This window comes from Molossus molossus, unplaced genomic scaffold, assembly GCF_014108415.1.
Source record: "Molossus molossus isolate mMolMol1 unplaced genomic scaffold, mMolMol1.p scaffold_m16_p_8, whole genome shotgun sequence".
Lineage (NCBI taxonomy): Eukaryota > Metazoa > Chordata > Mammalia > Chiroptera > Molossidae > Molossus > Molossus molossus.
The window spans coordinates 38,139,340-38,211,428 of NW_023425402.1; the positions used below are offsets into that span (position 1 = coordinate 38,139,340).

A 72,089-nucleotide genomic window follows, 5' to 3' on the forward strand; every position below is an offset into this window, starting at 1 on the left:
AAAACCAAGCTTTGTATTAACTCCCCCTTCTTCCATATGTACTCTCCTGTCCCTTATCCTCACTGTCCAAGATCACATTCCTGAATAAATCATGCCTTCAGAGGATTTCAGGGAAAGATTATTGAAAAATTCTATATATTGCTCTGACTGGTTGCTCAGTGGTTAGAGCATTGGCCCACAGACCAGAGTTTGGTTCCCACTAAGGGCATGTAACTCATTTGCAGTTGTCCCCGGCCCCAGTTGGGGTCATGTGGGTGGCAACCACTTGATGTGTCTCTCTCACATAGATGTTTCTCTCTCTTCCTCTCTATCTGAGGATAAATGCAAAAATGTCCTCAGGTGAGGATAAAAATAAATAAATTAATAAATTAATAAAGAAAAATTCTATAAATCAGTGTTAAATGACAATTAGCACAATAGGAAAATGGGCAAAGGATATTAGCTGTCAGTTTGATAAAAAAGAAAAGTACAAAATTATCACTTTAATAAAGTTTTGATATATTTTACCTTATCTGAAAGGCATATTAAAACAAAATTGACCTCATCATTGTAGTCAATGTATTAGAAAACAGACTCAAACTTAGTGTTGGGAATACCTAACTGGAGGCTAATTTGCTAATATACTTTTGGAGGGCAATTCTCCATGAATATTCTCACATTTCTGCACGGTCTGAGCAAGGCACACATTTAATAGCAAAGATCTTGGAAGCTAGAGGTTGTAACTTGTTCCAGAGATATGTGAAAGCTTATCTTCCAGGTTATAAAGTTTTCCATCCCTTTTTCTCTGCAGAGAGGCATAGGAGCAGACATGTCAGCCCCTTATGTAAGCTACAAGTCTCACAAGTTTAAGGATCATCTCCTGTGGTGCAAACCATGTTGCATGCACAGGTGATTCTCCATTGTGTCCCCCTTGGAGAATTGGGGCATGAGGAGCCAATGAAAGATGCTACTCTGGCTGGGTTTTTTGTTGCTGTGAGTAATATCTGGTCTATTCTCTGATGGAGAGGTCTGGTGTTTCTGTGAGCGTGCGCGCACGCGCACAAACACACACACACACACACACCTATGACAGGTTAAGCTAATTATTAATCTTGTAAGTAGACTGTTTTTTGCAGTTTTGGACTTAACATGTCTCTCAAAACTAAAGGTGAACATAACTTGGATTTAGTGTTAAACATCTAGCGATTTATGTTATTGAGGATACAGGGGCACATATGTTGGGTGCCTGCCCGGCATCCACTCCTCCCTTTGCAGCAGCAGCTGTGCATTTGTTTGGAGGGCGTGTGGGGGGTGCTGGGTTGAGTTCATCCCAGTTCCCAGAGCAGGTCCTCAAAGGCCTAAGCAAATTTATTTAAAATGGCACAGCTGCCTGATGATTGGGTCAGTAACCAAAGCTTTGACTCTCAGTTCACGTTACTGCTCAAGGTTGCTTGGGACAAGCAGAGTGAAATAAGTGGGAAAAAAAAGGACATCTATTCTAAGGCAGGATGATGAGAAACACTCTTTCTCTCAATGACGTGGGGTTACAGACGTGGAACTACTGTAGCCATTGTAAGCACTGAGAGAAAGTAGGCTGAGGGTTAACTGTTAGTAGAAGACTGTAAAAATATTAGAGAAAAATGGAGCCAGTACCCTGATTAAACCATGCCTGAACTCCTTTTGAATTTTCAAGTGATGTGAATAAATACAATTTTTTATTCAATTTGAATTGAGTATTGTGGTATGTGTCATAAAAGCCCACCTCCCCGATAAAGGAGGTGAGAGAGGAGGGGAGTGAGGAGGCCAACACTGAACATATCTCTTACTAGATTCTCTGTTACTGTACCTGTCTGAAATCCCAACCCTCAGAGGTATTTCCCTATGTTCAACCATCTAACAAAACCTTCTGTCACAATGGAAATTTTCTGTGTTCGTGCTGCCCCATATGGTAGCTACTAGGTACTTGAAGTGTTGTTAGTAAGATTCAGAAAATGAATCTTAAACTTCACCTCATTTTAATTAATTTAAATTTAAATAGTTGTGTGTAGTTACTAGCTACCATATTGAACAGTGCAAGTTTAGATTGCCCTGTTAAAAAAATGAAGTACTTAGGACAATAATAAGTTGGTCTGGTCAAATTTTAACATGATTTATTAAAAGCTTCTTGGAAAATTTAAACTTGGGCCTGGAACACAGGAGGTTTGGTGTATTTGATAATTTGATTTTTATTTGTTTTGGGGATGGGTTATGTAGGCGAGACCCAGAACAGGAAATACTTTTACCTTTTCTACAAGTTGGAAATCTTACCTTTCAAGGATCCACTATTCTGTGAAATTATTTTACAACGAGAAAATAGCTGCCAAGTTTTCTTGATATAGGCAGTGTATTTTCTTACAGTTTAGTTTCACATCAATGAGAATATAAACAAAAGCAGTATAAATAAATATATCAGAAATTCCTTACAAACGAGGTAAATGATGTGTTCCAGATGTGTGGATTTTGAAAACAGACTATATATTGCATCAATGAAACTAATCAGGAAATAAAAGGAAGCCCTATCATGTTCCTTCCCTCCCCTCTTTTCTTTCCTTCTTTCCCTCTCCCTATTTTTGTCAGTCTGCTGGGGCTGCCATAGCACAGTACCACAGACTGGGTGGGATAAACAACAGAAATGTAGTGTCTTACAGTTGTGGAGGCTAGAACTCCAATATGAAGGTGTCCTTGGGTTCGCTTTCTCCAAAGAGCTCTCTCCTTGGCTTGCAGATAGCCACCTCCTGGCTGTTTCCTGACATGGCCTTTCATCTGTGCATGCCCAGCCCTGGCATCTCTTCCACTTAGAAGGACTCTGATTCTGTTGGATTAGGGCCCCATCCGACTAACTCATTTAACTATAATAACCCCTTTAAAGGTTTTAGATCCAATACAGGTATATTGGGGGTTAGTGCTCCAATGTATGAATTTGGGATAAACGAAATTCAGTCTAGAAAAACCATTCTCCTCCCTTCCACAGAGGTGAGTTAAGGACTGAAGGTGTGAAAGCCACTGAGGTCACAATAAGAACAAGGAAGATGTGGTCTCTGTCCCTATAGAGCCCCAGGCTCTCTCTGTGGAGGAGAGAGATACTTAACAAGCAACCTAGTTAAGAATTCATCTGAGTTATCGTGGGGGAAGTTATCCCAGGGAGTTACTCTGGGAGAGGAGAAGGGAGGGAGGGGCGTCAGTCTTGCCCCGTCTTTTGTGGGATCATGTGTCAGTAACTTGGCGATTTTCCCCCTTTCACTTCTCTCCATTCAGGGAATGAACTCCTGGAAAGAACATTTTCCAGATTCCCTGTCAGCAAGGTTCCTATTGAAATTCTGTCAATGACAGGTACTTACATTCGATTTGAGCATAGAGGAGGAGCAAAGACACTATTTTAACGAGGAAGTAATAAACATGCTGACGTTTTGTGTCCTGAGCAGCACCCCCTTCATTGCCTCGGCAGCTGAAATGATCTGTCTCCCTGCAGTTCCTAGACGTCCCATGTCTTCCGGCAGATCTTTCTGTCTCTAATTCCCAGAACTGAACCCCTTACTACTCAAAATCCTACAACAATTCTTGTTTTTGTTGTTTTGTTTGTTTTGATCACACTCAGACTTCTGGGAGAGCCACCAAGCTGAGCATTTCGTGTCAGTTACCAGAACTTAGTTCTGCGAGTCCTCTGAGATACTTTCAGAACCAGCTCTGATATCCCCACATGCGTCTGACTCAGTTACACCCGAAGGCAAACTTCCTTCTCAAACACCGTCTCCCAGACGTTCCTTTCCACTTCGCTCTAGCCACCATCAAATTGAGTTCTATCTCCTGTTCTTCTCATGTCCCTAAGGCTGTGTATGTGCCTCTGGAACTCTCCAACTGTATCCTTAACATTCACTCTAAATGTTTCTGCCTCCTCACGAAGTTAAAATCTGGCTGTCCTTGAGGACATTGCTTTCCCTGAGGCTGTGTGTCTCAGGGCCAGAAAAGGGAGCAGTATTTCCCTTGCTTTCCCATGGAGGTTTCTAAATAATTTCTTCTAGCTCCTTGGAAGTGACTATTGTCTGCTGCTACCATGCCTGTGTTCTCACTGCTGATCTACAATTATAGTCACTTGATTGCTTTAACCGTTCAACTCTCTCCTCCCTCTTTAATACATATATTTTTAAAATCCTCACCCGAGACATTTTTGCATTTATCTTCAGATAGAGTGGGAGGAAGAGAGAGAGAAAGAGAAACATCACCGTGAGAGAGACACACTGAGTGGTTGCCACCCACACAACCCCTACCGGGTCTGGGGAAGAACTGCAACCGAGGTATGTGCCCTTAGCGGGAACCGAACCCGGGACTCTGGTCCGTGGGCTGAGGCTCTAACCCCTGAGCCAAACCGGCCAGGGCCCTCTTTAATATTTTTTTTGCAATGTTCCCATTCAGGTTGTTTAAAATTCATTATATGGAAAACATTTACAACAGTGTTTCACAGTAAGTTCTCAATGAGTATTATTATCATTGTCACCATCCTAATTTTTCCCTGCTTGCTCAGAACAAGTAAACATTGCTGGTGAAAATCACACAACTGGAAATATTGGTCTCTCTTTGAATTCATAATTATAGCCCTCAGACTGGTCCTCAACTCTTCCCTGCAATCAATATTGTTCTTTATTAAGCTTGTTTTTCCACTCAAGGAGGTTACTTATTACACGTTCTTCGTTTTTCCTATATCCCACACTCTTTCACTCTTTTAGTTGATGATCTCAGCTCACACTTAATTGAGGCAATACAGATTAATTTGGAAACTCTCTCATCTTTCCTCATCCAAATCTTTTTTTTTTTAGTGCATCTGCACCCATTTCTCTTTCTTTCTTCCTATTTCCAGGAAGGAAGTGGCCCTCCTTGACTGCAGCCAGTACTTGTTCTTTGTGTCCCTTTTCTCATTCTCTTAGGATCTTGTTCCTCTCATTATTGAGTCTCCCCACAAGATTTAGTAATCAACAACTCCCCACAAATACCCTCTCGGTTCCCATTCACACTAAAACTTCTAATACTGTTCTACAATTCCTGTTCCCACTTCCTACCTTTCATTCACTTTCAACCCTTTCCAATCTGGTATCTGACCTCACAGCGCTTTAGATTACTCCTGATGAACTCAACATCTTCATACAGCTGAATTCAATGGCCCCTTCTTTGTCCTCATGTTTCTGAACCTCCCAGGAGCATTCAACCCAGTTGAACTATTCTATTCTTGAAGCATTTTCTTATTTTACCTTAAATGACCCCAGCTTCTTGGTTTCATCAAAAATTCTGTTCTTTTCTACCCAACCTGGGACATATTTCTGGACTATACATTCAGAACTTATTCTTACATCCTTATATCATCTCTTAAAGTACCGAGTCTGTGAATACTAGTATAAAGTGGAGGATAAGAGCGTGAACGGATGAACCATAGTGATTCCACAAATATTCTGGCTCCACCACCTGCCAGCTGTGTGACCTTGGGCACATTACTTGACTTCTTTGTATCTCAGTTTATTCATACATATAGTGAGGATAATAGGACTTTAGTTATAGGGCTTTTGAGAGGATTATATTAACAATGCATGGCTTGTATTAAGCACCCAATAAATATTAACTGCCATATTAGATGCCAACAACTCAGATTTATATCTCCTGCCTAGACTCTTAACCTAAGGTTTGGATTCATATGCAGCTGCCTATTTAAGAACTCCACATGGATGACTAGTAGGACCTCCAAATTAACATGCTCAAAATAAAATTAAAAACTAGTTGGATCCCCAAATTAACATGTGCAAACAAAATTCAGAATTCTTGATTAACCCCCAAGCTTGTTCCTCTCCTTAGTTGTCTTTCTCTCACTAAATGGTATTGTCTTAATCTATTCAGCAAGAGATTATTTTTGAAACTGAAGGTGATTGTCAATACTTCCTGTAGTTCTTAACATTTTGCAATTAGAAATTTGAACTATAACTAGGTAGGAGAAATGAAAACCATTGTATTGCTTCTTGGATTAGGTAATTTTACCTTCAGCCAATACATTTTATTGAGTTCCCATGATACAGAATTCCATTGAGTGTGTGTGTGTGTGTGTGTGTGTGTGTGTGTGTGTAGGGCATTGGTGTGTTTGCCTGATAGAAGTTAGGAGAAAAGTGAGATGCTTTCTAGAAATAGACGATCTGGTTCCATAACTTCAATTCTAGAGGAATGTTTTAACTTACCTAGGCAAATAAAATACATACAGAATCACACATACCTTTCAAATGCTTATGAAGCAACCATATACTATCAAAGTAATCAGTAAATATCTCGTATATCTTCATGATTATATTTGCCATTTGTTAAATTTCTAATATTTCTTCCAGGCATTTTTATAGCATTTTCTCTTTTTCCAAAAAAATTAGTTTATTATTGTTTTTAGAGAGAGAGGAAGGGAAAGGGATAAAAACATTGATGAGAGAGAAACATCAATTGGCTGCCTTTTGCATGCCCCCTAGAGAGGATCGAGCCTGAAACTTGGGCATGTGCCCTGACCAGGAATCAAACCCGTGACTTCTTGGTCCATAGGTAGATGCTCAACCACTGAGCCACACTGGCTTGGCTAGCATTTTCTCGTGATTAATTATTTTGCAATATTCAGTTTTGCTGGTCCATGTTTTGTTTTTAATGACGTCTTTAAAAATTATTTAAAAATTGATTTGAGAGAGAGAAAAGAATGGGGGAGAGAGAGAAACTTCAGTTTGTTGTTCCACTTATTTATGCATTCATTGGTTATTTCTTGTATATGACCTGACCAGAGATTGACCTGCAACATTGGTATATTGGGATGACGTTCTAACCAACTGAGCTACCTGGCCAGGGCTGGTTCATGTTATTATGACTACTTATTGCTGGTTTTCATAATGACTCTAGATATAAACACGATATTCCTTTATGGCTCAGTTATCCAAGGGAAAAACTTTTGGGTTCACACTCACAAAAATAAAAAATAAAAAACCTGGTAATATGATGTTAGCAATTCAATGATCTTTTAGTGATCATTACAGCCACCACACAGTATCTTTCACTACACACACAATGGACTAAAACATTTTCATGCGTTAGGTCACTTAAGCATCACAGGAACTCTACCAGGTAGAAGTATTAGTAACTACAAATGCCAGATGCAGAAAATGAGCTAAGAGAGGCTAGTTAATTTGCTTAAGGTCCTATAGCTAGAAAATGACCAAGCCAACATTCAAGCCCATGTTCTTCTATCCCCAAAGTCAGCATTCTTCATCATTGATTTAATTTAAACTTTTTACATAGTGCTTACAAAGAAATAGTTCATTCACTAGTATGCCCTAATGGTTTTAGTGGCCTGTTATTTCTATTTATATTTTGTCTTTTTTCCAGTTGATGAGTTGCTAATTTTTTTGAGATTTTCACATGAACCACTTTATTAATTTTTTTTTAACACACTGGGTAGAAGACTTTATGACCTCATTCTCTGTTATTTACCCAACTGTAAGATTTAGCTTCCAAGTTTCAGCTAAGGGTTTATAAATCAGTTTTTGTTGTATTCACCATTTCTTTTAGTACTGTGGTTTCATTGTGTGATGATCATTTTGAAGTCGGCATTTATTGCAAAGGTAAGACTTTCCACATATTAGTTCTTTTAAAAAATTTAGTTTGATTCCCAGATCATGTTCTCGGGCTGCCAAAATGGCTCTGTGGCAACGTTAAAAACTGATGATAAATAGAGAATGTTTAGATTGAGACTTGTGAAACTGGACTGAACCACTTATCTTTAGATCCAATTTTGGTGATGTATGTATTATGATTCCTGGCAAGGAAAAAGCAGTTTTTAGTTGATGGAAACCTATTTCTGAAGTAGACTCTCACAGAAACTCCCCAGGTAGCAATGAAATGAAAATGTTGAATTCTCTGACTTTGTTATTGAAGAATATAACCAGCAGAGTCTTCCACGGCAGCCGCCGATCGTGCAGAAAATATCTTCAAATGGCTCTTTCCACAATGTTGGCTTTCAGTAAACGTTTAGAGAATCACTTTTATATTGTAGTGTTGAAGATATTCCCACAGGGGACTGACATGGGGAAGGCCGGGGAAAAAACTTTATGACTGGGCTGAATCAGATATAAGACTGAGGTACTGAGTCAGAGTGACTTGGCTAGAATATTTCTTAGATTTTGTAGTCATTTTAAATTTATTAATCAACATCCCAGATAGTTTTGTGAAATATCTTAGCCAAATCAGCATGTGCAATTTAAAAATCAAAGAACTGAACAAATGTAGGTAAAGAGAAAAACTGGTCAACAATAAAGACAGCAGCAAGATTGATGCCCGGATGTCCATCACACACTGGGACTGATGCCCATCACACACTGGCCTGAAGAGTGGGTGCAGGATGGCCAAGAATTTAGCTCTAAGTTTTCTAGACGTCAAAAACAAAGGGAAAGATAATTGTAGAAGTCAGTGTCCATAATAAAGAAACCAACTTTCTCCCATGAATATTTATAAACAGAGTAAAATTCCAATGACATCACAGTTGATGCAGTTCTCTATTGTAGTGTTTGAATATTTCCCTTGGGGGTAAGGTGAATACATGATTCAGCCTCATCATTCAGTGGAAGCCTGAGTTGGGAGCAGGCACAAAATAACTTGGCCCAGATATTTAGCTCTGAGATAAAGTTAGATAAACCAATTAGTTATAGAACATATGAATGAACTGCTTTTTCTTAGAACCATGAATATTTCTAATTAAAAATAACTTTTTATTGCCTGGCCGGTGTGGCTCAGTGGTTGAGCAAGGACCCATGCACCAAGAGGTCACCAGTTCAATTCCTGGTCAGGACACGTGCCAGATTGTGAGCCCAGTCCCCACTGGGGGGCATGCAGGAGGCGGCCAGTGTTCTCTCTCATCGATGTTTCTGTCTCTCTCTCCTCTCTCTGCCTCTCTTTCTAAAATCAATAAAGAAAAAAATATAACTTTTTGTTATTACAAAAGCAGTATATGCATATTGTAGAACTTCAAAAGATACAGGTTAATAATGAGAAGAAAAAAACAAGCCATTTTACCCCACTCAGAAAAAAATGATCATAGTGCAATTTGCAAAAAAGTCATATTATACATAACACTTTGTAAATTGCTTTTTCCGATTCAGTTGTTAGTAAAAATATTTACTCTTTCATATTAATAAAGTTGTATCTCCTGTAACAACCAGTCCACATTCCACATGCCCCAGATACCCACCAAATGTCCTTTGTGTAAATGGTTTGTTCAAACCAGAATCCAATCCAGGTCCATGCATCAAGTCTTGTTATTATGTTGTTTAAGGTTTGTTAATTCAGAACAGTGCTTTTTATCATGACACCGACTTGTTGAAGAGGCTTTATTAGTTGTCCTGCAAAATACCTTGCCTTCTAGATTTATTTGGCTATTCTTTTATAGAAACAATTAAACAGTTTTGGCTGGAATGCACCATGGTCATGGTGTATCTCTCACATTGCATGAAACCAGGAAACACATTCTATCTGGTTGCCCCAATCTTGGCGATGCTCAGACTGACCTGTAGTTTCGGGCAGTGAGAGCCTGATATCCCTTTGTGCACATGTGGTTTCTTAAAGAATCATGTAAGTAACCAGTAGGGTGTTACTTTGTCACTGTTGAAATGTAGAGTTCTTATCAACCCTTTCCCTAATGGTTTTAATGACAATCCTGAATGATTGTCAATCCTTAGATCAGCGCTTTTCAACCTTTTTCACCTCATGATACACATAAACTACTAAAATTCTGGGGCACACCAAAACATTCTTTTTGGCAATCTGACAAAAAGAAAAATAGGTTTGATTTTGATTCCTTCACACTGTATGGCTATTGTTGTGTTGGCTGTTGTAGGTTTTTATTTGACAATCTAAAGGAAAAGAGGTCAGTGCCCCTGACTAAATACTCAGGTATTGCATGTTTGTTTCTAATAATTTTTTTTCTTTATTGATTTTTTAGAGAGAGAAGAAGGGAGAGGGAGAGAGAAAACGAAACACTGATGAGAGAGAACATCAACTGGCCGCCTCCTACATGCCCCCCACTGAGGATTGGGCCCACAACCTGGGCATGTGCTCTGACCAGGAATTGAACTGGCAGCCTCTTAGTGTATGGGTTGATGCTCAGCCACTGAGCCACACTGGCTGGGCAGGTATTGCATGTTTTAAAATTTCTTGTGTACACCAGTGGGCCTCTTATGGCACATGGGTTGAAAATTGCTGCCTTAAATGATTGATAATTCTAAAATGAAATAATATTTTTTCTATCATCTGATACTTATTTTCTGGCATTTTCCCAGAACATATAAGAATGGGTCGAACTGGTCTATTTAGTTACCTTGAAGTTTAGCTTCTATTGAAAAATTAAGATACTTACTTAATTCTTTTACATTACTTACTAATTTTGAAACTATGAGGTTGGCTTATTAGATAATGAGAACTGAATTTTCTGATGTTCACTCTTCTGAGTATAATTTTCTATTCATAGATTTCCAGGCAATCCACTCATGTTAATTCACTAGAACCATTATTCTTTGTGTCGCTCAGATGTTCCCAAGTTCAGCCAGTAGAGCCCTTCGTATTAGCTCCTCATATCCCTTTGACCACCCCTACTCATCTTTAAAGTCTCTTGCTTCCTGTCACAACAGTATCTCAGACTTACCCTGTACCATCCTTGCCCCAGTCTTTGGAATAAGCTATTTCTCCAAGAAAAGAACGATATTAGAAATGAAGATATGACATGAGGGCTACTATGGTAATATTGTTTCTAATACTATAAATATAATTTTTCCAGCTGGTTTATAATAAGTACTGGAGCTGAAATTTCAAAGTTGTGATAATTGGTTATTATCTGGAACAGCTACATTACTTATGAGCAAATGTTTATAACATAACAACCATTGGGAAAGTATGATAAAATCCCCTATGAAAATTAAAAAGCCTTAATCAAGGTTGATGCCTGAATGGATGATGTTCTCATCTTTGCTTAAGGTAAAATTAAAGGTAGTAAATCTTTAGACCCTAGCCAGTTTAGTTATGATGTGCATCAGAGTTTAGCAAAGTTGAAGAATAGGAAAGTTGGGCTTAACATACTTTTTTTCTTATGTAGTATTTTTGTTAAAGACACAGTTCTGCAATTCATGAAACCTTATAATTTGAGAGTTCCATTCATCAAATGGCTAAATCTGTAGGTTTGGCCAAGAGACAAAAAAATGGGACTTTTGCAAGAAGGAAATTTGACCCACAATCATAAAAAAAAAAAAAAAAAAATTCTCCAGAACCTCTTACTTATCTTTGTAATGATCCATTTAAAATATATATATAAAGGTGTTTACATTTAATGATTTTTATTTTTTTTTTTTTTTTATTCCACTTGAAATGAGGCTTTTTTTTTTTTACTTTACTAAATTTTTTTTTTTTTTTAATGTCTTAGACTTTCTGAAAACAAGAAATTATATGGCTTTTTCCTAGTGTCCTCTATTTTCTGGTTAAGTTATATCAGCTTTTTTTTCTTTTGTGAATTTGATTATGTGTGTATGTGTGTGGCTTGTGATTAGTGGGAGAGTATTTCCCAGAAATTTTGAGGGTGGAATGATACAAATTTTTTGGAATGTAGATTAATCATTGCTTAAAGAAACACACACTTCACCTCAGACTTCTGAACTCTGCTCATCCCCAATCTTGTTATTTCAGTTATGTGAAATTAAATTCACAAGACAGAATGAAATATGTAAAAAATTCACTTATGGAAGAAATGAACACTTTCTACTTTGTCTAAGTTATTCATCTGTTAGGAAACACATCAGAACATGTAATTATTAAATAAGAAATAACTCTGACTCCTTGACATAAAATTGAATAGCCATAGATTAAAATTGTAGATTTTTGGTTAAATGTTTTTTATTCTTGTATTTGGATACATTAACCACGGGTGTCTATATATTTATATTCACGTCCATATTGATCTATATCTAAGGTGTCTATAACCAACTATAAAGGATGAAACACTAAGTTATTAAACTTCTCCATCCCTAGAACTCTCTGACTCATTAACAGCCTAGGAAGGAGAAATCCCTAACTCAGATCTCAGGAAAGTGTGCACTTACTTTTCAAACTACTTTGTTGCTCTTTAATACATGGGTGTTTCCATTACACTTTTTATTAAGCCCTTGGACTCTGTTATCTCCATGTTTCCTTTTGAAGTCATTTTCATGATTTCCAAACCACATCCCTGTATTTCAGGCAGGGTTGATGCACAGCCTTCATAACTGTATCTGGAAGCCTGTGTGTCAAGCATACCACAAAACTTCACCAGGATGAGGTCAGTTTGGTTTGAGTAGCACAGCACTGAGAGAAACTATTCATTATGCTCCCTATGGTTCTTTAATCTAAACAACAGAAACATGGTTCACCCATAACTACTTTCTATGATTTAAACTACTGAGGGTTTGACCAAGATATTTATTGAAAAATACTACCAGTTAGCAAACTCTTATTCCACTTTGAGAATGTTTATGCTCAAGATTAGAAATTGTATTACTAGAAAAATTTTTATTAAAAATATAAAATGCATGGAAAACATATTAATGAAGTAAACAGGATATTCTCCTTGGAGTCAATGTTTTCTAAAAGTTTAATGATTTAGATTTCTTTATGCATTATAGGATCCTTAAATGCAGTTCCTTCAGAATCGATGAAAAATAGAATCCAAATCACAGAATCTAAAATCTCAGAGGTTTAGATATTGCAATTTCTTAATATGGAAATTTTATAGTTGTTATAATGTGCCACAGTAATAGAAGTTCTTTGAAAAAAAATGTATCTAAGGTGGGGTTAATAGAGATAAACTAAATCTACAAAATTGTGAAAAAGTTATTTTCAAGAATTGACATAATTTTAATTAAGGATATTAAAATCATAGGAAAGAAGTATGCACAATAATGCCTGTCCTCAAATCTAGCATTTGCAGATGTGTTTTATACATTTGAGGAGAATTTGGGGCAGCGGAAACTATTTCAAACCAACCAAAAAGTTAACACCCTTTTAAAGATGTTATGGCAACGTAAACATGTGATTGTCACCAACAATAAGCTCATTAGAAGGTATTAGGAGAAACAAAAATTTGCAAAAAGTTGTTCACTTCCAAAGTAATATCTTCAATTTATATTGGTTTTAATGAATATAAGTTATGGTCATATATCCATTCATTCATCCATTAAACAAAGACTTAATAAATCCTATATTCCAGACATTGTAATAGGCATTGGGGATATGAGTTGGCATAAACATGCTCTTTGAAAGGACCTCTATAGAAGTTTGAAGTAATTTTGGCTGTAAGGTAAGGAAAACCTGACTATTAGTAATCTAAATGAATAGTTTTGGGGCTTTTTTTACTGAAAATTTCTGGAGCTGGGATGCTGCCGGTTTTGGTTCAATAGTACATGAATGGTAGAACCATCCTATGGTCTTTCTTTCATGTTTGCAAGTCCCGGCATTGGCATCATGATTACTTTCAAGACAGGAATAAAAGAGAAGGAGCTATGCTAATGACATCTGTTCTTTCTATCAGGAAAACATGATTTCCTAGATGTCACCTAGCAAAATTCCATTTATTTATCGTTGGCCAAAACTTTGTCACGGGCCTACTTCTAGCTGCAAAGGAAATTATATTTGAGTACTATTTAGTTTTACAAACTTTAGTAATGGAGATGAAGTGGGAGGAGGGTGAATACTGAGTTGGGTTAGCTTGTAAAGAAGGTATACCATAACTCCCTACTTGAAAAATAATTATTGCTGCATGATAAAGAAGCCAATTATATCTTTCAGCAACTAGAGAATAATATGGTTGAGATACATTTTTATATTCTCCAGATATTGTTGTATAGTAGTAAGATAAAGAAGAACTCCACTAGGAAATTAGAATAAGCATATGAAACAAGAGTGGAAATTATTGCAATAGAATTTCTGTACATTTTTAAAGGGAAGTGGGCAATTTGAACATGTAATAGAATTATTGCCTTTTTTGTCTTTGACTTTGTGGGAGGTAAACACATATGTTTTAAATATTTTTTCACTAGAAAGTAGGGAACTTTTTTTTTTTTTTTTTTACTGTTTTCTACTCACTTAAGAGAGCATTAGATATTACTCCATCTTAAAACACTGTAATCACAGAGTTTGCTTTTAGTAACAGTGGGATGCCTAGTATTAGATTAATCATCATGTAGAAATGAATAATAAATTCTCAATTAAATAAAAAACAACTATTTATTTATTTATTTATTTATTTATTTATTTTTTATCCTCATCCGAGGACATTTTTTCCATTTTTTGTTCAGGTAGAGTAGGAGGGGGAGAGAGGGACAGAGAGAGAGAGAAACATCGACGTGAAGGGACACATCGAGTGGCTGCCACCCGCACGACCAACCAGGGCCGGGGACAAACTGCAACCGAGGTACATGCCCTTAGCGGGAACCGAACCCGGGTCTCTCGGGACCGCAGGCCGACGCTCTAACCGCTGAGCCAAACCGGCCAGGGCAAAAAACAACTATTTAAACATGCTGGAGAATGACCAAAAGCAAGCAGAAATGGAGGAGTGTAAATCATTGAAAAGGGGAACTACACCGGGTAAATTATAAAGTTATGAATTTCTGCCTGAGGTCATTCTCCATTAAGAGTGGTATGGGCCCTGGCCAGTGCGGCTCAGTTGTTTGGGTGTTCTCCCACGTGCTGAAGAGTTGCCAGTTCCATTCCTGGTAAGGGCACATGCCCAGGGTGTGGGCTTGGTCCCTAGTTGGGGGCATGTGGGAAGCAGCTGATAGATGTACTCTCACATCAGTGTTTCTCTCTCTCTCTCTCTCTCTCTCTCTCTCTCTCTCTCTCTCCCTCCCTCTCCCTTATACTCTCTATAAAAATCAATAAACTATTTTTTTTTTTTTTTAAGAGTGTTATGGAATGGCTAGAACTCAGCAGAAGTTTGCAGTCTTACTGGCTTGAGGAGTCGAAGGCTAGAGTTTGATATTGTCAAGGTAGATAAAACATGAGGGAGAAAATTCCTGGAAATGAGGGAGCTACTTAAGGTAAGGAAAGGACCCCAAACCAGCATATAAACTACATTTGAGTCCTGATTAGTCCCTGGACTTTGCACACATGGAAGAATGCCTCAGACCTGGGAGAAAGCAGAACTGAGTGGAGATTTCAGCTGCTTACAATGGTGCCAGAGTTTGAAGCTGAAGACCTACCACGTTACTTGACCCTGAGAACAACAATCAACACTCTGCAGGAAAAGATGACAGAATCCAGAATATTGAAATGCAAAATTTATAATGATCAGTATAGAATAAGATCACTTGACATTAGAAGAAACAGGAAAGTGTGGAGCACAGACAAGATAAAAAGCAGTAAATAGAAACCAACCACATGACTCAGATGTTTGAATTAACGGACAAGCTCTTTTAAAGCTATTGTAAATATTTTCATGGACTGGAAGAAAAATATGTCATAATGAATGAACAGATGGGGAATCTCAGCAAAGAAATGGAAACTATAAAGAGGACCAAATGGAAAATGTAAAACTGAAAATACCGTGTTTAAAATGAAAAATTTGAACTGGATGGGCTTAATATTAGCTTGGAAACTACAAAAGGAAGGGCTAGTAAATGTAAAGAGAGATCAATAAAACAGGGAAAAATTAAACAAAACAATGAAAAACCAATAGCCCAGTGACCTGTGGAAATATATGAAGCAGCCTAAAATGCATGTAATTGAAGCAACAGAAGAGGGGAAAAAAAGAAGTCAGGGGGCAGGAAAAGTATTTGAAGACGTCATGGCTAAAATTTTTTCAAAATTGGTGAAAAGTATAAACTTAAAAATCCAAGAACCTCAGCAAATCCCCAAAAGAATAACTGCAAATAAAACCACAACTAGGAACCCTATAGTAAAACTGCCGAAATCTAGATACAGAGAACATCTTGAAAACAGCTTGAGAAAATGGACACATTAACAGGGAACCATGATGCATGTACTTGCTGACAATGATACATATAACTGTTTCTTATTAGAAACAATGGAGGCCAGCAGACATTGATGTAACTCTGGCAATCCAGTGTTCTACAACCAGTGAAAAGGACTAAAAAATAAAGGCAAAATTTTAAAAAATTGCAGGCTTGATGATTCATCAAGAAACATTTATCAAAAGAAATATTTATCAAAATATCAAAACATTTATCAAATGACTACATTCATCGTCATCAGGGAAATGCAAACTAAAACCACATAATCCAGCACTATGCAACCATGAAACTCACACATTTTTATTGGATAAGGTCATATGACAAGTTCTGGCTAATGGGTTGGGAGCAAAAATGACCTCTATCACTTCTGGGCTGGTTTATTTAATTGTTGCAAAGCCATCAGGGTATTCTTTCCCCCTCTGGTATGATAACTTGTATCCCTTGAGATGGTGGCTAATTCATTCACACTCAGCAGATTTCCTGAGTGATTATGATGTACGGAGCTTCCCTTTCAATCCTAAGGATGGTTGTTCATTTTATATGTCAACTTTCACTGGACCATGCAGAACCCAGCTATTCGGTTAAACGTTGTGTTTCTGGAAGAGAATAACATTAGAATAGGTAGACTAGTAGAGAAGATTGTTCTCCTCCACATAAATGGGCCTCATCTCATCCATTGAAGGCTTGAATATAATAAAAGGCTGAGTAAAAAAGAATTTTTTCTTTTCTTGACTAACTCTGAGCTGGGACATTGGTTTTCTCCTGCCTATGGACTTGGACTGGAATTTGTACATTGGCTCTCTGGATTCCAAGCTTACTGACATCAGATCTTGGACTTCTCAGTCTCCAAAATTATGAAAGCCAATTCCTTATAGCAAACCTCTCTCTCTCTCTCTCTCTCTCTCTCTCTCTCTGTCTGTCTTCTATTGGTTGTGTTTCTCTGGAGAATCCAGACTAATACAGATTTTTTGTATTGGGAAGTGGGATGCTGCTGTAACAAATACCAAGAAAATGTGGAAGCAGCTTTGAGACTGGCTATGGGTAGAGGGTGAAGGAGTTTTGCAGTGAATGGTAGAAATATGGATATTAAGGGTAATTCTGGTGAGGGCTCAGGAAAAAAAAGAGAACTGGAGAAAATTTTCCATCTTAGAGAGTATGTAAATAATCATGAAGAAAATGTTGGTAGAAATATGGATGTTAAAGGCCATTCTGATGATTCTCATAATTGGTTCTTCAAAGCAAAGGAAGAATGACCCTGAAGGGCACTCAGAGCCTTACGGATGGGGTCCCTGCCCAGCAGAGTCTGGGGGGCATGAACCTTGAGGATGTGATCACTACTCAGCAGAGCCTTGGAAATGGGAGCCCCGCCTAGCCCAGAAATGAAGGTGAGTCTGCTACTCCCATGGGTCCAGAAGGCAGAGCATCAAACCAAGAGGATTGTTCTTAAAACCTAAAGTTTGATGGAGTTTGCTTTGTTATATTTTGGATGGACTTGGGGCCCATCATTCCTTTTTCCTTCTGATTTCTCCCTTTTGGAATGAAATGTCTATCCCACACTAATCCCACCATTATATTTGGGAAACCATTAATTTATGTGGTTCTATGGCTTTACAGCTGGAGGGGAATTTTGCATCAGGTTAAATTGTACTTCAAGTTTCACCCATAACTGATTTTGATGATATTTTAAATGTTAGGCTCCAGAGTCAATGCTGGAATCAGTTAAAACTTTTGAGTTGGTTGGGATAGAAGGAATATATTTTGAATGTAAGAAAGACTTGAATTTTGAGAGACTAAGGGACAGAATATCATAAACTGAATACTTAGGTCTATGATAATGTATATGTTGAAGCCACAATCCCCAAAGTGACGGTATTTGGAGGTGGGGCTTTTGAGAGTTGATTGGATTTAGATGAGGTGATGAGGGTGAGTCCCACATGGTTGGATAAGTGTCCTCATAAAAAGAAAAAGAGGGAAAAGAGCTCTCTCTGATTGGTGAGGACACATGTGCAAGCCAAGAAGAGGTCTCTCACTAGGAGCTGATTCTGCCTGCACCTTGACCTTGGACTTTCCAGCTTCCAGAACTATGAGAAATGAAATAATTGTAGTTTAAGCCACCCAGTCTGTGGTACTTGTTATGGCAGCCCATGCTGGCTAAGACAATGGACATGACTATAATGAACTTTTGTTCTTTAATTCAGTGATATTTTTAGGTTATTTGTTACTTCAACCTAACCTAGCCTGATATGATAAAATGGTTGTGAGACCTGATTTTGGTTGTCTATATTCCCTTCATGCATTCAGGTTCAGAGCATAATTTTTTACTACACTACCAGTGTTATCCTGCTACATCATTAACAGGTTGTATAAAAACTATTGTCTGTTGGTGTATTATAACTATGGACAGTTGATTGCTATGTGGTTATACCCAACAATTGTCTCGTGATATAAGGCTTGGGAGAGACTGAACATCAGTTTCAGCCTGGCTAGGAACTGTCTCAGAGATTAGCCCTCTCACTGTTTATTGTGAAAATAGGTTATCATACTTTTTATATGCTCTGATAAGTTTACTCCACTGACTCTGGTAATTCTCAAATGAATCATAAAATTCAAGTATGCCAATTCTATTATTATTTTTCTCTAAATTGTGTGGTTCTACTTGATGTCCTTCCATATTTTGTTCTCTGTTTTAGTAATTTTCCTCAATATAATGTAATAAATGATATATATATATATTTAAAAGTGGCTACATCTTTCTAAGGCTTTATCTTATTGGCAGAAATTAATTTAAGTAGGAGCATGTATTATTTAATGTGTTAGTTTGCATACTTAGTGTAAAAATTAGAACTAGGAATTAAGAAATTTTTAACCTTATGTGCATGCTTCAGAAGCAATCTGTTTGCCTGAAATATTGTTGAAAGTAGTTAAAATATTTGTAGCAGTTGAGATTTCCACTTTGACTTGCCAGAAATTAAAAGAAAAATGTTTTCTACTAAAGCCAAAGCTCAAATCATTTCAAAAATCCCAATAAAAAACTCTTTTTGCATTTATCATACGACTTAATGTGACACAACAAAATGAAATATAATTCCATTTTCTCTTATTTATTCTACCATGTCACAGTATATCACATTAAACTGATTTTTCTTGGAAGAAAAGCTAACTTCTGAAGTATTTATGGTATGAACCAATAATTACTATGTAGCATCACAAGGCTACTTCTGTCCTGACTTTGGAATTTTGAAACACCTTTTTCTAAACTTCAGAGAGGCTAGACCAAATTCTGTCTTATAGGACACTGGGGAACACGGAAGGGTCAGCACCGCAGGGGCTTGTGATGTTCTGTGTGATACTTGGCATGGAAAGGGATAGTGCAGGTCCCTGAGAGGCCAACTCACTGAGTATCCATTAAAAAAGGGGAAGGGCCCTCCAAGGTCTTCTCACGCAGTGTGCCCTGGTTCTCAGCTTCAATGATACCTTAGGTGGACGGATTAAAGTTATTTATTGAACAGAAGTACACCTACATTTCCCTTTTAACGTCAAAAAGGTGCTCTTGAAGAGTCTGTTGTAGGTAGTGTTCTGTGCCACTGTGGTTTTGATATTTGGAACTTTTGAGTATAACAAGGGGATGCTATTAGTAGTAATGCCAAATAACATGCATCACCTTGGACTTTAAAATGCCAAATGAGGATGTATGTACACATTTTCTCATTGAATTTTAAACTAATTCATAAATAAACATAATTATACAAATAATACAAAATACACACAAAATAATGCAAAATACAAAAATTATTAAATAAAGAAAATAATTACAGAGGCATTTAAGCTTCATTTAACTTTACACTCTGATTTAGTGTTTAGCAAATATGTGTGCAAATTTATATGGCATTTCTGTAGTAGAAGCTGTCCACTGACCTCTTTCTTATCTGTGCGTCCTTCTCCTGTCCCCACCTTCATATTTACTTGCATTCATATCTATCCTTAGCACATTTTTTTTTTTCTTTATCCTCACCCGAGGACATTTTTGCATTTTTTGTTCAGACAGAGCGGGAGGGAGAGAGACAGAGAAACATCGACGTGAAGGGACACATCGAGTGGTTGCCACCCGCAGACCAACCAGGGCCGGGGACAAACTGCAACCGAGGTACGTGCCCTTAGCAGGAACCGAACCCGGGTCTCTCTGTACCGCAGGCCAATGCTCCAACCGCTGAGCCAAACCGGCCAGGGCTATCCTTAGCACATTTCAATCTCAGTAGCAGGAGTAGACTTTCAGACTGAAGCTACTTTCTTCCTAGAGCCTGTAGATTAAGTTCTTTTCATACCTCCTTAGGACCTTACTTGATTAATTGTATCCCAAGGGTCGGGGAGTTTTACGGAAGGTACAAATCTTGGTAGTATTAGCAAACTTTCAACTAAAAATTGAGTGCATGTTCTCCATTTTCCTTGTTGCTTGAGAGTGAGAGGTGCTCTCGCTTGGCATTCAACTCCAGAGGTCACTGCAAATGGACCTCTTCCAGGACTCAGCTTTTCTGGACCAGCTGCAAAAGCAACGCTGGGGTCTGCTGACAGCTCGTCTCTCTGAATGTTTTTCTTCAGCAGTTCTGGACTATTGATGGTAGAGAATTGTCTATAGAGGGAGAACGGAAAGCTTCTTAGCTCATTTCTCACCATCCCAAACACATGTTTTAAAAAAACTTTCTTGCTACTCAGCCATAAGAAAAGATGAAATGCTGTCACGTGCAACTACATGGATGGATCCTGAGAATATCATGCTAAGTGAAATAAGTCAGACAGAAAATGTTAAGAAGCATATGATTTCACTCATGCGTGGGATATGAAACAAACAAACAAGAGCTCAGACACAGACAACAATATGGTGGGTACTAGGGGGAAAGGGATGGTGGGGAGGCAGTAAAGCACAAAGGGGGTCTGATATCTGTTGGCAAATGGAGACCTGACTTTGGGGGGGCGGGTCAAGCATACCATGCAACATATAGATGATATATTACAGAACTGTACACTTGAAACCGATATAACTGTATTAACCAATGTCACCCCGATACATTTAATAAAATTTTTTAAAAGAAAGTAAAAATATTCTTTCTCTAAATCTGAATCTTATTTAGTTTTGGGTAAAACAGTATAATACAGAGAGGGGCATAAAATAAGCAAGCAATTAATACAAAATAAACACAGACACACATATTTGAATCTCATAAACTATCATTGAGAAAAGGGCAGCAGGTCACACATTGGTTTTTGCAACCACACACACACACACACACGATTATTACTTTCAGCAGGCTCATATTCACATAAAAAATGAAAACAATATTTGTATTGTAATTAAATCTAAGAGGGATAACAATCTCTAGAGAGATTTATCATAGCCAGACACTTTTAGTAATCTTTCCTTCTAAGTATCAGTGAAAACAAAAGAATATTTTTTATTGAAATAAGAACAATCTCCAGCACAGTGTGTGCATCAATAAATCAACACACAGCAAGTGCAGATGAGGATGTGGAGAAAAGGGAATCCTTGTGCACTCTTTGTGGGAATGCAGACTGGTGCAGCCATGGTGGAAAACAGTATGGAGTTTCCTCAAAAATTAAAAACGAAACTGCCTTATAACCCAGCGATTCCACTTCTGGGAATTTATCTGAAGAACCCCAAAACACATTTGAAAGAATATATGCACTCCTATGTTCAGTGCAGTGTTATTTACAATAGCCAAGATTTGGAAGCAGTCCAACTCCATCAGTAGATGAGTGGATAAAAAAACTGTGATACATTTAAACAATGGAATACTACTCGGCCATAAAAAAAGAAGGAAAGTTTACCCCTTGTGACAGCATGGATGGACCTGGAGAACATTATACTAAGGATATAACTTAGCCTGGCTGGTGTGGCTCAGTGCATTAAGTGTCATCCCAAGGACTGAGAGGTCCCGGTTTGATTCCTAATCAAGGCACACGCTGGGGTTGTGGGCTTAATCCAAAATTTGGGGTGTGCAGGAGGCAGCCGATCAATGTTTCTCTCTCATATCGTTGTTTCTATCCCTGTCTCCCTACCTCTCTCTCTAAAAGATCAATAAAAATATATTTTTTAAAAAAGAAAAAGAAATAACCCAGCCAGAGAAAGACAAGTACCACATGGTTTCACTCATGTGGAATCTACTGAACAAGCTGAACTAAGAAGCAAAATAGAGACAGACTCATAGAGAGAGAAGGCTGACAGCTGTCGAGGGGTTGGGGCTGGGGAGGTGCTGGAATAGAGCAAAAGAGGAAAAAAAGAGAAAGAACTCATAGGCATAGGCAACAGTGTGGTGATTGTGGAGGAGGGTGTAGGAGGATAAATGGTAATGGAAAAAAAGAATAACCTTAAGTGCAATTATAGTTTAGCGGGATAAAGAGTGTGGAAGGAAAAGATTGAGCAGGGCACTGAGGATGTTTGAGAAAAGGAGCATGAGAAATTGAAAACAAAGACCATGCAAATAATTATTTTAATATAATTTAGAGCTGGAATAAGGATATTAATATTTGCTCATTGAATACCTGATCTAGTGCTCGATTATATTTTAGATGCTGTTTTCTTTAATAATCACATTAACCCTACAAGGTAGATATTATTTATTCCATTTTTATATTTGACAAGCTGAGATTAAGAGAAAAAAAAATAACTGAAATGACACAGCTGGTTGGTGGCAGGATCTGAGTCTAAATCTCTGACTTATGATCTGTGTTTCTTCCCTTTCACAAGAAGACGGGTAAAATGAACAGAGAGCTAGGGATTGGCTTCCTTGGTCATCTCCAAGCTCCTTCCCGCTCTGACTTTCTACTTGAACTTTTCTTTATTTTTTTCAAGATTATCTAATCAATAATTATATAATGTAATACTATAAGGAGCAATTTTAGATTCACTGAGAGCATTTTAGAGGATGTAATTCATTGGGCAGTCCCATGTTTAATTTTTGGATCTAACTCCATACTGCTTTCCACAGTAGCTGCATCAGTCTGCATTCCCACCAACAGTGCACAAAGGTTCCCTTTTCTCCACATCCTCGCCAGTACTTGTTGTTTGTTGATTTATTGACAGTAGCCATTCTGACAGATGTGAGGTGATATCTCATTGTGGTTTTAATTTGCATTTCTTTGATGATCTGTGACATTGAGCACTTTTTCATATATCTATTGGCCATCTGTATATCCTCTTTGGAGAAGTGTCTATACAGGTCTTTTGCCCATTTTTAAAAATTGGATAGTTTGTCTTCTTGATGTTGAATAGTATAAGTTTTTTATATACTTTAGAAATTAACCCCTTGTCAGATGTATCATTGGCAAATATGTTCTTCTATTCACTGAGTTCCCTTTTCATTTGTTGATGGTTTCTTTTGCTGTGCAAAAGCTTTTTAGCTTGATGTAGTCCTATTTATTTATTTTTTCTTTTGGTTTTCTTGTCCTAGGAGATATATCATCAAAAATATTGCTAAGAAAGATGTCTAAGATTATGCTGCCTATGTTTTCTTCTAGGATTTTTATGGTTTTGTAACTTACATTTAAGTTTTTAATCTACTTTGAGTTTATTCTTGTATATGGTGTAAGCAGTATTATTTACAATAGCAAAGATCTAGAAACAGCTCAAGTGCCCATCAGTAGATGAGTGGAATAAAAAGCTGTGGTACATTTACACAATGAAACACTACTTGACTGTAAAACAAAACAAAACAAAACAAAAAAAGGAAATGTTACCTTTTGCACAGCATGGATAGACCTGGAGATTATTATGCTATGTGAAATAATCCAGTCAGAGAAAGACAAATACCATATAATCTCAATTATATGTGGAATCTAATGAACAAAATAAACTGATGAACAAAACAGAAACAGAGACATGGATATATGGAACAGACTGATAGCTGTCAGAAGGGAGGGGGGTTCAGGGGCTAGATGAAAGAAGGTGAAGGGATTAAGCAAAAAACAGCAACAACCCAAAAACAACCTCAATATATAGTGATAACACATAGCAATGACACAGACAGCAATGTGGTGTCAGCCAGAAGGAAAGGGAGGTGTGGTAGGTGGAGCTGGGCAGAGGACGGTGGGATGGAATGGGAAAAGAGACTTTGTTGGGACAGTGGGTCACAATGCAGTGTGTAGATGATGTTTTGTTGAGTTGTACACTTGAAACCTGTATAGTTTTGTGAACCTATGTCACCCCAATAATTAAAAAATAATAATAAAAATAAAAGATGTCATTCCAATCAACAGTTAATTCTATCGCAAAATCCGATTTCAAGTATAAATTAGTGTCATCTTTCATACTGATAAATTGAGAATCTAAACATCAAAAAATTTACAGTTTTCTAGTGAATTAGATAAGTTGTAGATAGATTTAAAAAAAACCCTTTTTATAATTTCAACTTTATTTCTCAATTTTGATAATCATTATATTTCTTACTATGTGTTATATGAACTAAGTCATATTTTTAAAAAGTTTTGAGAGCCTGGAATTTACTTTTTGAACTCAAAACAATGTCACATTTTTGCTGGAGGAAGGATTATGTAAGCACATGCTATTTTATTTTTCTAGCCCTTGTACAAGTGTTATTGGTGAGAATGGATAAAGGAGACCTCCAATTGTAACATGAATGCTTGTGGCCCACGCAGAGTGTATTGCTAGCATCTTCTGGGTAGAAAAGGGTTACTGACCCCATGAGAACTTGCCCAAACTTCCCATTTTCTGAAGCAAGGTCTGTGATTTCTAAATAACTGGATTCTGCTTTAATCTAGCATTCCTGCAGGAGCACATCATGATATCTCTAATTTACTGATCATGCCTTTTATTCAGTTTACTAGATACTGAATAAGCTTCAGATATAATTGTTTTTCAAACTTGCCTTTGGCCCTGGCCCTGGCTCAGTTGGTTGAACATTATCCTGTGCATCAGCAGGGTAGGGACTCGGGGGAGGGTTGCCAGAGTGGTTCCATTCAGGGCACAGACCCAGGTGACAGGTGTGATCCCTGGTCAGGGCATGTTTAAGAGGCAGCTGATCAATGTTTCTCTCTTACATTGATGTTTCTTTCTCTCTCCCTTCCTCTCTCTTTGAAAAATCAATAAAAACATATATATTTTTTAAGAACTCATCTTTCAACAACAAGCATAGTCTAAAATTATGTAAAAAGAATTTTGTATCATTAGTTCACCACAGTCTCTAAAGACAATGATGTGGTTCATTTTTGTGGAATTACATATGAGTGTAAATACATTAATTTTTATCTATATCTGTGTACAGTAAAAATTACTCATCCATTGCTGTAGATGCTAGAGAGCTGGGGACTTAATCTTTTTACTACAGACTGGACGTGTGCCCTGGGCAGTTTAATAAAAGCCTCTGAGCTTACAAGGGTTCCATGTGGGGTTGTTGAAAGTATATGGGTCTGAGCCAAGGTCAATCTCTTGTCCTTCCCCCTCCTTGAGCCTTGTCAAATGCTATGCACTTTTCCATTTCTATGTTTTGGATGTCACTGATCCTTTTCTTTGGAATGTCTTCTCCTCTTGCCAGAACCCTACGCATGATTTCTTTTAGAGTATCAAAAAGAAAGGATATGCTCCAATGAGAAAGTAAAAACTGTACATGGATCATTGGAAGATGATAGGAAGTTATCCAGGCATTAGGCCCTGAAATGATTGCATTCAATGATCAAATACTCACAGAACAATTACCCCTGTCATACACTGATCAGAAGCCACAGCTGGGAAACCAAACACTATCCCAGACCTCATGTTGCTTGCAGGGTAGTGTGGGAGACAAGTGAATCAATAAGAAGTTTATGTAGTTTCCTCTGTGGAGTCTTAAAGGATGGTATAAATCCTTTTTTCTGAAGTAATAGAAGTATCTTCTTGATAGTCAAATACAAATAGTCAATGAATTCAACTATGTTCTAGATACTATGTCATTACAGAGATTAAGTGATAGATAAATTAATATGTGTCTTTATCCACACCAGCCAGGATGACATGTTACTCTTAATTAAAGTGTATCTTGCTATATCTAAGCCAAGCAGACCACATGACCCAATATAGCAACTAAAAATTACTTAAATTTATATGAAAAAGATAAATGCACAATTTAAAAATCAAATGATGCTTCAAAGTGTACAATAAAAAAACAACAGCTCCCCATCAAACCCCCTATGCTTGCTCCTCCCACTGCCGTTCCCACCCCAACACCCTGTGCTGCTTCTTTTTTTTTTACATTCAACAATAAAAATAAGTTTATTTTTAATTTTATTTTTGTTACAGATGTTTCTCCTTTTTTACCCCATTGACACCCTCCTCCCCTTCCCCCCTACCCCATCCCCTGCTTTGTTGTCCATGTCCATTGGTCATGCGTACATGCATATAAGTTCTGTGGTTTATCTCTTCCCACCTCCCACCACCCCCTCTTCTGGGGATGGTCAGTCTGTACCCTACTTCCATGTTTCTGGGTCTACCCTATTCCTCAGACTGTTATGTTCATTATATTCCACAAATCAATGAGATCATATAGTATTTGTCTTTTTCTGCTTGGCTTGTTTCAATTAAGATAATACTTTTCAGGTCCCTCCATGCTGTCTCAAAGGATAAGGGATCTTTCTTTCTTACAGCTGCATAGTACTCCATTGTGTATATGTACCACTGCTTTTTTATCCATTTGTCTACTGATGGACACTTGGGCTGTTTCCAGATCTTAGCTATTGTAAATAGTGCTGCTATGAACATGAGGATACATATATTCTTTCTGATTGGTGTTTCAGGCTTCTTAGGGTATATTCCTAGAAGCGGGATCACTGGGTCAAATGGCAGTTCAATTTTTAATTTTTTGAGGTAACACCATATTGTTTTCCATAGTGGCTGCACCAATCTGCATTCCCACCAGCAGTGTACTAGAGTCCCCTTTTCTCCACACCCTCGCCAGCACTTGTTGTTTGATGATTTGTTGATGGCGGGTATTCTGACAGGTGTGAGGTGATACCTCATTGTTGTTTTAATTTGCAACTCTCTGATGATTAGTGGTGTTGAGCATTTCTTCATATGTCCCTTGGCCATTTGAATGTCCTGTTTGGAGAGGTGTCTATTTAGCTCCTCTGCCCATTTTTTAATTGGGTTCTTTGTCTTCCTTTTGTAGAGTTGTATGAGTACTCTATATATTTTGGAAATTAATCCCTTATCTGATGTATCATTGGCAATGTTGTTCTCCCATACAGTGGGTTGTCTTTCCATTTTGATGATTGTTTCTTTTTATGTGCAGAAGCTTTTTAGTTTGATGGATTCCCATGTGTTCATTTTTTCCTTTGTTTCTTTTGCCTTAGGTGATGTATCGCTGAAAATTCTGCTGCATATGATGTCCAAAATTTTGTTGTCTACATTTTCTTCTAGGATTTTTATGGATTCACGGGTCACATTTAAGTCTTTTATCCATTTTGAGTTTATTTTTGTGTATGGTACAAGTTGATGGTCTAGTTTCATTTTTTTTTTTGCATGTAGCTGTCTAATTTTCCCAGCACCATTTATTAAAGAGGCTGTTCTTACTCCACTGTATGCTCTTGCCCCCTTTGTCAAATATTAATTGAGCATATTGTCTTGGGTCCATTTCTGGGTTTTCTATTCTGTTCCACTGGTCTATATGCCTGTTCTTGTGCCAGTACCAGGCTGTTTTGATTACAGTGGCTTTGTAGCATAACCTGATATCTGGTATTGTGATCCCACCTACTTTGTCCTTGTTTTTCAAGATTGCTGTTGCCATTCGGGGTCTTTTTTGGTTCCATATGAACTTTTGAAGTATTTGTTCTAGTTCTGTGAAATATGTTGTTGGTATTTTGATGGGGAATGCGTTGAATCTATAGATTGCTTTGGGTAATATGGACATTTTAATGATATTAATTCTCCCAATCCATGAACAAGGTATGTGCTTCCACTTTTTTATATCTTCCTCTATTTCTTTTTTCAATGGCCTGTAGTTTTCTGAAAATAGGTCCTTTACTTCTTTGGTTAAGTTTATTCCTAGGTATCTTAATTTTTTTTGCCACGATGGTAAATGGGATTGTTTTCTTTGTTTCTCTTTCTGTGAGTTCATCATTGGTGTATAAAAATGCCGTTGATTTTTTGACGTTAATTTTGTATTCTGCTACTTTGCCAAATTCATTTATTAAGTCTAGTAGATTTTTGATGAAGTCTTTAGGATTTTCTATGTATAATATCTTGTCATCTGCAAATAATGACAGTTTTACTTCTTCCTTTCCAATTTAGATCCCTTTTATATTTTCTTCCTGTCTGATTGCTGTGGCTAAGACTTCCAGTACTATATTAAATTAGAGTGGTGAAGGTGGGCATCCCTGTGTTGCTCCTGTTCTTAAGGAAAATGTTTTTAGTTTCTGCCCATTGAGCATGATGTTGGCTATAGGTCTTTCATATATGGCCTTTATTATGTCCAGATATGATCCCTCTATTCCCACATTGCTGAGTGTTTTTATCAGAAATGGATGCTGGATTTTGTTGAATGCTTTTTCAGCATCTATTGATATAATTATGTGGTTTTTATTCTTAATTTTGTTTATGTGGTGTATCACATTTATTGATTTGTGAATATTGTACCAGCCTTGCATCCCTGGGATGAATCCCACTTGGTCATGGTGAATAATTTTTTTGATGTATTGCTGGATCCAATTTGTTACTATTTTGTTCAGGATTTTGCTGTCTATGTTCATCAGGGATATTGGCCTGTAGTTTTTTTTCTTTGTAGTATATTTTTCTGGTTTTGGAATTAGAATTATGGTGGCCTCATAGAACGTGTTTGGAAGTCTTCCTTCGTCTTGAATTTTTTGAAATACTTTGAGGAGAACGGGTGCTAGTTCTTTTTTGTATGTTTTGTAAAACTCCCCCATTAAGACATTCAGGCCTGGGATTTTGTTTTCTGGGAGAGTCTTGATTATCTCTTCAATTTCCTTAGTTGTTATTGGTCCGTTCATGTTTTCTATCTCTTCCCGGTCCAGTTTGGGAGACTGTGTGTTTCTAGAAATTTGTCCATTTCACTTAGGTTGTCAAATTTGTTGCCATAGAATTGTTCATAGTAGCTGTTAATGATCTTTTGTATTTCTGTGGTGTCAGTTGTTACTTTTCTTCTTTCATTTCTGATTTTGTGTATTTGGGTTCTCTCTCTTTGTTTCTTGGTGAGTCTAGCTAAGGGTCCATCTATCTTGTTTATCTTTTCAAAAAACCAGCTCTTTGTTTCATTGATCCTTTGAATTGTTTTTTTGGTCTCCATGTCATTTATTTCTGCTCTGATCTTTACTATTTCCTTCCTTCTACTTGCTCTGGGGTTTTCTTTTTGTTTGCTTTCTAATTCTTTAAGTTGTGAGGTTGGACAGTCAATTAGAAATTTTTATTGTTTCTTGAGGTAGGCCTGTAGTTCTATGAACTTCCCTCTCAGAACTGCTTTTGCTGCATCCCATAGATTTTGTGTTGTTGTGTTTTCATTTTCATTGGATTCCAGGAAGTTTTTAATTTCTTCCTTGATCTCCATGGTAACCCATTCATTGTTTAATTACGTGCTATTTAGCCTCCATGTGTTCAAATGTCTTTGCATGTTCTTTTGCAATTGATTTCTTGTTTCATGCCATTGTGATCTGAGAAGATACTTGATATGATTTCAATCTTCTTGAACTTGTAGAGATTTAATTTGTGTCCTATCATGTGGTTTATCTTTGAGAATGTCCCAGGTGCACTTGAGAAGAATGTGAATGCTGTAGTTTTGGGGTGTAATTCTCTGTAGATATCTATTAAATTCATTTGGTCTAGTGCTTCATTTAGAGTCTCTGTTTCCTTGCTTTTTTGTCTTGAGGATCTATCCAGGGGTGTCAACAGGGTGTTGAAGTCCCCTGCTATGATTGTATTGCTGTCGATTTCTCCTTGAAGTCCTCCAGAAGATTTTAAATATATTTTGGTGCTCCTGTGTTGGGTGCTTATATATTTATCAAGGTTATATCTTCCTGTTGAATAGATTCTGTCAATATTATTTAGTGGCCTTCTTTGTCTCTAGTTATGGCCTTCATTTTGAAATCTATTTTATTAGATTTTGCTACCCCAGCTTTTTTTTTTTTTTTGCTTTCCATTTGCTTGGAAGATTTTTTTCCATCTCTTCACTTTCAACCTATGTGAGTCTTTTGTTGTGAGGTGGGTCTCTTGTAAACAACATATAGATGAGTCATGCTTTCTTATCCAATCAGCTACTCTTTCTTTTTATTGGAGCATTCAGTCCATTTACATTTAAGGTGATTATTGATATGTACTTATTTATTGCCATTTTTGTTTAGTGTGGTTCTTTTTTTCTTCCTATTTCTTTTACTAATTACAGCAGTCCTTTTAACACTTCTTGCAGTGCTGGTTTGGTGCTAGTGTATTCCCTTAGCCTTTTTTTGTCTGGGAAGCTCTTTATTTGACCTTCTATTTTAAATGATAGCCTTGCTGGGTAGAGTAGTCTTGGATTCAGATCCTTGTTTTTCATGACCTTGATTAATTTATGCCATTCCCTTCTGGCCTGTAGTGTTTCTTGTGACAAGTCAGCTGATAGCCTTATGGGGGTTCTTTTGTAGATGACGTGCTGCTTATCTCTTGCCGCTTTTAGGATTCTCTCTTTGTCTTTTATTTTTGGCATTTTAATTACCATGTGTCTTAGTGTGGGCCTGTTTGGGTTCTTCTCACTTGGGGATCTCTGTGCTTCTTGAACTTGAATGCCTTCTTCCTTCACCAAATTAGGGAAGTTTTCTGTCACTATTTCTTCAAATATATTCTCTAACCCTTGCTCATTTTCTTCTTCTTCGGGGACTCCTGTGATGCTAATTTTATTTTGTTTCTAGGTGTCCCACTGTTCTCCTAAGCTATCTTCCTGTTTTTTCATTTGTTTTTTTTCCTTTTGGTTTTCTGATTGGTTGATTTTTTTTCTACTCTGTCTTCTAATTCACTGATCCGGTCCTCCTCTTCCTCTACTCTGCTGTTTAGACCTTCCAATGTGTTCTTTATTTCTGATATGTCATTTTTTATCTCTTCTTGGAGGTTTTTAATTTCCAATTGGTTGATTTTCAGCTTTTCTATGTCCTTACTCATGCTGTTGAGCTTCCTCAAGATCATGGCTCTGAATTCTAGCTCTGTTAACTTGCCTAACTACTCCATATTTATCTCATCTTCAGTAGAGGTCTCTTGTTGTTTCATTTGGCTTTTGTTTCTGTTTCCCCATTTTGGCTATCACAGTGAGCTTTGGAGCCTGCTATGTTTTCCCTGTGGGTATTTGTGTTCTGCTGTTTGTGGCTCCCTCTTCTGGGTTTGGATGAGCGAGCGAGAACCCATTTTAAACACCACTGTCAAGTCTTACTTTCCTGATTAGAGTTCCTAGCCCAGGAATGGTTCACTTATCCTCTAGCTTTTTGTCCTGCAGGCTATCAGTAGCAGTTACTTGAAGAGTTTTGGGTTGTCAGTTGATTGAAAAATTCCCTCAGGTGCTCAGTGTAAGGGGATTTCCCGAGGGTGGGGCAGATGCTGGTTGTTAGTGAGCCTCAATTTGTATTTCAATGGCCCAAAGGATGTGGTTCAATCTCCAAGGGAGGGGCTGCTGTCTATCCCCGGGGCCCTGGGAAGGAGCAAAATGGCCACCATCCTGTGTGGCTGGAACTCAGAAAAAGTTCTGAACCTCCTCTAAATCCTGAGTGTCCCCCACACAATTCCAGTCCAGTCTGCCCTCTCTCTGCCAGAGCCCAAGGTGAGTGGCTGTGGCTATTTTAGTGTCTGTTTCAGCTCTGTGCTGTGGAGCCACTTGGGTCTTTAACCTGAGGGTGCTGCTCACAGCTAAGGCCGCTGCTGTCTGTGGACTCCCAATTCCCCTCTTGTACCTCTGCAATCCTACCAGGATCGAGTCAGTGTCCCTGGTTATATGATCCTCACAAGCTGCTTTTCTGTTGCTTTTCCCGTTGATTTGTCTGTGTTTTAGTTATAATTCCAGTTTGGTCCTGGGAGACAGTCTCTGTAGCTTCCATTTACTCTGCTGCCATTTTGGAATCTCTCCTGTGTGCTTCTTTACCAAAGGCAGCCACTGGTAGACACTTTCAACACTTGGAACTCTTTTTTTTTTAAAGAATTTTATTGATTTTTAGAGAGAGTGGAAGAGAGAGGGAGAGGGAGAGACAGAGACAGAGACAGAGACAGAGACAGAGACATGGATCAGATATCAAGACTGTAACCCAGGCATGTGCCCTAACCAGCAACCTTTCAGTAAACAGGACAATGCTAAACCAACTGAGCTACACTGGCCAGAACAACACTATGAACTCTTATAGTAGTTTATTCTGGTATTTATTTCTAAACTTAAATTAATATTGACTTATCAATTTTAAGTATTATATATTGACTACTTATTAAATTAGATGAAGATTTACTTCTCTAATAACATCATCTTGTTTCTCTTTCCAAATTGTTATATCACAATTATTGATTAAATCAACATTCAATTTTTACATTCTTATGACATGATAATCACATATTATTGCTAAATGAAATGGTGTATTCTGAAGACACATGCTTTTTTTTATACAACTTTTGTTTTCTCTGGAGTTAATAACTGCTTCATATTTTCATATGTTTAGTTTTATATGTATTTAGTTTTCTTGTAGTATATAAGATCAGATTGAGTTAGAGAGATAGAAAAAAGAAACCCAGTGGTTTTATTAAAGTAGAAGTTTATTTAATCTTTGGAAACTAGAGTCTGTAGGTGAGAAGTTCAGGGTTCTTTTGGTAGTCCTGTGATTATTAGTGTTTAAGGCTTCTCTTTTTATCTTACTGCTCTTCTGTCTTCAACATAGACTTCCACCTAATGACTCACACTCCATCTATTTCCACACATTACATCTAAAACAGGAAAAATAGACCGGCTGGTGTGGCTCAGTGGTTGAGCATTGACTCATGCAACAAAAGATCGCTGGTTTGATTCCCAGTCAGGGCACATGCCCAGGTTGTGGGCCTGGTCCCCAGTGGAGGTCATGCAGGAGGCAGCCAGGTGATGTTCTCTCTCATAGATGTTTCTATCTCTCTCCCTTCCACTCTCTCTAAAACCAATAAAAAGAAAATATTTAAAATAAATAAAGTAAATGCAGGAAAAACAAATAAATAAGAGCATACCTCCTTCTTTGAGTATATTTTCCAGAAATTTCAAACAGCATTTCTACTTATATTCCATTGGTCAGAAGTTAGTCACATAACTGCCCCTCCCCTCTCTCCCCCCATGGCAAAGGAAGCTAGAAAACGTCTTTGTTCTTATTCCAAGAAATCATGTAAGAATATGAGAAAGGATATTGTGGAACACTTAGAAGTTTTGGTCACATTTCACAAATGCTCTAATAGAATTGTAAAACCTTCCCACATTATATTTAATAAGCTTGAACACATTAGATAATGTATTAGTATCTTTATCTCCAAAGAATTGCCTCTGGGAGTTTCAACCCTTCCACTCTGCATTGGCCCCACTGCTCTCTAGCCCTGGTGGGATCCTGAAACTTCGCTCCTGAACTTTTTCTGCTAATCCCTTACATGAGAGCTCTTATTTCCTAGATTCTGTGTATTCTTCCTTCTGTTTTCTTGTTCATTTTTGTGAAACATATCTTTCAGTAATTTCCTGAGAAAGAACACATAAAAGGTACTTTTTTTTTTTTTTGAGATTTAGCAAGAGTTAAAAATAATTATTCTATCCTCAATCTTGATTTGTAGTTGACTATGTACTATGAGATGTATCTGAATCCTCTAATCTTTGAGACTATTGGCTCCACCTTCTCTATCTTCACTTGTACTAGAATCCTCTAATTCTGAAGCTTCATATACCAAATAAGTTTAAACATGTGCATACCACATTCAATTGATAATGATTCTTTTCAAAACTGTGTTGATACAGATTCCTTGGTTAAGGTTTATGATATGATAGTATAGGATCGATGGGCACAGAACACAAAGGTTTGGAGGCAAGGGTTTCAAAGAGAGTCTTGGAGAGTAAACAGTGATTAGATGGTATCAATTGAGAAGTTGAGCAGTTTGATGTGGACTCAGACAGATGGTCAGAAAATTTTGGAAATTAACAGTACAGTTATTTGCAACTTTTTTTCTACAGGGCAAAGTTTCTTGGTTTAGAAAAGTCATGTTGATGAAGACGGCCCAAGAATAGTGTTACATTATTGAAGACAGCACACTGTATGGATGTAGATGGTTTCATTTCTACTAATAATAGTAAAATGAGAAGAATTCAACAGTCATTCCAAGTCTCTGGAAGACAAATATTGATTCTTGCTTGCTTTAGGCAGGGTTGTTTGGGTTACATTCTAGTAATCGCTATCAAATTTCAGTGACTTAACATAAATAAGTGGTGCTGCAGTCCTATTTGGATTGGTGGGAGACCCTGCTTTATATGGACCGTGGCTATCAGAAGCTCCAGCATCTTTCATCTATTCTTTCTGAAACTCATGGAGGGGATAAGAAGGAGAGAGAGGGAGAGAGAGTTTTTACCTGCAATTAAATGCTTTGGTCAGGGATTAAAGCAAATCACTTTTGCTCATAGCCTACCAGACAGAAGCAGTTGCATGGCCCTGCCTAATTACTAGAGAGCTAGGAATGGACTCTTTTATGTACACAGGTAATAGAGGTAAACAACAGTTAATTTACTACATTGTTTAAGAAATAGCTAAAGATTAATGGGGTAACAAAGGAAGAGATGAAGAAGCATTAAATGTGTGTATTCTGTCAACACTAAAACAACATTTTATTTTATTTATTTATTTAAATTATTTTTATTAATTTATTTTTGTTACAGATGTTTCTCTTTTCCCCCCACTGACACCCTCCTCCCCATACCCACTGCCCTTTCCCAGCTTTGTTGTCCATGTCCATTGTCCATGCATACATGCATATAAGTTCTGTGGTTTATCTCTTCCCCCCCAACACCCCCTCTTCTGGGGTTTGTCAATCTGTATTCTGCCTCTCTGTATCTGGGTCAATTTTGTTCATCAATTTGTTTAGTTTATTATATTCCACAAATAAGTGAGATCATGTGATTTGTCTTTCTCTGTTTGGCTTGTTTTGCTCAGCATAATACTCTCCAGGTCGTTTCACGCCATCTCAAATGATAAGAGATCTTTCTTTCTTACAGCTGCATAGCTCCATAGCTGCATACTATATTATAGTATACTACTACTAAAATAACATTTAAAATATTTTTACTTTTCTTCAATACTGGGCTATATTTTTTATTGGTGTGCAATTCTTCTGGACTGATGTTCAGATTAAAACTCCTGTCTTAGATTTTATAGGCAACATTCTAAAAACACTTTACTTTCTTCTCATCTCCCATTGATGATGACACAGGATGATAATGTAGAGCTGTTATTTATTCATTTTTAATAACACTGTCTTTACTAAGCTTAGGAATGAGACCTTTTGCAATAACTGGAAAGGTAGGGCATGAAAAGAACAGTGATATTTGTATTGCAAATTATCCAAGCTTGGTTTAGCCTCAAAGGAATCTCCTATCTCTATCTCTCATATTAAATATGTTTCTGTTATGGCATTTCCTGCACTAAACCAGTAAAAAATGTTTTTGCTTCCATCTGGACTAAATTCTGAGCTATGTCACTGATGACACTGTCCAGACAATAATGCAGATGGGATTAGAGAAAAGGAATGTCTATAATCACACACACAAATGCTCTTACACAACAGAAGACCTTTAATCCAATATAGTCTTACGTAATATGCTCCATGTGTTTGAACGTGGCGCCATGGGATATGGGTATCACTAAAAATCTACTTACTTGTTTTTGGAACAATATGAACTTTTCATGCTGTCTGTTAACGGTGTATATTTTTGGAGTTATATTGTACTGGGTTTCAGTGTCCATGCTCTTAGACAAAATAAAATTTAAAAAGTTTTCCTTTTAAAGCAGAGCTAGAAGCCAAAGCTTTTTGAGTGATTATTAGAAAGCATACGAAGTTCTTTTTATGGATAACTCATTTGATTCTCACAACAGCCTGCGAGTTGGTACTATTACTATTTATCCACTTGGAGATGGGAAAATAGACTCAGGGAGGCTGAGTCACCTGCCCCAGAAGCTGAGGCAAGGGCTCTGACTCAGGCATCTGACTGCAGACTGGTGCTCTGAGCCATGGCCACGCCTGCTCCAGAGTCTAAACCTCAGATACATTTTTTCTAGTTGGGTACTATATTAGAGTTTTATGAAAAGTGTCAACCATGACATTTTAACATAATTACGGGGAACACGGGATATGTAATATTTTCCAAAGCCTTAGCATTTCAATATCCCACAGAGAACATAAAATGAATTTTTAAAATTTCCAACTGAGAGTCTAGGTATAAAAGATAAAAGAAAGAGGTGTGGTTTGTTAAACTAGGAGTTACACACTAGAATGAGGTATGAGATCCAAATGTCCTTTTTTATTTTAATTCTGACTCGGCTGTTTTAGAATTCTGACTGCATGTTTTAAGATTCTGACCCTAAGTAGTCTTTGGTAAGTTAAATTCATTCAGTTTCAGTTTCTCTGTCTGGGAAATAAGGTTATAACTATTGTAAATGCCTTATGGAGTTGCTGGAATAATCAAATATGGTTACAAAGGTAAAAAGACACATTTAATTATTCTCCTCCTTCTTCTTTACCCCACCCCCTTCTCTTATTTTTCTTTATTATTTCTATGTATTTTCTTTTAGTAGTAGTTTCTACCAGAATGCAGAAATACCTTTGACTGAATTTACAGTGAACATTTGGATGGGATATATGGAATTCCTGCATTTTATAAAACATTTAACAATGAATTAATTTGATATATTTTTAAGAATTGAACAATTGTCTCATTGGCATGTCTAGGTATTTTGATTCTGTATAAACATAGCCTAAAACATCATAGAATTGAGGCAAAATTGAGGTTTTTTTTTTTTAGAGATCACAAAATTTCTTATTGGATTCTTAGAGCAGCAGGTGCTAGGTTTATAGCTAAAAATCAATTAACTAGCTTAAAGTACTGGCATATAAATTAATGGAACAGAATAGAAAGCCCAGAAATAAATCTATGCCTTTATTGTTAATTAATATATGACAAAAGAGGCAAGAACATACAATGGGGTACATATGAAAAGATGCTCAATGTCACTAATCTTCAGAGAAATGTAAATTAAAACCACAATGAAATATCACCTTGATCTTGTCAGAATGGTTATCATTAATAATCAACAAACAAGTGATTCAAAGATGTGGAGAAAAGGGAACCCTTGTGTACTATTGGTGAGAATACAGATCGGAGCAACCACTGTGGAAGGCAGTGTGAAGTTACCTCAAAAAATTAAAAATGGAGCTGCCTTATTACCCAGCAATTCCACTTCTGGGAACTTATCCAAAGGCCAAAACACTAATTCAAAAGAATATATATGTACCCCTATGTTCACTGCAGCGTTATTTACAGTAGCCAAGATTTGGAAGCAGCCCAGGTACCCATCAATAAATGAGTAGATAAAAAAGCTGTGGTATAGTGACACAATGGAATACTACTCAGCCATAAAAAATAAAGAATTCTTACCTTTTGGGGCAGCATGGATGAACCTGGAGAGTATTATGCTAGGTGAAATAAACCAGTCAGAAAAAGACAAATACCATATGATTTTACTTACTTGTGGAATCTAGTGAACAAAACAAACAAACAACATAGAAAGAGACTCATAGATACACAGAACAGAGTGACCCCTGTCAGAGGGGAGCCTGTATGGGGATGGGGTAAAAAAAGATGAAGAGATTAAGCAAAAAATTTTACAAAAAACCTCATAGACAGACAGCAGTATAGTGATTACCAGAAGGAAAGGGTGGTGGGGATAGGTAAGGGAGGGTAATAGGGGGATAAATGGTGATGGAAGGAAACTTGACTTGGGGTGGTGAACACAATACAATATACAGATTATGTATTGTATAAGTGTACCCCTCTAACCTATATAATTTTATTAACCAATGTCACCCCAATAAATTAAAAAATATATGTAAATAAATTTGAAGAACACAAATTCACAGAATTTACTAAATTTATTAAAAGTTTGTCTCATTTAGCTCAGCCACTGTGGCTCAGTGGTTGAGCATCGACCCATGCACCAGGAGGTTGACAGTTCGATTCCCAGTCAGGGCACATGCCCAGTCCCCAGTGGAGGGCATGCAGGAGGCAACCAGTCAATATTCTCTCTTATTGATGTTTCTATCTCTCTCTCCCTCTTCCTTCCTCTCTCTCTGAAATTAATAAAGAAAAAAATTTAAAAAAAGTTTTTCTCATCTAAACCATTTAAAATTAAATTATTGAATGATATTAACACCTTATAGTGATTCCTGAAAAATTTTCGCTAATCAACTGTTTAGTAGCACTTAAAGAACATTCAAATTACCCAAAACTAAGATTACAGAGTGTTGTTATCAACGATAAATTTTTATTATATTATATGTATTCTAATATATTACAATGTTATACTGAGAGAGAAAGAGAGAACGCCAATGTGTATGACATTAAATAAACACTGTAGCATATGAGTAAAAGGCATACAAGGGTTTTTGCATTATTTTGTTACTTTACTTTTCAAAATATATCAAAATAAAAAGAAAAGAAAGGGGTGATTGAAGAGAATTAAATAAGAAGACAAAGATATGTTCGAGGTTAAAGGTAACTAACAAGGGATGGTGAAGTGGTGAAGCATCCAGGGTTGGCATCAGGAAGAAGCTGCTACTTATTCTTAAGTCTCAAAGATGAAGTGGACTGAAAAGTTACCAGGACACAGGAAAACCTGCGGCTGCTAAAGAGAGCTACCTAGTAGGAGCTTCCAATCTGTGACCCAACAGGAAAGAAGGCAGGGAAATGAATACCCTTAACTTTTTATCTCTTTTTTTCTATCACTTCAGGTTCTCCAAGAAGCAGATACCAAGATGGAATGAGACATGCAGTAAATTTATTGGGGAAAAATTCCTGTGGGGGAAAAAAGGGAGAGAACTGGAGGAGCTATGAAACTTGTCAGACCACCATCTCACATCTCACCTGTAGAGAGAGGGGAAGAAGAAAGATTTGGTAGGACAAGTCAGACTATAATGAAATTCTAATAAAGTTTTGAAAAATCCATTGGGAAGTCCTCAAGCCAAAGTCATTAATTAGAGGAGTCTTAGGTCTAATGTGAAGGAATCAACTTAGTTTCTCTGCTATGTTCAATGATAGCGTAGGAGTAGCACAAAGGAAGTGTGCCCTTGACACTGAAGTGGTAATGAATTTCAGAGTGTGCCAACTAGGGCTGTCAGTTCCTTATACTCCCTGTAGTTGAAGATCTGAGAGGTGCATTTCTATGGCTGCCATACTCTCCATTGCCTTGTCCATGCAGGTGAGAGCAAAGGAGTCAGGTTAATATAGTTAATAAAGTTCTACTTACTAAAGAAGGATGGGAAAAGTTGGAGTGGGATGGAGCTGGATGGATCTGCAGAGTCCAACAGAGCACACAAATGAAAAAAGAGAGATTTTCAGACAGATGCTCGGCCCCTGAAGACAGCCCTTGGGTAGCTGTCCTCAGAGGTTGAGTACAAGTCAGGCAAGGTATGGCCAACACTTTGCAATTAGGCTTAAAAAGGAAAGAAAGAAAACTGCCCATTTCCTGGTAGTGATGGCAACCAGGAGGAAGAAAAGAGGACAAAGATTCCAAGTGTGATAAAGATGACACCCAGAGGAATAGCTACATATGAAAATTTAAAAAAATAACATGAGAGCTAAGATTTGTGACACTAGAACCCAAGTGAGGTCAGCTTACTTGAGTAAGCCAGACCTGCAAAGCAATGGATTGCCCTCCCTCAAGCCCCGGAAATGGAAGATGGGACAATAAGCCTTTATACTTGAGCACATTCTAAGCCTATTAGCATCTATGTTGCTAAGAGAACTAGCTTGAAACACTGGCGTCATGAGACAACACAAAGCAATAGCAGTAGTGGGATGCTGGGATTTTTCATCAACTCTGGACAGCTTGTCTGGTGTGGGGACAATTCCAGATCAACACTGAGCCCTTAAAATTCTCTAAAAAAATTTGAAAGGGATTGACAACTATAAACAATAGTCTCAAGCCCTACTGATAGACTACCAAGGACATTTTAGGGTTTTTTTTTTTTTTTTTTTTTTTTTCATACAAGGAGAAGGAAAATGAGTAGGTAACAAAGTAAATGGCACTGCCAGGTGATGAGCTAAGTTTCTTGTACCTTATACCACAACTTGTTTCGGAAGGTCATGAAGGATCACTAGGGGGATAGAATACAATGATGAGAAGGAGAACGACTCAAGGAGAGAAAGAGGAGTAATTGATTTTTCCATAAGATATAATTAGGTAGCAAGGGGTGTAAGCTGAAAAAAGAAAAAAAAATACATCAGATGCTGGAAGCTCTTTGCTTCCTTGAAAGAAGCTATGATTTATTTATTTATTTTAATCCTCACCCGAGAATATTTTCCCATTTATCTTCAGACAGAGTGGGAGGTGGGGAGAGAGACACACACATCGATTGGTTGCCTCCCAGTCAGGCTGAGGACCAAACCGCAACCCAGGTACATACCTTTGACGGGAATCAAACCCAAGACTCTCTGGTCTGTGGGCCAACATTCTAACTGCTGAGCCAAACTGGCCAGGGCAGAAGAAGCTGTGCTTTAGTGTTACCAAAACTCAATCCCTTTCTCCGAAAGAAAAATACATGTAAATCCTATGGTCACTTCAGTTTTACCACCACTATAATGCTGTATTATCTAATTTCTAAAGTTTGGTACTTGTGATTTTGGGGAAAAGTTAGGGAAGTGAGCGTTTCTTTAATAACAAATTTTATAATATTTTATAATGGTAATTAATACCATTTTGAGAATTAACACCATTTTGGCAGCTCTTTTATTAATGAAAGAAGGATTATCCAGTGAATATTTTCTAAGATTTATAACAGATGGGGTTGCAAAATATTAAAATAACTTAGTGTCCCAACAAAAATACCTATGAAAATTTATGGCTTTGATGTTCTCTGACATTTCTTTTGGAGGACAGGGTGTAATATAACACACATGCTTCTTATTACACTTATTTCAGATTTGTTTAGCAAAATTCTTAACCATAATTTTTCTTAGCTGGGGACTTCCCTTAACTCAATTATATATTCAGATGGCTTTTCTGATAGGTTTCCTTTCTTATTCTATGTGTTACAACTTCGTTGTTATCTACTTGGTTGCCAGTCAATCAAGGCTTCCTGACAGTGGCACTCACCCATTCATTTCCCTCAGCCTGGAACTCAGGGCTGGCAAGCAGTGATTCTTGAATGAATGACAGTGTGAATGGTCATAGAGAGCAAATACGTGCTGGAATCTACTGGAATATTAGAAAATGTGAGTTTTAAAATATTTTATACATTTGGGCTGTACTTTCTTTTGTGCATTTACTATCCATAGTGTTTCATTGACATTACAACTCTATTTTTATCTATAGACCCCTAGTTGAAATACTTTTTAGTATTTATAGACATACATTTGCAATTTTAACTTGAATACCTCAAATCATTAAAAGTAAGCCATAAATCTCCAGAATCAAGGGGTTTCTCTGATTTAATATTTTAATTACAAATAATAATGATTTATAGTCTTATACTGTTGTGTACACCATATCAAATAAAACAGATTGTTTATATAGGAACCACGGCCATGGTAGTTGTTATTTAAGTGGTAAACTGTTGAGTCTTTCCCTTCAGGCTACTGAATCAGTCAAATCAGTTTCATTAGTCAAACAATTGGTCTAGTATGTAAATATTAAGTTCAAATTAGCCCTTTGACTTTACTTATGAATTAATCACCAGTTGATTCTTTGATCTTTGCAGTTGACCTCTGTAGTTTTGTGTGGTCTTAAAATGTCCATTGCTGGCAGTATCCAGTAGTTAACATATTGTGGAATTCTTGGGTATAGACCATTCAGCAATTCTGAACCATTATATTAAGAAGAAAATGTTAATAACATACACATACTAATTTATCAGTATGATTATTATAACTTAAGGTACTGTTTAATATTGACATCACTACTATTGCCGTTATAAAAAACATTAGGTATTATTCTCCTCAAGCTTTATAACCATGCTAGCATTTACCCAAACTATTTTTAAAAATATTATATTTGCTCTCTGTGGTTTCTATGGCCTTTAATCCAAAATCGATAGTATTGACCAAAGGTCTAAAATATTGGAAACTATTGACTTGACAGAATGAGGTATGTTGGTGTACAAATACTTATAAATGGGAAAACACTCTCTGGAAAAAATTGATATGGACTTTTGTTTTTGTGCAAGGAGTTTACTTCTTGATGAGTTTGGGAACAGACTTAAGATAAATCACTGACTCCATATTAGAAAAGTTTCATAAACTGGTGTGTCATCTCTAAACTGAGGGGAATTACCCTTTGTTTAGCCTCTGCTATGTGCCAGAAATTGCACTGAGTTATTTGTCTACTTTATGGAATCTTTCTATTTGAGTTCATTTTTGGTGAGCATTTGTAGATAATTTATAGTTCTCAGACATTGTCCTGAGATTCCATTCCTGTTTTATATGAATAAAATAATTTCAATTTTTATTTAGTATAAATCTTAGACTGCATTTAGATGGCATAGGCCTTAACACTTGAACAAATAATTTTGTATCAAGCTGAAGACTTTTAAAAAATATATATATATATAAGGTTATTTTTTTTTAACTCTTCTGAAGTGTGCGAGAACTAGAAGACAACAGATAAAATTTTTGAGGTCATCTTACCGCATCTGTGTAGCTTTAAGTTGAAACAAATTAAACAGAAAATAATGTTAACCATTTACAAACAGGACAAGTCTTCCAGGCATTGAACAGTGAATAGCAAAGGCAAATTACAGTTTTCATAAGATTTGACTAATGATTATATAAACATGTAAACCATCAGAGAGAATTTTGCTAATTAGTGTAAAGAAATCATTTGAAACATGATAATGTTTCTAGTATAGTCAATTTCTCTGATCTATTTATTTGTAGTTCTCAAGAAAACATATATTAACTTTAAGGTGCTTCCACCACTAAAATTCTCTTGAGAGGAACTACTTCAACCGGAGTTCAATGTGATAGCATAAGTAAGTGTACTTGTTACAGAGAATGGCTTATAACAAACATCCCATGGTTTTGATTTTTTGAAACCTCAGATTCTATTTGATACATATTGCTTTTTTTTTTTTTTATAAAGGGGGCAAGGTTGCTTCCATGATTATCTCTTCTGGTATGTTACTCTAACCATGGGTCTTCTTCTCCAACATTGAAACTAATCTCTTTACTTTGTCTCTGACAAGTTTAAAAATGTGCTTATATCTTCCTAATCTTTAACACACAGACTACAATCTTCCTCTAATTTTGCCTTTCTCTTGAATTTATGTTTGTTTCTTTTTGTAGTTTGCAACTGCTTGGCTCTCTTCTCCATCAACTATTTCTCTTCAAGGCAACACATTGGCTTTGGACTCCACCACTTGGTTGAAATGCTCTCTGAAGGCCTGTAATGCTCTCCTAATGAGTGTTTTCCATCCTCATAACACTTGACGTCTTTGAAGCCATTGAAACTCATGAGAATTTACTCTTCCTGGGTGTTCTACATGGCCTCAGTCTTTGTGATACCATGCTCCATGCTCTGGCTCTCCCATTGCTCCTTATTGTCTTTTGCTGTCTCGTATTTTGCCACCTGTGGATGACCAAACGTCTCATCTTGCTGGCAACTATCTCATGTTTGGCACTGAAAGTTCCCTTTTCTAGGAAACCACTCAGTCCTGGGCAAACTAAGAGGACTGATGACCCCAACTTGGCCCTTAAATGTTGGCATTGCCTAGACTTGTGTCCTTAGTTCTCATCAGTAAGAACTTTTGTCTTATGTAGAGGCTTCAACTACTTACCAGGTATCAGTGGTGACTAATCCTATATCTTTAGTCATAAGTGATCTACCAAACCCCAAATGCTGTGTCTAAGAAAAAAAGACATGGGTTCTGGGCTAGGCTCCTCAAGTCCTTAATATCCGAACCATACCAGCTACTAAGTGTGAAGCCTTGCATAATTTATTTAATCTCTTCACATCATAGTTTGAACTTGAAATGTGATAATCCTCAATAAAGGGTTGTTAGATTGAAGCTAAAATTGTTACAGTTCTCAGTGCAATGTTGGTACAAAGGAGGTCTCAGATGATTTTCAGATTTTAAAAATTATTATTAGTGCTCTATTTGAATTTCGTGGGTTCTAACATTATTTCCACCTCAACTCATCTGAATGATATAAAAATTATTCAGTCAATAGAATGGCTCACTGTGGCAGAGACTTTCAATGGATAAGAAGGAAAGAGATGTGTTTAGCTTAAAAAAGGCCCCCAAGTGGTCCTGGCATTCAAACTCGTTGGAGGTCAGTGTCTCTCCAACTCTCTTCTCCCCATCCCCTTGATCTAGAAAGTTTAAAATACTTTATCTACAGATGTAAATTTAAATAACATAATCCAAAATAAAATAACAATCTTTTTTTTGTATCCTCCTTACATTCCTGAAAAAATTTTAAAAATTTATCTTTATGCCTGGCTGGTGTGGCTCAGTAGCTTGAGTGTCATTTCATGGACTGAGAGGTTCTGGTTGCATTCCAGGTCAGAGCACATGTCCTGGTTGCAGGCTCGATCCCCGGTGGGGGGTGTGCAGGAGGCAGCCAATCGACATTTCTCTCCCATCTATGTTTCTATTTATCCCTTCCTCTCTTTCTCTCTCTCTCTAAAAAATCAATTAAAAATTATCTTTATTGTTGAAAGTATCACAGATGATCTCCATTTTCTGCCCATTGGCCCCCTCCACCCCACTCCCAATCCCCCTAGGCCTTCACCACACTATTGTCTGTGTCTGTGGGTTATGCATATATGTATTTAAATGGTTTGGTACATCTCTTCTCGCACCCCCTGAATATTGTTTAATTCCATTTAGACAATGTGTTTATTCAATCACCTAACACTCGTTAATTAAATCCAACTGTTAGTTCAAGAGTGGTAGTCATAGTACTAATTAATAGAATTTAGAATGTAGTGGTAGTTCATAAAGTTTAGTGTGCATCAAAATCACCTGGAAATTGTGTTAAAGCACAGGACCCCTGCCAACCAAGGTCTCTGATTCAGTAAGTCTGGGGTGGAGCCTAAAGATGGGCTTTGCTTATAAGTTAACAGGTCTTTGTGGTCCAGGGACTATACTTTGAAACTACTATTCCAGTGTATTAAAATGGCATGACAGATTAACTTAATTTTAACCTCAAGTATTTGTTTTCCTGTTTCTTCTCTTCCTTCTCTTCCTCTTTCTTCTCTTCCTCCTTCTTTTGGAGTTTATAACAGGATATCTGATTTCTTTTCCTCACCTTTTGAAATTTTAAATGGGAATTGGAATTGCACTAATTTTTTATTTTTAATCTAATCTTTATTTCCAAATGCAATTCATTATAGGAGTCTAGTATATTGTGAATTCCATACCATCTCTAGGTCTTAGTCATTCTTAGATGCATGAAATCTGTTACTAAGTCAAGAGCTTCAATGAAAGTGAAGGTTAGTTGCATTTCAAAGGCTTGAATTTTAGCTTTTGTTTTGCCAATTTTGCTTGACCATTTACAAAATGTTCTTTGAATGACTTGAGCAAAATATGTAAATGACAATTTCAAAGTCACACAGGAAGTAATGGCTGCTCAAGGAAGAACTTTCAGGACTTCTTGGATTAGCAACTTTCTTGCTCTATCCCATTTTTCTTAATATTGCAATAAGTCTGCTTATGGATCAATAAAATATTAGGTCGCTGTTAGTGTAATGGCAGTCCCAGAGTAATCACTAGATTTTTATATTATCTAGAATTATTGACTATGCCTTCCTCGTATAGAGAAATCTATCTAAGTAAAGTGAAATAAAACAGTGCTATTCTCCCTATGATCCAAAGGGTTGGTTTTTGGAAACTCAATGTTACTAATGGGATTTTTTTTGCTTTTCTCCTTACTTTTCTGCCTGTGAACATAACCACTGTTTTTTTTTAGACTACTGCAGAGCTGAGCAGTGTGCAGAACGTGTGTGATTGTCAAATGGGGAACACGGAACATTCTAACCTAATGAGAGTTTTCACTTCCTGGGGTGACCTGTTTGTACTCTGTGCCAAAAGACCTCTGAGAGGCCTACAGCTGCTTTCAGTTTGTCATTCAGACATGAAGTGCACCCCTCCAGCAGCTGTAGAGCTCCCCCAACCTTCGCTCTGCTTATACTCAGCAAAGGGGCTCTTTAATCTCTGGGCTTGAGAAAAAAATTTATTAAGAAAAGAATGGGGCCCCAGAATTCCTGGGGTGAGCTTTAGGAACACAGCAGGTGGTGGCCAAAAGGCCATGACAAAATTAAGTAAAAAGATTCTGATTCTTTTCAAGCCTATGCATGATTAGCAGAGTACAGACATGTGGGATACAGCTGTCCCTTAGGGAAGATCACATTTTTCATCTCCAAGAATGAAGGGCAACTTTCCATCTAATGAATTTGGAAGATCTCTTGGCAGGTTGTTTTGTTATAAGTTAGCTATCTCCAGTTATACTTTGTTTTTATTCTTTTGTGAAACCAACTCCATCCTGACGGGCAATTCTGAAAGCTCTTCTAAAGTGTTCAATAGGAAATGAGATTTCTTTTCTTTCTTTCTTCTTCTTATTTATTTTTATTTTACTTTAATAAATGTGGTCTTTATTAACTCTTGGAAAAGGCCTATGTCTGTGTTGCATCAATCTCAAGAAGACCTGCTGGTGGTGGTGGCGGTCTGTCATTCTGCTTCCAAAGTAAACTCACTGGGTATTGAAGCAGAGGCAGAAAAGTCAGGGCTAGGACCAGTACCAAAGACAAATGGCAGCAGGTCTTTAAAGCCTTTAAAACACACCAACAGCACTTGACAATTGACTAGAGAATGGTTAACCAACAGGTTCATTTCTGTACACACTATTCGTGACTCCCTATAACTATGGCATCCCCAAGGATGTGCATGACTTCCAGGGGGTCATGTCTAATGAGAGATGAGGGGAGGTTGACTTTTTCTTCTAATCAACATCCTTTTTATTTCAACTGTCTATAGATAGAGTGTTTGCATCCTGTGTATGTTATCTTCTGGGGTACCAGGTATTTAAAGTAAAATAAGCATACCAATTTCTCTGATTGTCAAATGCTATTGTGTTTATTATTCACTGCGTATGCTTTCTAAATATTCATAACATTGATTTGATTGTATTCGTGAATCTGCCAATGAAAACAATTTGGTAATTAACCCCTTATCTGATACATCATTGGCAATGATGTTCTCCCATACAGTGGGTTGCCTTTCCATTTTGATGATTGTTTCTTTTGCTGTGCAGAAGCTTTTGAGTTTGATGTAGTCCCATGTGTTCATTTTCTCCTTTATTTCTGTTGGCTTAGGTGATGTATCAGTGAAAATTCTGCTCCGTATGATGTCCGAAATTTTGTTGCCTACATTTTCTTCTAGAATTTTTATGGATTCACGGGTCACATTTAAGTCTTTTATCCATTTTGAGTTTATTTTTGTGTATGGTGTAAGTTGATGGTCTAGTTTCATTTTTTTGCATGGGGGAGGGGAGATAAACCACAGAACTTATATGCATGTGTGCATGACCAATGGTCATGGACAACTAAGCCGGGGACAGGGTGGAGGGGGGGTGGGGTGGGGGGGTGCCAATGGGGTAAAAAGGTAAAATATCTGTAACAAAAAAATAAATAAAAATTCATAAAAAAAAAAAGAAAACAATTTGGTAGCGAAGTTTTTTGTTTAATTAATTAATTAATTTTCTTTTAGCATAAGAAGATACAGATCAAAATAATTTGCTTTGACATGTTATTTGAAAGTTAAGGGAAAAAAGAAAAGAAAGTTAAACAGAGACGAAATTGGCTTTTGCAAAGAATCTTTATATTTTGCTATATGAGGTGGGGCAAAAGTAGGTCTGAAGTTGTGAGTACACAAAACAGAATTTATTCTTGTATTATTATTTATTATATAAGAATAGATACATATCAGTTTATTCTATAATGATTAATAAATATTAATTTATTATATGATTATATTATTGTATAATAAATATTAATGCAAGTATAAACTCTGTTTTGTGTATTCACAACTGCAAACCTACTTTTGCCCCACCCTGTGTTCCTGCCTTGACTTACAGGAAGGTACATGAGAATTGTGTGTGCTTGCTATCTCAAAAATTTGGTCAGATATTGGACCCTTACTTTTTCAAGGTAACCTATTCAATACCAAAAGCCTACCAGGAAGACTGCAGCCAGTTGCAATTTGCCATTTCAGATACAAACAACAGACACTGTGGTAGTGCCTACACTCTGCATGTAGCCTTCCTTCCCCCCTCCAGGGACTCCCTTCTCTGTGCCTCAGGCAGCCGGCCCTTGTAAAGACTGACGATTCCCCAAATCTACTGTGCTACCAAACTGACTGGCACCTTGGACTAAAATGCCTCTTTCTTCACCTGATTAATTCTTACTGATCCTTCAAAATGTAACTTAGATATCACCTGCTCCAGGAAGCTTTCCTGGGTCTGTCACCTCCATAACCCACAATCTTGTCTGGCCACTCTGTTGTGCTTGCGTTACTCACACGATTGTGTCCGGCAATAACCTGTATTGTTTGCTTATCTCCTTTTTGAAACAGTTGGGGACTTCTTTGATGACAAAAAAGTATGTTTTTACTGATTTCCCTATCCTTTGTAACTATAGTGACTAGAAGCTGAAAAAAAGTGCTGTCAACTGAAAATTAAATAAATTACTCCAGGCAGTCCCAGCCGGTGTGGCTCAGTGGTTGAGCGTTGACCCATGCACCCAGAGGTTGCCAGTTGGATTCCCAGTCAGGGCACATGCCCAGGTTGTAGACCCGATCCCCAGTGGGAGGCGGCCAATAAATGTTCTCTCTTATCCATGTTTCTATCTCTCTCTCCCTCTCCCTTCCTCTCTCCCTAAAAATCAATAAATAAGGAAAAATTTTATTTAAAAATGACTCCAGCGTGGTATTCAAGTTATATTTGTGCATAACCAGAACTTAATTATTCTAAACACAAAAACAGAAAAATTATGTCATGTGATAGAGGTTCTAATTAACACTACAATAACAATCATTTTACAATATATAACAAATTAACATGTTGTATACCATAAATAGACACAATGTTATATGTCAAATATATTTCAATAAAAATAAAAGTTAATATTTTTATATTTACAACATACATGCACATAAGATTGCACATAATTTTGAGAAAATCTAATACCTATCATTTATTTATTTTCTTTTTCTTAAATTTGAAAGGAATTACTTTAAAAAGAAACTTCACTATTATTCACCTTATATTACTCTTTGGCATAATCTTTTTCTTATATCACAGGAGAATAATTCTTTAAGAAAAACCAAATACATATAATACATATTTTTATCCTATGCCAGTTTTAGTAGACTCTTCTGGGAAAGAAAGAAAGAAAGAAAGAAAGAAAGAAAGAAAGAAAGAAAGAAAGAAAGAAAGAAAGAAAGAAAGAAAGAAAGGTTTCAAATAAATTCAGAAAAAATAGATGAAACATTTTTTTCCCCAGAATGATTTAAATAACGTAAATTTGAATCACATATTGTAAAATGAAACATTACACTAAATGTTTACTAAATGGTTTATATGGTTATGCTTTGTCTCCATTGAGATTGAAATCTTCTTCAGTATTAAAATCAGCATTTTGTCTTTTCGACTCTATCATGTTAGTATGTCTCATAATTACTGCTTATTGAATCATGCATTAATTCTCTTGTGTAATATATACTTCTGACAATTTGCTTTTTACTTTCTGCTTATATTTGTATTTTAAAACATTTATTAACAATTACATTTTAGTATTTCTTTGTCATATAGGTACCATGTCCTTACATTCAAGGAAGTCATTTCGGAAGCAAAACAAATTTGAATTTTTTCTCAAAAAATATTTCTTCTCTCAGCAGAGTGTCAGATAAGTTAAAAATAATACATTGCAAGAATGTTGTCAAAATATTAGACAAATAATTTAAAATAATAAAAGGCAATATGTATATAAAAGAAGTAAACCATTCCTAAGACTTACAAAAATTGAGAAAATAAAAAGAAAGTCAGCTTTTGCAAAGAGACTGTGAGTCACAAGTTCCAAATTTCATCAAAGACTTAAAAAATAAAACAAGAAAAAGGACAAAGAAATAAACCAGATACACATTTGGGGCCCATCTATGGAAAGAATTATAAATTATAAGTATTTTACTTCAACAAAGGTACTAGAATAATAAGATGATCACCATGTTTCAGTAGGACTCACAGTGAAAGTGAGAAATTATAGAACTGCTTAAGAAAGTACTTGTTTACAGAACAGAGAACCCAGAAATTGACCAAAACCATTATACTCAATTAATATTTGACAAAGGTGACTACAGCATACAATGGAGTAAAGACAGTCTCTTCAATAAATGATGTTGGAAAAATTGGACAGGTACATGCAAAAAAATGAAACTGTACCACCAACTTACACCATACACAAGAATAAACTCAAAATGTATAAAAGTCTTAAATGTAAGTCATGAAACCATAAAAATCCTAGAACAAAATGCAGGCAGCAAAATCTCAGACATCTCACATAGCAGAATTTTCACTTATACATCACCTAGGGCAAAGGGAACAAAGGGGAAAGTAAACAAATGAGATTATATCAAACTAAAAAGCTTTTGCACAGTGAAAGAAACCAGCATCAAAGTGAAAAGGGAACCCACTGTATGGGAGAACATATTTGCCAATGGTATAACTGATAAGGGATTAATTTCTAAAATATATAAAGTACTAATACAACTCAACAAAAGGAAGACAAACAATCCAATTAAAAAGTGGGCAGAGGACCTAAATAGACAGTTCTCCAAAAAGGACATACAAATGGCCAAGAGACATGTGAAAAAATGCTCAATGTCACTAATCATCAGAAATGACTATCATCAATAAATTGATAAATAAATGCTGGTGAGAATGTGGAGAAAAAGGAATCCTAGAATACTGCTGGTGAGAATGAACATTGGTACAGCCACTATGGAAAACAGTGTAGTTTTCTCAAAAAATTAACAATGAAAATGCCATTTTACCCAGTGATTCCACTTCTAGGAATATATTCTAAGAATGCTGAAACACCAACCAAATAGAATATATGCACCCCTATGTTCATACAGTGCTATTTACAACAGCTAAGATCTGGAAACAGCCCAAGTGTCCATCAGCAGATAAGTGGATAAAAAAGCTTTGGTACATTTACACAATGAAATACTATGCAGCTGTAAGAAAGAAAGATCTCTCTCTCTCTTTTTGAAATGTTGTATTTTCCTTTTCACTCAATTCAATGTAATTATTAAATTGCCCTGGAGACTTCCTCTTTGGTAAATGAGTTATTAGGATTATGTTGTTTAGTTTCCAAGTGTTTGGGGATGTTTCTGCTACTGATTTCTAGTTTGATTCCATTGTGGCTGCAGAACACATTCTGTATGATTCCAATTATTTTAAAAATTTTGAGGCCCAGGATATGGTCTCTGTCCTATGAACACTTGAAAACAAACAAACAAAACTGTTGAGTGGAGTGCTCTCTATGTATCAAATAGATTCTGCTGGTAAGTGGTGTTAATCAGTTCTTCTGTATCCTTGTTCTATTAATTGAGAGGCGCGTTAAAGTCTCAAACTATAATTGTGGATTTGTCTATTTCTCGTTTTAGTTCTTTTATATTTTACATGTATTTTTCAACTCTTTTGTTTCACATATACGCATGTAGGATTGCTTATCTTCTTGCTAGACTGAAGAATTGCTTGTGAGTGGCATTGCATGCCTCGTGCACACCCCGCCCCTACCACATGAATGGCCCCCACACTCACCCCAGGGCAGTGAAAGACAGCCTTTGCAGAAAAACAATTCTAAAATTGTATTAACTAATATCACCCCAATAAATTCAATTTAAAAAATGTTTGCCATGCCTGGCTTGTGTGGCTCAGTGGCTAAGCATTGACCCATGCACCAAGAGATCGCCAGTTTGATTCCCAGTCAGGGCACATGCCCAGCTTGTGGGCCCAATCCCTAGTAGGGGGCATGTGGCAGGCAGACAATTGATGTTCTCTCTCAATGATGTTTCTCTCTTTCTCTCTCTCTTCCTTTCTCTCTCTCTCAAATCAATAAAGAAAAAAAAATTTTTTTTAAATGTTTGCCAAAAGAATTTTTATAGAACTACAAAACGACCCTGAATGGCTAAAGCAATCCTGAGAAAGAACAAAAAACAAAGCGGAAGACATCACACTCCCTGATTTCAAGCTACACTATAAACCTATAGTAATCAGTATAGTATGGTACTGGCATAAAAACAGACACATAGACAAACAAAACAGAAAGAGTATTGATGTAAACCCAAATAGATACTATCAACTAGTATTTTGCAAGGGTTTCAAGAATATTCCATGAGGAAATGATAGTCTCTTTAATAAATGATGAAGAGTAAATTGGATATCCATAAGCAAAGAATGAAATTGCACACTTATCTTATACCACTCACAAAAGTGAACTCAAAATGGGTTTCAGTCTTAAATATAAGACCTGAAATTGTAACATTCCTAGAAGAAAACATAGGAGGGAAAGTTCCTTAAAATTGATCTTGGCAACAATTTTCTAGATGTGACATTAAAGAAATAAAGCAAGAAAAACAAAAATAAACAAGTAGGGCTCCATCAAACTGAATAGCCACACTTTGGACCTAGAAAAAATATTTGTAAACATATAGCCAACAATGGGGTAATAGCCAAAATATATATGGAACACATACAACTCAATACCAAGAAGACAAAAAAGTTCATTATAGATGGAAAGAAGAGCTGAACAGACCTTTTTTTTTTTTTCTAAAAAGACATACAAATGGCCAACAGTGCTTGAATTGATGCTTATCATCACTGATCATCAGAGAAATGTAAATCAAAATGAGATATCACTTCACACCTGTTAGAATGGCTATCATCAAAACGACAAGAGGTAGTAAGTATTGTAGAGAAAAGGGAACATTTGTGCACTGTTAGTGGGAATGTAAATCGGTTCAGCTACTATGAAAAACAGTGTGGACTTTCCTCAATCTCACTTCTTGGCATGTATCTGAAGGGAACCAAATCACTATCTGGAAAAGATATTTGCACCACCACTTTTATTACAGAACTCTATAATTGCTAAGGATTGGAACAACCTGTGTCCATCAATGACTGAATGGATAAGACTACATATAGGGATATAATGGAATGTTATTCAGCCATAAAAAATAAGGAAATCCTGTCATTTCTGACACATGGATGAACTTTGAGGGCATTATGTTAAGTGAAATAAAGCAGAGAAAGACATATACTGAATGATCTCAATTATATGTCAAATCTAGAAAAGCTGAACTCACAGAAACAGAGAATATTCAGAATGGTGCCTGCTCAGGTCTGGCAGGTGGGGGAATTATGGAGATGTTGGTCAAAGGGTACAAACTTCCAATTATAAAATAAATATTTTCTGAGGATCTATGTATAACATGGGTGACTATAGTTAACAATACAGTATTATACTTAAAAGTTGCTAAGAGAGTAGATCTTAAATATTCTCACTATTTAAAAAATGGTAATTATGAGAGGTGATGGATGGGTTAACTAACCCTATTGTAGTAATCATTTCAGTAGATACATGTATCAAATCATCACACTGTACACCTTAAACCCACACAATGTTACATCAGTTATATCTCAATAAAGCTGGAAAAACTCCTCTCTTTCTTCAGACTTCTGGCTATGTGAGAAAAATAAACCACAATTGTTTAAGTCACTGTTTCTTGAACTTTAATGTGAATATGAATCACTTGAGGATGTTGCTAAAGTGACAATTTGAATTCAGCCGTCCTGGAGCAGGACCTGAGTCTCTGCACTTCTGACAAGTGTTCAGATGACTGATAGTCTCATTTTGTGGACCGTCCTTTGTGTAGTGAGGGACTGAGCCATTTTGATCAGAAGTACTCAAGGCTGAAACATCCTAAGTGATTCCCTACTACTTGATGATGAAAGCTACTAAACTTCCTACAGCAAAAAAATTCTAGCTATGAACAACACAATATATTTTAAAGAATTCCATGATAGACTGTAGAGTTGAATATATTTAGCTAAGAATACATACAACAGTGTGCTGGTAAAAATTTAACAGCTGACTCCAGGGTAAGGTTGAGGAGGGCCTACAATTTAAAAAACCTACTCTCCAGGGAAATGAAAGCAATGCCCACTTCCTTTATGTGAATACTCTCCCACCAAGGCTGATTTCAGGCTACAAATGTGACATCACTGAATGCAGAGTGGGAAGAGATATGCCCAATTCACTCCTGTGGTCTCATATCCACCAGCTCCACCACACTGCTGGCTCCATAAACCATGTTCCATTAAATTAACTAATTACACACCAAAGAAAGCTGAGATTTAAAAAAAGAATATTCCCTTTTCTGATTATAAAATAACATATTTTACACGAGTAACAAACTTAAGTATAGAGAGGAAAGCAAAAACGACCCATAGCCCTTTCACATAATGTACACTTAACTTTGGGAAGTCTTACTCTATGTCAGAGTTCTTCATCATAAGCAATAGAAGCTGAATCTGCTTCAGTTAAGCAGGAAGGAATACATTAAGGGAATCTTGCGTAGCTTAGAGAATTATTGAGAGTCTAGGAGAGTCAGATTTACTAAGCAGCCAGGGCAAATAGCCCAAACCCAGAACTAGTTCTTTCAGAAGAACTCTTCCTAATGGCATCAGCATACTTTGTCTCTTATCTCTTGGGACAGTAGCTCTTTTTTTTTAATTGCATCTTTATTGTTGAAAGCATTACAGAAGTCCCCCCAGTAGTACTTTCACAGACCAACTGACATGTCCATTCCTTAACTGCAAAGGAATGTGAGAAAAAAGTATGGACTCTTAGAATTTGAAGGCCACCCCTGCCTCTCACCAGGACTTAAAAGGCAGAAAATTCTTTACATGTGGGAAGGATATTGAGCAGTCAAAAAGAATAATGCCTTTTCATTGTTATATTAAAATTGGGATCATACAGTTACATATTTTGATTTTAAAATTAGTTAACATTCTATCATGAGATTTTTTCTTGTCATAGTGTTTTTTTAGAGCATGATTTTATTGTTCTTTCCTCCAATTTTTATTAATTTATTTTTGTTACAGATGTTTCTCCCCCCCCTGCCCCCTCCTCCCCATCCCGTCCTCCTACCCCTCCAGCATTGTTGTCTATGTCCATTGCTTTGCATACATGCACGTAAGTTCCTTGGTTCATATCATCCATCTCCCCCGCCCCCCTACTCTGAGGTTTGTCAGTCTGATTTAAAGATTATCAGTCTCATTAAAGATTGCATAATGGTTCACCATACACTACTTCCCAATTGTACACATTCCATTTTTTCAAAAAATACCAATTTTTAAAATATCTCTTTAAATGTTTATAACTTTTAATTTCAATGACTTACCAATATTTGACTTCATACAATTTATCAAATCTGGAAGTCAACTTTCTTGGTTTCTTAGCCTAACCTTTCATAATTAAAAAAAAAATTTCATCCATCTTAAACTTTTGGCGTATGGATTGTTTCCAAGAAGAAATAGCTTTGTGGTTTCTATCACACAAATGATACTGTGATGTCACTTTGTAGGTATGCATTAGTTGGCCCATGGCAAAGTTCTGCTAAACTCTAGATTTCTTCACCTGTTATTGAGTAGCCTCTCCTGAATAACTATCAGTTCAATAGCACTCTTGTTCCTGAAGAGATGGAAAGCAATCTTTTATTTTTTCTCGCAATATTTCTTGAAACTATGGTCTCAAATTCATAAATTTTAATTTTACATCTATGTGTTGCATAAATAGTAATCATATATACCTAGAAAATTATAATGTCAGCAATAAAATGTGTCCATTGCTAACCAAGATGATCTTGTCAGAGATAAGGGTTTCCTGATTAACAGTGTTCCCTGGAACTCTTTCTTTCTATTTGCTCACTTGCTTATGTAGACTTATTTTTAACTTTTTTATGCAGAAAGGTAATATTTAATCTCTTTTAAAATTCTATCATATACCTATGTTGACTTGCTATTAAATTCTATCAACTACTTAAAGAGAATGACTATTGAATGGTTTGAATTAATGTTGAATGAGAAAGGAGGAAAAACATCAGTTATTATATGACTTTTGTTGAAATTTAGCAAGCATATTTAATGTAATGTTAAGTTGAATTTATGCATGTCTATCAATATCAATTTCACTCTTTGCTTCAGTCTAATTTTTTTTTGCATTTATTTTCAGATAGAGCAGGAGGGAGAGAGAGAGAAAGAAACATCGACATGAGAGAGACACATCGAGTGGCTGCCATCCACACAACCCCAACCAGGGCTGGGGACAAACTGCAACTGAGGTACGTGCCTTTAGCAGGAACTGAACCTGGGCCTCCCTGGTCCGCGGGACAACACTCTAACCGCCGAGCCAAACCGGCCAGGGCGCTTCAGTCTAATTTTCATTATTTTTAATTTAGATATTTTTTATTATTTTAAAAATAAACCTTTTAATGGAGTTTTTCCCATTAAAAACAGCTTTTTTTTATTATCTATCCAATAAATATATCCCTCCCTTATTTTTTATCTGTATGTAACACTTTCATAATATACTTTATATAATATGCTAACATTGATATTGATAAAATGATAAATTGTTTTCAAAACCATATTAAAACTACATAATTTTGTTTGAATGTATCAGACTTCTGGAAAATTAGAACATATTTTCTGAGTTTAAGGGGAAGAAAGTCACTTATTTAATTGGTAATTCTTTTGATTTTAACTACTCAAGATGTTAAGGCATTTTATCTCAATTAAAGTTAATTAAAGGACACTGTAATTGCTATGTTTAGCATTTAAAAAGTACACCTAAAATTACAGGCCAACACCTCTCCAAAAAACATACAAATGGCCAAGGGACATATGAAAAAATGCTTAGTGTCACTAATCATCAGAGAGATGCAAATTAAAACAACAATGAGGTATCACCTCACACCTGCCAGAATGGCCGCCATCAACAAATCATCAAACAACAAGTGTTGGCGAGGGTGTGGAGAAAAGGGGACTCTAGTGCACTGCTGGTGGGAATGCAGACTGGTGCAGCCACTATGGAAAACAATATGGTGTTACCTCAAAAAATTAAAAATTGAACTGCCATTTGACCCAGTGATCCCACTTCTAGGAATATACCCTAAGAAGCCTGAAACACCAATCAGAAAGGATATATGTACCCCCATGTTTGTAGCAGCACTATTTACAATCGCTAAGATCTGGAAACAGCCCAAATGTCCATCAGTAGACGAATGGATAAAAAAGCAGTGGTACATATACACAATGGAGTACTACGCAGCTGTAAGAAAGATCTCTTATCCTTTGTGATGACATAGAGAGACTTTTAGAGTATTATGCTAAGTGAAATAAGCCAATCAAAGAAATACAAATACCACATGATCTCACTTATCTGTGGAATATAATGAACAAAATAGACCCAGAGACATAGAAAGAAATATGGTTCAGACTGACAAACCTCAGAGGAGGGGGGCAGTGGGGACACGGGGAGGATGAGATAAACCAGAGAACTTATATGCACATATGCATAACCAATGGACATAGACAACAACGCTGTGTGTGTGTGTGTGTGGGGGGGGGGGATTGGGACAAGGGTGTCTAAGGGGAAAAAAGAAAAAACATCTGTAACAAAAATAAATTAATAAAAATTGCAAAAAAAAAAAAAGTACAGGCCTAATTATTTAAGTAAGAAACTTGTATTATTTTCAGAGAGAAGGACATTTCAGAGAAGTTAGTAATAACAGTTCATCAATTTCTTTAATTCAGCTCCCAAAATTTGGTATTAGGTGCTTTAATCATAAACCACCTATTAATTCAACTTCTGGAATGAAAATATGGGGAAGCTGATGTGGAAAAGATTGAAACATCAAAAGTTTTCACTTGCTTAATTCTGCAAACCATTGTCAGTGCCATTATGTAGGCCACAGGACGCTTCCCCGACTAGCAAGCTGTGCTTCAGTGGTGGCTGGTACTAGTTGACTGATGTAGTAGAAAACTGAATTCTGAGCTCTACAGGTCCAGCTCTTTGTAATCAAAAGAGATGACTTTAAATTAATTCTGTCTTATATGTGAAAGTGGCACTGGCCCACCATCTGTGGGACACGTGTTCTGAGATTTTGCTGACAGTGGAAATGAATTTACAATGATTCTGCCACATCTCTTGCCAAAACCTACTTATGACCAACAAGTTGGCCAGGGGCAGGGGCTTCTAGCTACAGAAACAGATCACAGAAAAGCAAACTGCCTTCCTTGGGTTTGAATGTTTCCCCCAGCCCAGTATTAAAACTAGTCAGAATCTTTATAAATACAGAACTTGTTCTGAATAGTAGAGTCTATGGGGAAAATCCTCAGCTATGGCCATGCAGGTAATACCATGCCTGCTGCAGGCATAGTCTTTCAGGCATAACTCCTGCATGTGGAAAGATACAACATAGGAGACCTCAGTGCTAAAATATTTTCAAGTCTCTGGAGGTATCTGGGGTATTAATAATGCCTGTCAGTCTGTCAACAACACAAATGCTTTTGGAAGAGTTTGACCATATTTAAAAACAGGATTCTTAAAGGAAATATATCTGAGGAAAATTGATAAGAAAATACACAAAGAATATACCTATATGAGCACACACATAAATGAAATAGGCATGTGCTAAATATTCAGCTAAAAGAACAACTAGGTATGAAAATTAGCTTTCCATAGATCTATGCCAGAAGTACTTTTCAGTAATTGGTTTTGTTAACCATTGTTAAGCAATGCAAATTTTGGAAACTATTTTAAATAAAATTCAGACAAGTAAACACTAAGTTGTAACAAAAATAAATCTAAAAAATAAATTTATGGTCCTAACATGTAAACCTGCCACTCACAGGTTAACTCCCGTTCCATGGAGGGTGCACGAGATGCACTTCTGTCCTTACTATATATAAGGACATTCTATGCACTTACTATATATAGACTGTGACCTGTGAAGGGTAAGGAGTTCTCTACTTGCTCTGTTCACATAGTTAAGTCTCCTAAAAAATTATATATATTCCCAGGGAAGGAGGCCAACTAAATCAAAAGCTTGAAGTCATTGAAAAAAATGTTTTAAAAAAAACACATATTTATTATTTTTCTTGACTGGGGAAACTTCCAAGTGGGTTGAATAAATATCTAAGTGGGTTGAGTCAATCTCCAGCATTTATATTTTGTCCTTGAGCAAGTGAATAGTAAACTTCAAACACAATTTCCACAGAGCTTATGTTTAAGGAGAAAACATTTCACCTTTGTGTCAGATACTATGGAGTGATTTCAGCTTCTAACTGGCTTCCCTATGACCTGAAAAAATATGATTTGTCTCTTAATTTGATTTCCTTTTCAGTGGTTCTCAACCTTCCTAATGCCGCAACCCTTTAATACAGTTCCTCATGTTGTGGTGACCCCCAACCATAAAATTATATTTATTGCTACTTCATAACTGTAATTTTGCTACTGTTATGAATCGCCATTGGAAATATGTGTTTTCCGATGGTCTCGACCCCTGTGAAAGGGTCGTTCGACCCCCAAAGGGGTTGCGACCCACAGGTTGAGAACCACTGCTTTAGAGAGTTAATTTACTCATCATATGGGTCAATTTTATTATAATTAGACTTTTTAGTTTGGTAATATGTAATTTATTTTCTTGGCCTAGTAATAAGATATCTTTCACTAGGTGAATGAATTAATTCTATTATAGAAAATACTTTTTGTCAAAGAAATTATATTAAACTACATATTTATATTTAAATATTATCTTTCATTTTAATAGATTTTATTTGCTGCTCCCTGTATAATCAATTAATAATCCCTTTATATAAAATTTTATTATAAAACTATAAACTATCTTTACCCCACTATTACAATATAAACTCTTCATTGTTTCTATACTTAGCTTTGTAGTGGTTATCTTCATAACTTCAAATAAAAATTTATGCACCTATTTTCATATTTATGTATTTTAATCAACAATTAAAGGTTCCTTCTAGAAAAGATGTTTAAACTGATAGCCCTTTCTTCATTTCATCATCGTCTTATTCATAGATATTTTCAATTATTTGTTTTAAAATCTTGTATTGATTACTTTTAAGCATGAAATAATATACATAAAACTCAACTTCCTGAACCTGTATTTCTTGACTCCAAACTATGTAATAAGATGCGGTTTTAGTCCCATAACTACCTTTACTCCCCATCCACCCTTAACTTCTGATGTCATTTCTTGTGATTAAAGTTTGCAGATTTATATTTTCTCTGTTATGCTTAATCACTATGGTTAATCTGTAGACTGAGTCTATAAATTGATAATCAATAATAAATGATATTGATAATATAATGTTTTGATGTATTCATTTATTTATAATATTAATCAGTGAGGGTACAAGTAGTATAACTTGACATTAGAAAAGTAAATGTAGACTATTTTTCTCTTGACAACTATAGAATAGGTAGTTTGGACCAATTTTCCCACTTGAACAACAAAATAAGGTGGACAAAATTTTATTTTAGGATGTAGAAAGTTAACAAAGCGATAAAAAGTTATAGGGTTAATATCTAAGAGAAGTAGAATTGTAGAAACGTGAACCCAGAATTTAGAGCTGCTGAGCAAAGAGAAGCTGAGTAAGTCTTCCAACAGATTTCTTAGTTTATAAGGGCAAACATGGGAATCAGAACCTGATGAAGAAAGGCATTTGGGGGAAAATACTTAAACTTTTAGTTGGGTTCCCAATAGTTTTTCTCTAAGAGTATGCCATTAAAATACTATCTCTCAAGGGATTTAAGTTCAATTTTAAGTAATATCACTACCTAATTTGATTAAGATCTGAAATTTCTATTTTTCCAAGTCTAGCTTCCTATAAAAAATGAAAGTAAATCCTCTCAGGCAGAGATAACATAATTCAGAACCTAATATTATCTCTACTAATTTTCAAATATAATGGTTGACACACAATAACAAAATAACTAGGAAGATGGAAAAAATGAAGAATAATTCAAACCAAGTAAAAAATAATAAAAATTAAAAGTGACTCATAGGGCCCTGGCCGGTTTGGCTCAGCGGTTAGAGCATTGGCCCATGGACCAGAGAATCCCAGGTTCAGTTCCTGCTAAGGGCATGTACCTCGGCTGCAGTTTGTCCTTGGCCCCGGTTGGGGTCGTGTGGGTGACAATCTGTTGATGTATCTCTCTCACACTGATGTTTCTCTCTCTCTCTTCCACCCTTTCTCCCTCCCACTCTATCTGAAGATAAATGTGAAAACGTCCTCGAGTGAGGATTAAAAAAAAAAAAAGTGACTCATAGGAAATTCAGATAATTCTTTGTTATCAGATATAATTTAAAAATAACTATAATATGTTCCAAGGAATTCAAAGTATGACTACAATTTTTCAGAGAAGTGGAAACAATTAAGAAATACAAGATGAAAATTCTAGAACTGTAGAACATAATAATAAAATAAATAACATAAATAAATTACCTGCAAATTAGACACCATTGAAAAAAGAATATACAACTTGAAATATAGGTAAGAAGGAAATAGACAGATTTAAGGTTAGAAAGGCGAAAAAAAGGAAAATAGAGAAAAGAGTATGAAATATGGTTTAAATAGCTAACATAAGTAAAATTTGAATAGCAGACAAAGTGGAAAGAATGGGGTGGAATCACTATTTAATGACACAGTGATCAAGAATTTTCCAAATTTGACACATGATATTAACTAGATATATCATAGCAAAAACCTTAAAAACCAAAGAGAAAATTATAGAAGCAGAGAGAGAAAACACATTATCTTAAAAGCAATGACATTAAGATAGACAGATAAGCCTGGTTGGTGTGGCTCAGTGGTTGAGTGTTGACCCATGCACCAAGATGTCATCAGTTCGATTCCCAGTCAGGGCACATACCCAGGTTGTGGGCCAAATCCCCAGTGTGGGGCATACAGGAGGTGGCCAATTGATGTTCTTTCTCATTGATGTTTCTATGACTCTCTCCCTCTCCTCCCTTCTTCTCTCTCTAAAATCAATAAAGAAAAATTTTTTTTAAAAAAGATGGATGAATTCTTAACTGAAATTACAAAAGCAAGAAGACACTAGATTTTTAAAAAATCTTTCAAACACTGAATGACTGAAACGAGGTGGGAGGGAGAGAACTACCCTCTACCAATAATTCTAATTCAGTTATGGGATCAATACATCCATTGCTATCTGGGCCGAGACACCAGAGGGAAAAAAAATAACTGCCCACCTAGAATTCTATGTCCAGCAAAAATCTCTTAAAAAAATAAAGCACAATAAGCAAGTTTTTATATAAACAAAAATGGAGAGAATTTGTCATCAGCAGAATTGCCTTTAAGGATCCTACAATCATTATCTGTCATTTGGAAGATAAATAGTTGTCATTGAAAGGACAAGAGAAATCTTGTTTATGCTGTATAAAAAAATTCTGTGTATGTTTTGATATTTTACTCAAAGTACTATTCAGAATGGGTCTCAGCATCTTGGAAGAAAGCCTTGACACAGTAGTGAAATATTTTTATAAGAAATGCTCTTCACTGATATTCTTGATAATGCATAGGACTAAAGAGTGTAGGAAAATCATGGCTATTGATGACGCTGAGATAAAAAATATATTAGCTGGGACAGAATATATATAAGATGAGCCTGAACAATCTTGTAGTGCCAAAATATAAGAAAGTACTAAAAAGAAACAAAAATCCCACAATGATAGGTTATATCAAAGACACACTGGAGCCAATTAGAGAGCTCCCAATAGCAAAAACTAGGTCAATTTGAGCAACAAAATAAGAATAGAATTGGATTATAACCCAAAGTGTAAAATAAATATCATGAGTCCATACTGATATAAATAAATGATTAGATAAATAAATAAATGAGAAGGAAGAAACAAATCTCCTCTGCAGCAGAATTTCAAATAATTTATATAGATACGCATCCTTAAGGAGTGAAGCATAATTAAGTATGGGGTGTGCATAGTGACATTCTTTCAAAGATTATAGTATGGAAAGAGTAATTTTATAGTGGAGACACTTGACAAATATGATTTCAGCTAGGTGTTCCAGGTCAACATCAACAGTGATAAGTCATCTTGAAATACCTTGGATAGGATATCTTCTGTATTCTTTATAATAGTTCATCCTTTATGCTATTTTTATTATTGTTGTTAAATAAACAGCTTTATGTTTTGTAATAGAATTTTTCACATTTTTTATTTAGCTGATTATATCTTCATGGTGTCATTTAACATATTCCTCTAAAACGGCTCTTTCATTAAACATAAATCAAAATTGTAAATAATATATATTGTTATAATTTAATGAATGGCATTCTGTTTTATTTTTTAGTGCTTTCATTATTGAAATTCATATTGTGAGTTCTCCTGTTCATGTTCTCTTTCTTACTTCCTGGAATCCTTCTCAGATATGTCTATATCTTTATATACGTTTTAAGCAGATGAATTTGCCTCTTTCTGTTGTCTTTGCATTCTCATGTTCACCACATGGATGATCAAATAATCTACTCCTCTGAGAAGGCAAGGGATGGGAGGCAGGTGGGACAGTGAAATATCTTCTTCATAGTAACAAATAATATTTTACACATACATTTATACTGAATTCATGCCCTGTGAAGCACCTATTGTGTATGTGCCAGGAATTAAGCTCCATAAGAATAAAGACAAACAATACCTACTTCCTTTTCTCATGAATTTATGGTCAAATTATTTACATTCATTAGTAAGACATCAAGGTTATGTGTGGAATGGGAGTCAGTGTGGAGTGGCTAAAAAAAGATAACACTATTCACAATTTAATGCACTTTTTCAAATTTGTGGAACATTTGCATATTCCCTTAGGGTTTCTGGGTGACAGCAAGCTGTAGTGAAGCCAGGGCTGTCCTGCCAGGATTCCATCTGGAATTACAGGCTGGCTCTGTATCCTTGTCTGCACTGAGAGCCAGGCCGAGGAAACTCTGCCACAGGAAATGAGATAATGCATCCACAAACTCTTCTCAGGAAAATCCGTTACCCCAAGATGTGTATTATGCCCTGGCCATTATAACATATACACAGAAGTTACACTCAGCTTTTCTTCTTTAGTATTAGTAATTCACAATCATAATTAAGATTGCTACATTACCTCTATATAAAACAAAAGAAATGTTTTCTAGGTAAAACATTTCAAAATGACATATCTTTTCTATAAAAGACAGCAAGATGGCATAGAGAATGCCAGCTAGGGTGCTATAGAGTTAGAAGACCTACATGGATCTCGATCTTGATTTTGCCATTTTAAAGCCACATGACCTTGAGTCAGTTCATCGGCCTCAGTTTACTCATTAAATAGAACAAAAGGAAGCTCTAAAATGTGTAGGCTTTTTGAGAGGCTTAAACTACATAATATGAGTGAAAAGACTTCTGAAATTACAAAGCACATGCAAATAGACTTGGTCCTTTAGTCTACTGGGAACAGACATGAAGCCTTAATGCCCCTTCTTCAGGTTAATACCCAACAAACAAACACAAACACTTGAAATGTAAAAAGGTAGTGACATCACTGGTCGAGTCGAGTCAGAACTCAGTTTCAATTCAAATTGTCAACCTGTGCGCGTGAGCGCATGCACACACACGGGAGATTTCCATTCAATGGGAATACTTCACTAGCCCACCAACAGCTTGGTTTCCTGTTTACCTTGAAATGGATGTTGTGGTTCGTTCTTAATGATTGGAGGAAGTTCCAGTTCTCACTGGAATGATCTCATTTAAACAGAGAGCAGGATGTGAGAAAGGACAATTACCTTGTGGTTCTGATTGATGTTGTATATTTTAGATACAGCTGGATAGATCTGTGTATGTAATAATTGACCATTCCCTTCATTAATTTGTTTTTTCCTTTTATGAGTATTTTTTGAATACCTACTATGTCCCAGGCATTGTTGTAGGGATTAATAAAAACAACAATGACCAAAACATAGTCCTTGCTTTCAAGTTGCTGATAGTTTGGTTTAGGAAATAGACAAGGAAATCAGAGAGTAGTACATACAGTATGAGATGAAATTCCTTATTTAGAAGTTGATGTAATCTGCTTGATATTAGATGTTTCTCAGCTACTGCCTCTGCGGTCACTTTTCCTGGTGATACATAAGAATTATTGTGTTCAAAAAAGCATACAATCAAAGGTCTACTTTTCAGCTGAGGCCCACTTCTTCTACCTTCCAGACTCTCCGAAGGTTTTCAGCTAGTTTTGAGATGGGAGATGGTGATAAAAACTCTGTGCCTGATCATATACTTTCTCAAATATTACTGTCATACAGCTGGAATGTGCTTTGGAAATAAAAAAATCAAAGTGTTTTATGTCTTGTGTGTGCTCTGATTCAGCTTTCCTTGGGGTGATGGAGTACTTACATCTCGTTTGGTTATGAGGTATGGAAAAACATTATCACCCCTCTCCATTAAATAGAATTATATATCATTAACTGAAGAGGGTTCTCAATATACAGTGTGCAAATAGTCATTCTTGAGAAATTTTTTTGTTATTTTTTATAAAGTTCCTAGGTTTAATAATACCGCCAGATATCTTTACAGGTAAATATGTCCACTGGTTTCTCTTACATACAGTTTTCATGCCCAGAGTGGGTAAAACTGATAAGCCCTATCCTTGGAGAATTCTAACAGTTTATCTCTGTCTTGAGTAGTAACAATTGCTCATATGAAGTGAAGGATCATAGAAGAGGGATTCTGTTAGAATTTCAATTGCGGGACACAGCAAATGATAATTTTTCTAACTTATTTTACTACCTGTGCCTCTTTGGACATGGAACTAATAGAAATTTATAGCCATGAGACCTCAAATGACCATTCTATGGGACCCTCCTTAAGGAAAAGGTTTTTTGTATTATAGAATGCTATTAATCCTTACTGTCAAGGAATACGTAATAGATTCTTAAATTACACTGTGTGAGTAGAGTTTCAGGCTCCCATAGTACCTAGTTGGCTATAAATTTTGTCAGATGATGTTGATATTTTCCAAGTATATTCCTTAGTACATAGTCCCAGGAGAAGCCAAATGATAAAAATAAAAATAAGAAAATAATAGAAGAGCTTCTGGCAAGTGTATTTGAGAAATAGCTGTACATCACGGGCATCTTTGAGAGAGTATTTTGATTAACACTGTTTCAAAATTCCTTCTCTTTTTCTTTTTGTATCCCTTCTGCTAATATGCTACTTTCCTCCTTTTCTCACTTATTAAACATTAGAATTTAATACGTTAACTTTTTTCTTTTCCCCCAGCTGTGGCCAATCATCACGAGTCATGATTTATTCAATTACAAGATACGGAATGGGGGGGATATGAAGAAAGCAAGGCAAGTTTTGTTCATCTTCAGCGGTTTCAATTATATTGCATCTTAACATTTTAAATAACAGTTTTTGTGTGAGATGGTACTCAAAGTTGAAAAAAACATGTTGGAAATCCATTCAAAGTCATAAGAAGAGTTTCTAATATATAATACAAATGCCAACAATTAAGCAGCTTAAGGAGTTTTCCTACCCACCCTTCTATTTATTTAAAAAGTAGCTTTCTAGAGTTTCTTCATGGCTATATTTGACTGCATGAAGTTGCTGTTACCTGGCCGTCGGTAAACATGTTGTTTTTCATTTGGAGGTACTAAATCAAAAGATGGAAGCAGCCATAAGGTCTTAACAATAATATCCTGAACTGTAGATATGAATAATCACTTAGATTTCAGTAATTTATTTATTCTACTTATACCACTCTATTCTATAAAATACCACTCTATTTTGAAAACAATTTGAAGGGGCTTATTATTTCACATAAATTTTTTTTTATGAAGACCATAATGAATACAGTGAACACAGCTGTAATTACTATTCCAGCCCCGAAAGCCACTGTGGTGAAGTCATGGAATTATGATCTCTTCTAAGCTTATAATTGTGTGTGAACATATGTACAAGTTTATATTACTGCAGTGGGATCCTCAGAAAGAATTACATTCTGGAAACATTTAAGACAAAATAAGTCTTTCTGATCTGTTAATAAAGTAAACAACCTTGATTTAAAAAGAATAAATCACATGTTAAGGACCAAAATATGAAGTTCTTTGTGTGGGGTCACAACTCAGTGTTTTCTTCTCTTCAGAAATGGAAAAAACAGCTATGCAGTTATTTTTATTGTCGAAATGAAAATAATTCACATTCCAAAAGTCTCTTCAGGCTCAATCAGCATCATTTTGAGATAATCTTTTATTATTATTATTGTTATTATTATTATTATTATTATTATTTCCTTGAGTTTATACTGAGCCCTGAGCTTATCTCTTAGAATAGGGAGGAATTTTCTCTGGAATTATTGGGATAGTCAACCTTCCAGGCACAGAGCGGAAAGAAAGCATTTCAGGGCTGTTAGACACCTAACACCCACTTCACGAGAGGCTGTGCCTGGTGAGAAAAGGTCCTGGCCATCCAAATGTCTGCACTTGGAGGTTCCGCAAAGAGGCCTTCCTCACAATGACGCCTTTATGCAATCCATGTTCGACTGTGAAAAGTGGCCAGACAGAAATGAAAACTGTGACTTGATCTACCTTTCAGGAAGCCAAACTTATAAAAGAAAATAATTCATTTGACCCTTCTGACCTCCTCACCTTGTCTGGGGGACCAAGACTTGGCCTTTTTCTCCTACCTTTTTTTTATGCTTCTGCAACTTGTCCTGAGTTGTGAATTTGGCAACTAAGTTGAAAGTCTCTTTTGGGACTAGGCTTATTCAGAGAAAAGTTTATCCATGGACCTATAATTCTGAACTTTCGAGGAAAAATCCTAAATGAAGCAAACAATGCATTTTTAATCAAACATGAAAGCGTGTATGTCATAATTTACTTAAATTGCTGAGCTTTACAGCATTAAAAATTTACTTATTGAAATAACTTGTACTTTACATGCTTATTGTACAAAACTTGAAAAATGTAGAAAAATATAAAGAAGTAAAACAAAATTAACCATAATTCTGTTAACTTTTTTAGTGTTTTTCCTAAATAGATACAATAATAGGCACAAAATATAAATATAAATATATATTATGCATTCTATAGTTTTGTCTAACTGAACACGATAATCTTAGCAGTTAATGTCAGAAAAAGCCAACACAAACTGAAAAGTTGCTGATGTCTATTATAATAAAGAATAAATAACATGGAGAATTGCACTGGCTATAGGGAGATCCTGCATGGTTTGAAATTTCTTCTAATGTGAGTGAACTTGGAAACTGATTTCCAAATCCAGTCAAACCTTCAGATGAGACCTCAGCCACGGCCGATATCTTGACTGCAACCTTATGAAGGACCCTGAGGCAGAGTGTAACTAAGACATTAGTATAAATGGTTAAGTGAACCTTGGTCATTACACAGACGTTACTACTCAGTTTACTGTGGAATGTTAATCAAGCCATTAATCATGTAAGTGATTCTTAGATTCCTTGTTTGTAGGGTGTGACTAGATTAACATTTCCCAAACTTCAGTCATTCATTTAAGACTTTCTAATATTTTCCATACCCACTTACAACCTCTACTGTTTTTTACTGAGTTCTTTGAATTATATCATGATGCAAAATTACCTTTAAGCCATTTAGCAAACATCTCTTTGGTAAATATCGCTAGTCCTCCCCTGGTTAAAAGCTGGTAAAAGATATTTTCCTCTTCCTGACAATTTTGTTACCAGATAATGTATTACACTGAATGAAAGTCTCATCAAATTCTGTCAAACATGCAAAAATGTACCATCTTCACCAAAATTAAGATACCATCTATTGTAAGATGCACAATAATTTCTATGGACCACTAAGAATGATAGAAACACTGCTAATTATAATTAGAAAATACTATTGATTGTAAAATTCAATAGCATTCAATGGGATTGTAACATCCCATTTCAGACATGTTAAAACATGAGAAAGATGTACACTTTCATTAAAGAAGTACGTATTAGCAACAAGCACCAAAAGAGGCCATTCATTTTATTCAATACTTCCGCCACTTCTGTCCCTAGTACCTTAACCCTAATAAGAAAGTCTTACTCCAAAAGGGACGTCACAGTGTTGTGGTGCTAGTGTCCTTATTACAGCCATCTTATAAGATCAGGCTGCATGGTCCCCCATGCAATGGAAGGATGCGGGATCAACACGGTCAGGATCCTGAGTGAGGTACTGTGCCTTTGCCGTGTCCGTGCAAGGGTGGGAGGGCCTGTTCAGTATTCCTAACTCACCACCTCTCCTGAATGACACTCATTTAAACCAATAAAGATGCTCTCTAACAAAGCTTACACTAATTAACAAAGCATTTGGTATAGGTTTGATTAGGGACATGTTATCTCTTAAGTATAGTTCTTTTTCGGTGTTGAGTCCTGATTAGGGCCTCAAATAGTTATCGATCATTGGACCATTCCTGGTGTCTAGATTAGAAACAACTTGTTCAAAATACAGATCCTTCTTTTTACACTAGAGCATTTTAAAATAAATTATCATATCCACAGTATAAAACACTTTTATTTTATCAAAGTAAAGTTATCTAGGTAGGAAACTACATATCACTACAGTAACTGGAAAATGGGTAACAATGCTATAAATAGAAGTCACATAAATGTATCTAAACAACACTTGGTACCATTGCCTAGTTAGGGCTGCTAAGCTGAGGCCAGCTGTCTCTCTGTTAGAAAAGATCAGTAATTGAGATTCTTTTCCTTGACTTAATCTGAAGGGGAAAACTGAAAAAGGAGTCATTTCCTTAGAATGTTACTGAGTTATTTAAAGCTCTGTATGTGTACCACCAGGGTATAGAGCTTTCATTTTGTGAAAAACAGGATGGGATGATTTCAAAGTCCTTGACAAATTTAACAGTCTTTGAAATGCATTTTTTTCTCATGCATTTTTGTAAAGCTGTGGGTAGAAATAGATGTCATCTCAGAAAATAGTACATAAGGTCATTTGCATCTTATGCAGATTAGGTGTTGTAAATACTCAAATCATTGAAGTATTTATTTTTCTAATAAGCTCATTAATAAATGAGAACATTATAGGCAATTACGTATTTTTTCCTTGTGGTGCTTATATTATACATTCATAATATTTATATTACAGAATTTTAGGCTGTGTTAAAATGCAAATTCAAGCCTTCTGGTTTTAGAAAAATAAAAAACAGCCCTGGCTGGTTTGGCTCAGCGGTTAGAGCGTCGGCCTGAGGTCCAGAGGGACCAGGGTTCGGTTCCTGCTAAGGGCGCGTAACTTGGTTGTAGTTTGTCCCCAGCCTTGGCTGGTCGTGCGGGTGGCAGCCACTCAATGTGTCCCTTTCACGTCAGTGTTTCTCTCTCTCTCCCTCCCACTCTATCTGAACAAAAAATGGAAAAATGTCCTCGGGTGAGGATAAAAAAATAAAATAAATAAAGAACAAATGGTTTGTTTGCCTGAAAGTCGATTTAATAAGCTGTTATTTCTTCTGTTTTTTGTTTATTTGTTTTTTTACCTGCTAGTGATGTACCACTTGATTTTGGGTACCAGTTTATCTATACCACATGGCTATAGCGTTCACATGCTTCATTGGATAAGCACTTGCAAGTGTCCCTCACAAATGTAATCATGATGTCAGCCGAGCTGAGAGCCCACTGATAACCAGTAGTTTGGTTTTCCACCTTCTTGGTGACCTGTTTGGCAGAGTGCCTGCGTTCTTTACGACTCACTGCCGAAGAGCACTCTTCTCTTTATAACTCTTATAGGAAAATGAGAAAAAATATTTTATGGCTTTGGGGAGCGATATAGGCGCTGGTGCCTGGAATTCGTCCCCAGCGGACAACCCTCACCCATTCACTTCCAACCGTGTGAAGGGCAGTTCAGCAACAGACACTTACACATTCTTCACCATTTGTTTTAAAGCTTCTCCTCAACTACACATTTTATTAGCTGGAATAAAAATTGGACAGAGATATCTGAGTTCTTTTAAAAAATTCTCTAGAAGTCTAGCTGAATTTGACCAAGAACTAAAAAGACCAAACAATGGTATTTCTATTACAGAGTTGTGTTGACAACTGGTAAAGGGTATCTTTTGCTGATGCCTTTTGATCTTCAAAAGTCTTACATTCTATTTTAATATTTTATTGCATTTTAAATCTTTTTGGAGATTAATATTGAAATTAAGTATTTATTTCTCTTTAAAGTTATAATTCTTATTTCAAGGAGGGTGTTCTCCTAGCACTTTAATTAAATATTCATACCTAAAAATAAGTTGTATTAGGGACAAGAAATAAGAGCACAGATGCAACAAAAAGTAAAATTAGGAAGTAATTGGTGAAACTTTAACGCTTTTGCAACCCACTGGTAGCACTTACTCATTCTGTTTATTGATTCTCTGTGCTTCTAAACTTCCAACTATCAATATCAGGTATTTCTGTGTCTCACTTTCACATGTGATACACAGATACAATTTCCCTCAAAGGCAACAATGTTGTTTGACAATTGCCTTTATTTAAAAATAAGTTTTTGTTTTTTTATCCTCACCCGAGGATATTTTTGCATTTATCTTCAGATAGAACTGAAGGGAGAGAGGGAGAAAGAGAGAGAGAGAGAAAGAAACAT

General features: G+C 36.3%; 1 long non-coding RNA gene across 3 annotated transcripts; it reads left to right on the forward strand.

Moving 5' to 3' along the window:
* The first annotated feature begins 20,149 nt into the window (after positions 1-20,149).
* Positions 20,150-46,900, forward strand: LOC118621743. Of its 3 annotated transcripts, XR_004957773.1 has the most exons (6): positions 20,150-20,199; positions 20,766-20,931; positions 39,058-39,220; positions 41,438-41,539; positions 43,199-43,293; positions 46,235-46,900. It is a non-coding gene; the product is annotated as an uncharacterized LOC118621743 (long non-coding RNA). The 3 variants fall into 3 exon arrangements; XR_004957774.1 differs by lacking the exons at positions 41,438-41,539; positions 43,199-43,293 and having other exon boundaries at positions 46,235-46,896; XR_004957775.1 differs by lacking the exons at positions 43,199-43,293; positions 46,235-46,900 and having other exon boundaries at positions 41,390-41,438.
* The last annotated feature ends 25,189 nt before the right edge of the window (positions 46,901-72,089 follow it).